Raw genomic sequence first — 72,089 nt, forward strand, 5'->3', positions numbered from 1 at the left:
AGCATTACGTAAATATGCAGCGCTCAGCGCAGAACAGACACCCAGCACCTCGTCACGCTGCTGCCACTAACCCTAACCTAGCATAACATGAATACGCAGCGCTCAACGCAGAACAGACGCTCAGCACCTCGTCACGCTGCTGCCGTCTGTAGCGTAACTTAAATATGCAGCACTCACATTGCAAACAACACCGGCACCCGGTCGGTAACGAGAAGACTACGTAAATCTCTGTAGAGCTCTGTCACTTCACAAGACACGGAAAACCTCTGTTGGTCTGGAGGAGCTGCAGCAGTTATTTCTGCACAAACGTCCACTCTATTCACTAGATATTCTCAGAGCTAAACTAACTCTTCTGCAGTGTGGAGTGAGCGCGCGTTCACGTCTAGAGGTGGAGCGAGCTGAGCTGTCTGAGTGAAGGAGAGCAGGCAGAGGAGGAGGGTACAGCGGCTACACGCGAACGCGCATATGCGAGCGCGCATGTGTGACGACCAGCTACATTTATGCGCGTACAAAGTTACAAATAGTCCCTTTAAGAGTTACAGGTTAAACACAGAAGAGAACAGCACTGTGTGGATTAAGGCTGCAGCTATTGATTATTTCAGTAATCGAGTATTCTACCGATTGTTCAGTCAATCAATCGGATTGAACTAAATGAAGCCTCGATGCAAAGAATTTGCATTGCTGATTTTTAGCAACCGAATCACTCAATGAATCGTTTCAGCCCTAGTGTGGATGCTTTCACTTATTGGCCAGTAAAATTATACTCTTTAGACTTTTGACATCTTCATGAAGAACATGAGTGTTGTGTAAAAGGTTTAAAACACTTTGACTATGTTACTGCAACCAATAAAGGTCTATTTTCTATCTCTCTGCAACTAACAATCACTTTACTCAATTAATTGATTCATCTTTTAGTCAGAAAATTGACAGAAAAGTCCAAGAAAGAAAGAGTCCAAGGTGACATCTTCAAATTGCCAGTCCAAAACCCCAAAATATTCAGTTTGCAATGATATAAAACAGAAAAGGCAGTGAATCATCACAGACAGAGCATCATTTATTGATCTATTGTTTAGTCTATAAATTGTTATACAGTAGTGAAAAATGTCCATCTCAAAGTCCAATGTGACATCTTCAAATTGCTCGTTTTGTCCAACAGTCCAAAACCCAATATCAGTTTGCGATGATATAAAACTGAGAAAAGCAGCACATTTTTTCATTTAATGGCGCTGGAAGCAGAGACAGTTTGGCATTCTTTCTTGAAGAAATATTTCAATGATTATAAAAATAGTTGCTGATTCATTTTATGTCAATCGACCAATTAATTGACTAATTGTTTCAGCTCAAATTTCCATTGCACATAATGGTTAAGAGGACCAGTATTTTGATTTATTAATGTTGATCCACAATATAGTTTGGTACTATGAAACACTGTAGTGTATACAGTATGTCATGATTCTCGTATCATAAATCATGTGTATCACTTGATTTTCACACAAACACAACGAGCCCAACAGCCGCGGCATTTTCATTGTCTTGAATCATGCTACTAAACTCAGCCACAGCACACTTGGCTGAAGCTCCAGCAGTAAAATAGCATCCAGGACAGGGAAATGGAAACTGTGGCTCCTGTAAAATCCACTTGGAATTGTTAGCAGCTTGATCTCCAACCCAGAACTCCCAACATATTACCATTTCACTTGGTTGTGTATTTGTTGACTCAACTGCTGTAGTTACTGGGCTTCTCTAGACACTTTAATGTGCAGAGGCCTCTATAATAATCTGACTGTGAGGCTGTTTTCAGTTGACCGCAGTGCTTCCTGGCAACTACAGAGTGTCCTGGGCTTTAAAGAAGAGGTCTTGGAATATGACTTTCAAAAGTATGAAGACTAAATAAACAGAGGAACTGCAGGTGTTCCTTCTAATCCCCTTTGACCAACTGCCAACAAACATCGGAGACCAGGCATGCCATCACGATCACCATTATGAAAATACGTATTCGTCTCAGGGGGGACGAAGGCAGCGTACGTCAGCCACAAGTAAATGTTTAGATTACAGACGATACTTAATACTGTCAACAGGAATGGACGCTTTTTCAAAAGTTCATCAGTGTTTGCCAACTAGTTTGACTTGACATGTCTACAGCCATGGTAGCAGCTCTGTGAGGCTTGCATGCCAACATGCTGATGTATTGCACGCATAATGTTTAACATGGTCACCATCTTAGTTTGGCGTGTTAGCATGCAAACATTTGCTAATTGGCACTAAACACAAAGTACAGCTGAGACTGATGGGAATGAGTTTTGCAGGTAATGTATTTAGGGCGTTTTCACATTAGGTACGATTGATCCGTACCGTGCCCGAGTACGATTGACCCCCCCCCTGCTCAGCTTTCACATTAGTAAAGTTGTTCCGTACCTGAGTACACTTACATCATCATCCACGTATATTTGTTAATGTTGAGATCAGCTGTTCTAGTGGCGGAGCATCGTAAAACACTTCATTCAAACTGGACAGAAACTAAATAAAACTCACCACTACTGTCTTTCCAACAATCACCAACTCTCGTTTGGTCTAAATAAACTTTTATTTCACCGAGTTAGATGTGAAAGTAGGCCGACTCTACACGTTGTCTCACCCCCACCCCGTCTCTCTCTCTGCCCGCTGAGCAGCTGAGTATCTCTCGTTCTTCACAGACAGACCATTAAATCAGCTAAATAAAATAACAAACATCACTCAACCCCATCGCCTATTGTCTATATATTAAGGAACCTCTCGACGGCCTTCCTGCTGTATCATCCACGGCCGTGCAGCTCAGAGGATGAGATTGGCGCAAGCTGAGCGCAGATACAGACATACTGTAAATATGAAACAGTTTTATGTATACAGATTTCGGAGGAGACCGGCGGCGTTGAAAAAACCCTGCCCTTTCAAAACTACTCGCTAACTGCTAACGTTACTCGCGTTAAATAGCAGTCCACTTCTGTGTTTTGGTACGGTTGGCTTTCACACCTGATGTGAACCGTACCTGAGTACGCATGATCCGTACTCCAGACCATCTTTTCAAGTGGACTCGGGTACGGAGCGTTCACACTAATCAATCAAACTGGACTTTGGGGACAAGTGTACTTGGATCCGGGCCCGGGTCCCTGATGTGAAAGCACCCTTAATCTTAAAGCAAAGTATTGGACAAATAAACATTTTGACCTGTTGATGGCGACATACTTGCAAACCTCCAGGATTTTACCGGGAGACCCACTTTTTCATCGCCGTCTCTCGGTTTTCTCCCAGGGTCACAATTCTCCAGTATTTCTCCCAATTTAAACCTGCAGTAGGCAGAATATTTTTGGTATCATTGGGCAAACATTCCATAATAACCTTTCAGCATATTGTAATTCAAGTGTTCTGAGAGATAACTAGACTTCTGCTCCTCCTCATGGCTCTGTTTTCAGGCTTTAGAACATCTAGCCCGTGACGGGAGACTTTGACCAATCACAGGTCGTTTCATTGAGAGAGCATTCCTATTGGCTGTGCTCTGTCATGTGACCGCTACTTGGCGTTCCTTCACCAGATTTAACAATTGCCACGGCGTCACAAACTTTCTCATTTTACAGCTAAACCGTGCACTACAAGATGATTCTGAGAACATCTAAGGAGAGAAATAGGCATTAACGTAACAGAATATTGATTCATATTTGATCAGTGCTGCCTAGTTTGACCGTTTGATCAGAGTTTGCGAGTGATTGACAGCCGGCTCAAATAGACAGCAGCTGGACAGCAGACCTCAGATCAGCTCTTACTGCTTGTTTTCCTCCGGTCTGTGAGATCTTGCAGATGCCGTTCGGAGCACCGGAGGACACAGAGGGACATGATTTTTTTCAGGTTACCTGTTTCATGTACTACTGTTACAATATAACTTGTTTTAATCATACTGTATTTGCTCTAATCTCGCCTATTTCAGCTTTAAGGCAAATTTTCACACCTTTTTTCCTTTTCGTTATCTGAAACTGTTTCTGTCTCTGTACAGCGTGTATGAGCTCTACTGACGGCCAATTATTCTGTATTCTTTCCTGAGAATGAAAAGTATTTCTACATATAATTAAAAGTAGGCCTACTATAAAATGCTGCTGTAGTGTACTTATTATTTTGCTATTTTCATTCTTTAATAGTCACCAGAATGCAGGTAACAAATCTCTGAAACTCAAGTTTTTTTTACCCCTGCTTTGGTTTCAAAATCCGAGATGTCATCTAGAACTCTAAAGCAATTGTGTATAGTTTTCACTGTTTTCTGACTTGTTGTTGACAAAAAATGTATCACTTAATAAAAGAAGAATCTACAGCAGCGCTTTGGAGTTAAATGCTAACGTCAGTATGCTAACGTCAGTATGCTAACATGCTGATGTTTCGCAGGTATAATGTTTAGCATGTTCATCATCTTAGTTTGGCATGTTAACATAATCACAGCTGAGGCTGATGGGAATGTCATTACTTTTGCAGCCATTTAGTCATAAACCAAAGTAATGGACAAATGAAAATGTTGACGTGATGATGGCGCTAGATGAAAAGTCAGAGAATCTGAGAAACATGAATATCTTTACCAAATGTCATGGCAATCCATGCAACAGTAGGATTCATCCTCTGGGGACCATGACCTCCAGAGGAAAGATCAGGGGATCACCAAAGTCACTAGAATTCATCCTCTATCTGTACAAAAAGTCATCGCATCCATCCAGTAGTTGAGATATTTCAGTCTGGATCTAAGTGGTAGACAGACACCCACATTCCTCCCCTAAATAACCCGATGCTGTTCCTTCCTGCAGACCACCTTGCTTTAAATGAACACACTTCATTAACTTCACCAGCTCTCTCTAGCCACAATCTGTCAAACAGCCACATATCTGGGGAATGAGCCTTCTCGTCTGGTTACGCTGGCATTACGCAGACTCTTTAAAATGGTGACATCATCAGACATCAGCTGTTGCTATGACTGAGTAGGGTAACTCCTGTCTGACCTGAATCTCTGGGAAAAATAGTACAGGACCCAAATCTATGGAGCTTTTTAACATCAAGGGAAATGTCAAATGCTTCCACATACAAACAACAAATTCTGGCCTCCAAAGACACAAAAATGGCATTAAAATCTCACAGTGCCACTTTGTGAAATTGATTTATTGTCTGTGTTTTGAGACCCTGGATACGCTGTGTCACATTTATTTATAGTTGCAACACTTAAATTCATTTCTTCAATTCAGTTTATCCCCAAATTACTGAGCACTGTTCAATTAACTCATATTTTGTGATATTAGATTAAACTATTAAATCATTAGTACCATTTGAAAATGATTTAAAAGTCAATGGCATGTCAGAAGAATATCAGATTGTCTTAACTGCTGAACAATTAATTGACCAACAAAATCATATTTTTGATAATCAATTAACCATTTCAGTTATTAATCAAGCAAAAGTGCCAAACTTTCTCTGGTTCTAGAAACGTTGTATATCATTGTAAACTGAATATCTTTGGGTTTTGGACTGTTGGTCGGACAAAGCAAGCAATTTGAAGAGGTCACATTGAGCTCGGAGAGCTTGTGAAGGACATTTTTATTATGAAAAATTAAAATGAGTGTTTGTCGCAGCCCTAAAACAAACGTCCAGTTCACTTCAGATTAGGGAGTATTACACAGAGAACAAGACATCATGAATCCAACCAGGCCACCAACATCTATGGACAAACCAAATTCATGTTTAACAGCTGACCTTTACCCTCTAATGAGATAAAAGATGCACAATGCAAGTCTGAAGTCAATATCTACAAATAAAGTTTAATAAATACCTCTGAGCAGACAAAATGCCTGTAAGCCCACATGGGGTCAAAGCCGCAGTATGTTTCCATGACACCAAACAACACATTCAGTGCTCTGGTTGTTTAGTCTGAGAGACGCTGCTGCCATTAGTGCTTAATGTCTGACTTTAAGAGAGTGATGTGTTCAGGCTCTTTGAATATGCCGCTGTCATTCTCAATGTCTGGCTTATGTACGGATTACTGCTTTATCATTCTTGTTTGTTTCGTTCAGTCCAAAACAGACAAGGTGACGTCAACTGTTCAACTCTCATGCAAAACATTGTAAAATATGACCAGGGGATTTAGTATCTCGTACAACTGGTGTGAGCTAAAAGTATTCAAAAGGTACATTTTTCTGGGGTCTAGTGAGAAACTTTTGTTTTAAGTTGGTGCTTAGTAACATTTACTCAAGTACTATGATGAAGTAAACATTTGAGGTATCTGTACTTGACTTGTGTATTTCCATTTTATGACACTTTATAGTTCTATTTTACCACATTTCAGAGGAAAACAGTGCACTTCACTACATCCTGTATATCTGACAGACATATTTACTTTACAAATTAAGATTCTACATACAAAACTTATGAAAAACGTATTAAATATAATGCATTGTTAGAAATTAAACTACCCACCAGTATAAACTTGAGCTTAAATGATTAGTCATCGCTAAGTTGACTAATCAGTTATCAAAATATGCATCAGCAACTGATTAATCATAACACATTTTTCATTTATTCTTTGCCAAACATTTCATGATTTCAGCTTCTCAATTGTGATTTTGCCTTTTCTTGTCTTAAATTACAGTGAACTGAATAATTTTGAGGTTTGGACTGTTTTGACATTTGAAGGGGAAGCAATCTGTTTTATTATGATGGGTATTTCTCACCATATCTATATAATATACTTTATTTTACTTTTTACAAACCAAAAACTAAATTAATTGATAAAGTAAATAACCAGCAAAACGATCATTAGTTGCAGCCACACATAAAATAGTTAAAAATGAGCTTCACCGCCCAACTGCAAGAGTTAAATGCTGCTTAAATATTAACGGAACACACACACTACTTTTACTTTTGACAATAAGTATATTTTTCTCATAATACGTACATACTTTTACTTATTGTAATGAGAGGATACACATGAGGTGTTGAAACACTGAATGTAAACAGAAAATATGCTTGTTTATATAAGAAAACTCCACAAGGCCCTATTGAGTTACTCTCAAATCTAAGAAAGCATTATTTTAAAAGACTTAAGTCTCCATCAGGTCCAAACATGGTTTGTGTATTAGAGGACACACAGTACTGTCACCATTTCCGTAGTTTCACCTGACAGGAAAGCAGAAGGACAAGATGAATTCTTCAGACAGAAGTTCATTAATTTTCCATCTGCTTTCCTGTCAGCGGTCAGGACACACAACACACACAACACAACACAACACAACACAACACAACACAACACAACACAACACAACACAACACAACACAACACAACACAAGGACAACTTATATCACAGGTTGTTGTGAGTACTGAAGAGGACTTTCCACTGTGTTCTTGTTAGTAGTCCAGCTCCACAGGTAACAGAACCCCATCTTTTCTATCCACCTTGTGCATCAGTGCAGGTGTCAACTGTACCGTAATACTAAGTCTAATAAACGCATGGACCAGGTGCTCCAAAAAGCACAGTAGGTCTAAGTGGTTTATGTACAATGAGCTGAGCCAAACAACATTCAACATCCTCCCACAGAGAGGACAACAGTGGAACATCTCTGTGGAGATTCATTTAGCAACATGGAGCTGAGACAGACTGTGTCAACTATTCCACTCAGCAGTGGTCCATAAGTGAGTGCTGGAAAGAAGATGCAAATGTTTATCCCATCTTCATGTCAGCACAACAAGTCCTCACAGTTACACAACAACATGCACTGCTTGCTTGTCCTCCATGTCCTCCAGAACGAGACACACCAGCATTTTCTTACAAATAACAATTTCAGAAATGAAACTGTTTTATGAGTTGACATCGCTATGGTTAAAGTTTGGTTAGGCACACAGACTACTTGGTCAAGCTCAGGAAAGATGTTTTAAAGAGGTGCTGATTCAGTTTTGTAGTCATTATGGAGGCTGTTGACACAAACTACATCCTCCATAATGACTGTAATGTTGAATCAACACCTCTCTAAAATAGTTTAAAGGGACTATTTGTAACTTTTTACACATATAAATCTACCGGGTCAGTTTCCCATGCGCGCACTCGCGTATGCACGCACTCGCGTGTGGCTATGCTGTTCAGACAAGACTCCAACACAAACTACACGGAAGCACCAAAACCTCAAAGTTCTATCTAGTGAAGCCCGTCTGTTAAACAGTGTCAACTCTTCCTGCTCCAGCCCCCCGACTGCAGCCAGAAGACACAGGGGAGACCGCAGCTTTGGTCTCCAGGGCCGGAGTCTCTGCTGTACTCTGCTCCTCTGCTCCTCTGCCTGCCTTCACTCACACACCGCGCTCCTTCTTGCTTTCCACTCTTACATGCATGCGCGCACACTACACACTGCAGAAGAGTTAGTTTAACTCTGAGAATATCTAGTGAATGTACAGTGGACGTTTGAGCAGAAATAAATACTGCAGCTCCTCCAGACCAACAGAGGTTTCCTGTGTCTTGTGAAGTGACGGGGCTCCGCAGAGAGAAACGTTATCGTCTCCGACCAAAACTCCGGCGTCTCCCCTGTTCCAGGAAACTGCTGAGGCAGGAAAAGCCAACACTAGTATCAGCATTGATTCATGGAGAGACCTTCGTCTGGTCAGCTAACATTACTGCCAAGCAGCTGAAATATAGAGTGATATTGTGCTTTTAGCTGACGTGTGTCTCCTCACTGTTTTGATGCTCGTTCATGTCTATGTAGAGCGAGCACAAGCGCGAGCAACAGGACGCTGACTTTCGTTGACTTAACAGCCACAGGTGTCGCTGTTAACAAGACATTCTGAATCTTACAAACAGTCCCTTTAAACAAAAAATTATATTATAACCTTTACAAAAAAAGGTAGTATTGGTTCATTTGTGCGCATAAGATAGCTAAGTGTATTTACACAGCGCACCCTGCTGCTAGCTAGCTAGCTTTCTCTCTATGGCCACTCCTGGCCTCCGTAGAAACAGACTCAACAGCGGCAAAAATGAACTTAGCTTGGTGGTGAAGTGAGGAAGTCTCCATCTCAGCGAAGAATAATCCCCCCAGGAGTCCATCCCAGCCACAACCAACACGTGCAGGAAAATACGCTTTAAAGTGCGAGTTTGAGGCAGCAGCTAGGCTACTAGCTAGCTAACTCTGTTATGCTAAGGCAGCTAGCTAACTATACTAGAAACAGACTGAGAGAACACCGAGGCTGTGGCGCACAAACTTGGTTATTCCGTCTTCAAAACGGTCCTTCAGGGATGTTGAACTGTTGGCAGCTAGTTGAGCTTTCTTATGAAATATTATATTTAAAGTAGCGGCCGTTACACGCTCCTCAGGTGAGTTTAACCAGGTAACCATAGGGTAACAGTCCAGCAACAGGTGGGACTCGAGGTTTCCTCTTCTTTGGATTCAGCCGACTAGACGATGCACCGGCGTGTTGCTGCCCCCTACTGACTCTTTAGAGCCTACTGACTCTTTAAAGCCTACTGACTCTTTAAAGCCTACTGACTCTTTAGAGCCTACTGACTCTTTAAAGCCACCGTGTTGTTATTCTTTTGTAATCATTGCTCATTTTTCTCTAAATACCTCTGCTAAGACCAAAGGCCAAGGACGGAGGTAATGTTTTCACCGGCGTTGGTTTGTTGGTTTGTTGGTTTGTCCGTATGGATGATTACTACAATCTGCGTTTTTTCACATTAAACTCTGTGAAATCCCAGTTGAGTTGGACCAAAGCACACTTGGTGATTGTTGGAAAGAGTAAGGACGACAGTTTAGGTGAGTTTTACTTTGTTTCTGTCCAGTTTCAATGAAGTGTTTTACGATGCTCCGCTACGTACAGCTGATCTCAACATAAACAAAGATACAGGTGGATGATGGCGCAAGCTGAACGGAGAGGGGGGGGGGGGTATGCGCTCTCCGAGGGGCCATTCTAGTTTCATTATAAAGCACATTGTATTGCATTGGATTTGATCAAATGTTATAAATGATAATGATTCATTATGTAAATAATATAAATCTATAAATAATAGATATAAATATAAAGAGATTTGGGCTGCACAGGGTTGCAAGAAAAGTTTTCTTTTACTTTCTTTATCAAAAGAGTTCATGAGAAAAACACATTTTCCATCTCATCACCCGACCACATCCTGTAAAGGTAACCTCTATTCTGTCAGCTCACTTCCTCCACACTTTGTGACTCACTAAGACTCACATCTAAGAATATAAAAGAGGAATAGAATTATTCTCTTTTAATGAAAAGGTTCTGTTCATGTATTATACAACATGTCCTGTCTTGTTGACGGAAACAAATTAAACCTTATTTTTAAATGTGGAGAGCACTCGGTGGGCTGTGGACAATGCACAGCGTTGTTTTGAGGGTCAAACTGCCCACTTTGTTCTTTTTATGAAGAAGTTCACTTCCAGTAATCGAAGGTCTTTAATGTATTTGTCTGAAAATGCAGATTACTCTAAATGACACTGCCCATTTAAGTACAATGAACCTGTTTCCCTGGTTTTCATTTTTAGTTTACTGTGTAAATACATCAAGAGCAACAAGGCCATTCATTAAGGGAACCATAGCGCCCTCCAGTGAGCAAAGGTGGGAAGTAACTGTACTAGTATTGTATTTCACTACACATTGTGAGGCACTTGCACTTTATTCACAAGGTTTATTCAGAGATTATCCAATAATTCACAAAACCAGCAAAGATGAGAGAAAATTCCCCAAAAATAAGTATACCTTTGTGTAGCATAGCTCTTCTTTCCAACCCTCACACTTCTCTTGTGACCCTTACGAGGGGCCCGGCCCCTAGGTTGAGAACCAATAACTACCTGAATGTATATAAAGTAGTTCAAACTAGCTCCACCTCAAGCAGCTACAACAGTAAAATACTACTTATGCTTCAGTATTCATAATCTAATGATGTTTTATATGAATATATCAGTCTCAGGGGCCATGTATAAGCAGAATGAGTACTTTTTAAATTGCTGTACTGGCACTTTTACTTCAGTAAAGTACTTCTGAGTACATAAAGCGTTTTACTCAGAAAGAAGTTTAAATACACAACAAGCTGAAACCAGCAAACTTTATTACATACTGCATGTCCTTTTTAGCAATACATCTACAGTATATCATCAACATCAGAATATATATATATATATATATATATGGCTCTGATCTCAAGGTACATAAATCACTCAAAGAAATACCCTGTTTGGACAAACAACCGATACAAAGTGCACAAATAAAGTTGGTTCAAGTCGACTGCATCACATTTACAGAACTGCTGTTGTGTTTTTAGAAAAAAAATAAAATATATATATATATTACATTCAAAAGAACCTTGGGAGGGTTTGTATTCATCATGGGACAGTATTAATTATCTCCTCTTCGTGCATCATATTAAAACACACACACACACAGCACAAACTGAAATAGAAACATATTTGGCACCATATTTTAGCATAGAACATAAAATATAACTTCACAACATTGTTAGTATACGGAGGTAATATTTGAGTTTGGCACATTTACAAGAACACTTAAAAAGTTCATGTTCATCCTACTTCTTAACGTGCTCAGTCTTCATAGAAACCCCACTGATAGCATGAATTCCTCAACATTAAAATGGTCTTTCTAAAACCTCACTCAGCTCCTGACTATGATAGGGATGTCGAGTCTGCTTAATGACAAGGAAAAGCTTCATTTCATCCTTGAAAAGTTCAAAATTGGTCGCAGTTCTTCAGCGCCACAATGAGTGATGTAAACAAATAAGTCGCATATGACTTCTGTAAACCCTTAAAGACATAATCATATATTGCACTCTAGAAGGAACCATACGTCCTTACTGCACAAAGGGGGTCGTCCTGGCCTGTTCAAACCATCTTGACAAACAAAAGGTTGGTATATAGATATAGAATTAATAAGGTATTCAGCAATACTATGTTTATTATAACATCTTGTGTATATTAACATTGATATATAGATTATTTCAACATTATGATATGAAAGATACATATTTATAAATTGCTATGAATATAGGCGGCCGCTTCTGTTGAACAGACGCGGCGCCAGGTATAACATAATAACTATTCTAGGATTATTTTCATCCAAACAAATACAAATAAATGCTTTCACAACGTGGCTCACGAGGGAAACCGGTGTGAAACTCCATAGTGGATAATGGATTGAAGCCTCCCATGCACAGAGAGGTTTCAATACAGGTCGAGACTGGTTTTCAAAACAGGCCAGCGGGAACCTTAAAAACCTCAGCATGCATGCTAAGTAAGTAGAACAGCAATCTGTGGTGAACAATAACTACATGATATAATGTCGATATCTGCGGTGCCACATTTAAAGAGTTATCTGAGGCTGCACTGAACATCAATCTGCCATAAAGAATGTCAACAAAGTATCACAACCTCTTATTTTCCAGCCTCTCAGCCTCCACACACATTACTTGCATCAACATATATATTAGATTCACATCAGTATTCTATCTTAAGAGCAGCAGAAACACACATATGCACTTGTATGGACAGAAAACAAGGAACGAACAATTCCTTCATTTCGTGGAATCTGTGTTGACCTTAGTCTGTGGTGGGGGCACAGTACTATGTGTTGAGATGTGAGCTAGTGAGCATATCCTGGGGGGGAACACTCCAGCTAATGTAATGTTTGTCAGAGTTTTATGCCTCAGGCTTGACTGGCAAGCTGCCCTGACTCCTTGGTAACTCCACTGTATCTTCCACAGATGTACCGAACCACCAATCAGAACCACCAACCCCTATTAGGAACAAATACGCAACACTAACTTTACATGTAAATAGCCTGGTTCCAAAAAAGACATGCAGGCAATGTCCACCATCACGGATGGCTAATTCACTAACAAGTTTAACAGCAAACAAGGAACCTTTCAGTCGAACTAAGGAGCCGTTTTATACTTCAAAACGCCAGCGGCATGCACTTTGCGCCAAAACAAAAAAGGCAAAAAAATGCCTGTAATCTTATTCATAACATAACTCCACGTTTGTCTATGCAAATTCACTCGACACTGGAATTGAGAAGCTCACAATATCCACAATCTGCAAGAAAAAAAGAAAGCTGCATCAAGCCATGCTCTAACTCTAAGTGTGATCACATCAACAATCTGTAATCTACAACACCCTGTTCTGGAACATCCCTTAAAGAAGAAGATGCTCTTCACTCTCTTTCACTCCCATCACAACTGTTCACTTTGACATCTCTGCTTCTACTCAACACTGCACTGACCACGCTGCACTGGTGTTCCTGTGTCCTTTAACTGAAAACTTATATGCACAACTGAAGTGACATTTTACCCACCAAGGGTGACGTCAAAAGAAAGAAGGTTTTGCACCCGAAATGTACAGCAATGACGGCGGTTCTCGCACTGAGACCACCGGGATATGACAATGCCGGCGCTGTCTGGACGGTGCAAACTGCAGCCACATGCAGTTGCAAGCATGTTTGTCTCCCTAAAGCTGCAGGGGACAGTAAGATGCCTGAACAGAGCCCTAAAGGGACCACGATTGAGCCAGAATGAAGCCTTAATGGTCAAAGAGCTGCCTGGTTGCCAAACCGTACCACCCTGTGGAGGCCGTCTAGAGGCCGGTGAGGTCCACGATCGCCTTGATGAAGATGGTGTCGTCGCGGATGTACGAGTTCTTGGCATCGAGCTTGGAGAGCGGGCAGAAGAGCGGACAGCCGCTGGCGATGTTCATCTCGCTCACCGGTCGCTGGAAGGACGAGGAAGTGACGTCAGGTCGAAAGGCGTCGATGATGTGCTCCCTGTTGCTCTGGTCCAGCAGCATCAGAGTCACCTGGGAATAAGAGATATGTAATAATAATAATAATAATAATAATAATATATAATATATAATATATAATAAGATACAGCAATTAAAAAAATAATGAAGCCAAGAACCAGGTATGGACGGGCCTGTGGCACACAAGCCATTCCCTGGACCTGAGCCTGCTCTGACTATGTACAGGTATGGATGAGGTGAACTACGTGACCATACTTGAATGGACACAGCCTGGTCTCATCTCACATTCATCACCATTTACTCTCTGATCTTTGGAGGATATTTATTAAGGCCGACTTTGCCTCTGAATTAAAAAAACTTATTTACTTTGTTTTGACAACGATGTGTTTCTATGATTTACCTATCGAAAGATAAAATAGTTAAATCCTAGTCTGTGATATTATAAATCATTTAAGCGCATTAATCCGTTAATCCAACTGATGGTATTTCATGTCTCACCGGTACCTTAAACAACACGCCACCACCTACGTAGGAACCTTTAACACAAGCCTGTTTTTGGTCTGAAAGTCTGTCGCAAATTTACTGTCAGAGGCTCCAAACTTTAACAGGGTAATTACTCGGACTACAGATGTAAATCTATATTATATACCATACATAATTTCTTTCTTCTTTTGTTTTCAGTCATTTAAGTTACTTTTGTAGTAGTAGTTTGTTTTATTGTCTGTCTCTCTGCTTGTATAACAGTGTTTTATTGATGTTTTATTTCTTATACTTAAAAGCCTAACCAGGAAAAATGTCTGCAAATGAGCTACGGCTAGAAGTCCTACGTATATACACTGCATCGGTTTTATTTAAATGTAAAAATGCCTCTAGTATGATGCCGTATTAGGGCCATTGTAGGTACAAAAATAAAAAAATTAATTATGGAACTGGGGGAGATGGGTAATATTCAGAAAAAAATACGTTCCGAGATTAAAGTCATAACTTTTCGAGAAAAACCCCCAGAAAAGGTGTGTTGGTTTTTGTGGAGGAACCACGTTGCTTCACCTCATCGCACCACAGACGCCGCCGCTTGCCGTGTATTATGCCTGCAGTGGATGACCCAATCAAATTATACTTTGCAGTCGGAGGAAATACTCATGATTTTAGCCCAGAATCGCCATATTATTATATTATTATAAGCATCCGGACTTTGAAGAGATGTTGCCGTGAACTGGGCCGATTCAGAACAGAACAATTTACTGATTGGATTTGTTTTCTCGTAAATTTACCACTTTAACTTCAGAGTTTTTTCTTGGAATATGACCTCCTTCCCCCAGCACCGTAATTATTATTTTTTGACCTACAATGGCCCTAATATGCCATCGTATTATATGTATCGTCCCTGTCAAATAAATGCATAAACAAATAAAAATGACTCAAAGTTGATCTGATATTAAGAGCCACTGAATAAGATCTGAAACAGTTTGACTGCTTTGACACGTGTCTGGAAAGCAATGGAGTGAAAACGAAAAAAGTTGGATTATTGTTTGAAGAGACACTTTTGGAGCTGCAGGAGAACATTCATCCCACAAGAGGAAGTGTGTATATGAGGAAATATTAAATATCTGGATGTTTGGATATTTAATGACTCATGAAAGATACATTTGGAAAATGTTCAACTCTTTTTACAAGATTAATTCTGTAAACAGATGAAAAATATAGTGCATATTGCACTGGATATGAGCATTTAATAGTTATTAAAAATACATCTACAAGCAGGAGGCCGATGTAGGAAAGAGAAAGGTAAAATCATGAAGGTTGTTGCATTTCTGTTCTCTTTCTGAGCAGAGAGCTCTCACAAAGTAACTTTATAATGCATCTTTCATTTAAAAACAGCCTTAAAATACATACTGCATGAGAACAAACACACTATTTACAGCATCTTGTTTTACCTCAGTAAATACGGACAAACGTAATTTGACAGTTTAGCAAACTCTTGGTGAATATTCTGTGTAGGTCTGTTACCTTCTGGTTGAAAGGCCATTTGAGCAGAGCATCACTCAGTCCCCTCATCACCACAAAGAACAAGGACAAGTGGCTGCCGCGCCCCGTCCCGTCTCCATTCAGATAGATCCGCAGACACATCTTATAGCCGTACTTACTGGTGTAGAAGGCTGAGAGGAAGAACATTCAGCTTTAGTCATATGCAGAGAGAACGAGGCGTCTAAACAGGATAACTTGGTATCTAGTCACCAGGACCTGACCCACGACCCAGGTCGGCTCGGCTCCAACAATATGCAGTCTAATGGAGTTGGGTCAGGTCCCGTTGTATGGACTCAGTTTATGTGTAATAACTGAGTGGATCTGCATGTACTTGATATTAACTGGTGCGTAATAATCATTGCAGTGTAGATATATACAGTATATCATAGATAAATGAAAAAATAAAATAGCAATTAAGTTCACAAAATGTCAGAAGAAAATGAAAAATGTCCATCCCAGCCTCGCAAAGCCTAAGGTCAGTCCAAAACCCAAAGACAACCAGCTCAACAGGATATACAGAGAAGAGCAGGAAGTCTTCACATTTGAGAGGCTAAAAACAGCATCCTCTGACATGAAAAATAACTTCTCTTATATTTAAATTGAATTCATTTCTACAGGTTGGATACAGGTAAGATTTGAACTGGTCTGTGTTGGACCTGTGAAGACCTCTAATCTGTATTAATGGGCTATGTTACCTGGTGAAAACATGGCAGGGGCTCGACCTGCGATGGCATCCTGTCTCTTCTTGGCGAAATCAGAGATCCTCCAGACGAAGACGCCGTCAAAGGTTGTGGCAGACATTTCCCTCAGCCGGCCCTCCATCTCAGCCACCGTCAGGTCCTTCAGCCCCACCGTCCTCTCCAGCTGTCGCACCTGGAAAACAAATGATCACTAATTCATTACTCTTTATTAAATCCAGACAATATTTGACATATAAAAAACTGAGAAGGCTTAAAGGCATGCCATATATTGATATTTCAAAATTTGTTGGGCTACTTAGAAATGTTATGCTTTACATGTTTTAATAAACATAGTTTTATGAAAACTAGGAAGAGACGTGAGGACAGAGGGGTTGAGGCACAGGCATTTAACAAAGGAGACATGACCTCGGAGTGTCATTTTAAAGCGGCGTTAATTAAATCTGACATGTGTTACAGCTGCATCAGCTGTCCATTGTTCTGTTATATCACTGTATTTTATGATCTCTGTCGCAGAGAAAAAAAAAATGTCCTTCAAGACGGAGCGCTGAGATCGATTTCCGGGCCACAAGCCAGAGAATCGAGGAGACGAGGAGGCACAAAATCAGGAGATGAGAAGAAGCAGAGTGAGTAAAGCTGTGGGCTACAACTCCAGCTCCGTGTCTTTAGACTAGATTCGTTTACATCTGGCAAACTGGCACCATTAAAACGCATGCCAAATGATCTAGTAGCAGTTCCTGTTTTCAATATACCCATGGATGTACAGACAACTATCACTGGATTACTTTAATACTGAAGAAAACTTCAAAACATGATGGTTTTCAGATTTGTTTCTATGATTTCTAAGCAAATTTATTGATGTTTATTCATGATGGACATCTGAGAAAAAGATATCCTCGGGAGGTGTACGTCACACTGAATCTAAACATATGTGTATCATCAGATTGATTTGTGTTCATTGGGTTCAGTTCCAGTCCTACCTTGTTGGTCAGAGCCTCGATCTTGTCCTGGTCCAGTTTGTGCTGACGGTTGCCGGCCTCCATGGTGGTGGCGAACCTCTCCACCTCTCTGTTCAGGACACACACCACATTTTCAAACGTGCCGGATTTGACTTCGAGCTCCGTACACCTGCGACCCAGCTCCACCACCTTGGTCTTCTCGCTGTGGAGCTGGAGCTCCAGCGCGGCGCCCACCGAGCTGGGCAGAGGCGTGAAGGAGGTAGACACAGACAGAGTGGGAGCCAGAGTGGGCAGCGGGGGGAGAGGAGCTGAAGCAGGTGGACCAGGGGGACCGGAGCAGGAGGATGAGGAGGAAGAGGAGGAGGCGGCGGCGGCGGCTCCCTGCACGGGAGGCCCAGAGGAGGTGGTGCTAAGCTGGGAGACTCTGGCCTCGAGCTCCCTGAGGGCCTGTTGGAGCTCCACCAGTTTGTGTCCGGCTAGTTCCAGTCCCTGGGGCTGCAGGCCCTCCATGCTCACCTTCATGCCCATGATGTAGTGCAGCAACAGGTTGAGGTGCTCGTAGGCGTAGGAGCGCTCGTGGTCATGAATCTTTTCCTTTTCCACCTACATAAAGGGAAGCGACAAGAGGAAAATGAAATAGAAACAATACCTGCATATAGTTTGATCAGCTGTATCGAGGACTGTGTGAACATTATCGGGCCCAGACGTGGACGAGGACGAGGACGAGGACGAGGACGAGGACAAGCTTCTTCCCCTCCTTCTCACTCTCAATGGCACCTGACATTTTTTAAGAAACCCACTACAGTAATCTCTCTATATATTATTATTATTATTATTAGTGTTTAATTTATTTACTTTTTTCCTTTTATTTATTAATAAATAACTATTAACACGGTGGTGCAGTGGTTAGCACTGGCGCCTCACAGCTAGAGGGTTGCAGGTTCGAATCCGGCTTGGGACCCTTCTGTGTGGAGTTTGCATGTTCTCCCCGTGTTAGCGTGGGTTTTCTCCGGGTACTCCGGTTTCCTCCCACAGTCCAAAGACATGCAGGTTAGGTTAATTGTGGACTCTAAATTGCCCGTAGGTGTGAGTGTGAGCGTGAATGGTTGTCTGTCTCTATGTGTCAGCCCTGCGATGGACTGGCGACCTGTCCAGGGTGTACCCTGCCTTCGCCCAATGTCAGCTGGGATCGGCTCCAGCCCCCCCCGCGACCCCTAACGGGATAAGCGGTTGCAGATGGATGGATGGATATTAATAATAATATTATTTATAATAAATATTATTAATATTATTCATTTATAAATTAATAAATAACAGAAAAAAGTTATAATATAATTATAAGCATTATATTTCTTTTCCTATCCTATTTATCATTTTTCTATTTTGTTAATCTTTTGACTTACTTTTTCTGTTACTACATATTAAGGTGCATTATGGATATTTTCTGTATATTGTCTATAATTAAAAAAAATATAACTTTATTTATCCTGAATTTAGAACCTGTTGTTGTTTGTGTTTTTGGTGTGAGTAGATGGATGTTTTGTGAGTGTTGTTGGGCAAAAACAAAATCTTTTCACAGTACAGTTAGTTACTGTTTAATCAGTTATTGGGGTGGGGTGGGGGGTTAAATCTTAAATTTAATTTTTATAAAAAACTCTCCCAGCCTCATAAATAGTATATTTGGACCCTACTCTTGACTAAGAAAAAACACAATTTATCTCAAAATAATAAAGCTATTTTATTATTTACATAATAAACCGTCAAATCAATGATAATGATGTGATGCCTGAGTCGCCTGGGTGAGTGTGTTTGAACATTCAGACAACCCTATGTGTGTGTGTGTGTGTGTGTGTGTGTGTGTGTGTGTGTGAATATATCAAAGTTATTATAAAGAAGACAATCAGGCTACTTACAGACATGTCACATCCCACCACATGAAATCGACACGGAGTTCTGAATTTGCTGCAGAACTTGATGTGATCCACATACTGAAAGATAAACAACACAAAGCAAACTGAGCATAGAGGCTTGATTAACAACATGTATAGCTGTAATATAATAAATAATGAATATATTTAAGATTCCTAAAAGACTCTTTCATCCATCTGGATGAACAGCTATTTAATCAAATGTTTTTTAACCCTGTTTATCAAGTGTTTTTTCCTAATCCAAATAAAGATGGAAGCCCAAAGGGAAGTTATACCAGCGCTGCCAGATGTACAATAATTATTGTATTTGCACAGTAATTTTGCCCTTTGTATGATGTACGATTAATGCCATAACGTATGATAATTTGAGCATTTTGTGACGGCTACAGTTGGTAGTTGGTTTTAGTCTGCGTCCTCTCATTGAATTCATTTCCAGATGGATCATACGTTTCTTTTCATACCGCCGGGGCACGATCTGGCAGGAAGTGATGACGAGCGGCTAGGGAGGAGCGTGCCTCTTAAATGGATGCTGAGATAATGATGCCACAGAGAGAAGAATGATACCAGCAGTCAGCTGCAGATGGTGTTCGCTCATTCAGTTATAATATCATAATGTACTGTACACCGCTATTTAATATACCCAAATACCCGGTTGTGTTTGTGTCAGCCATGTGGTCGAGGTAGGCGTGCACGTCGCTTTTGCCGACGAAATTGAGCGTGGCAACTGAGGTATGCGCCGGCAGAGATGCCTTTTAAAGGTCCCATATCGTGCTCATTTTCAGGTTCATACTTTCAGGTTCATTTTGTGTTTAAAAAAAAACTTTATTTTCCTCATACTGTCTGCCTGAATATACCTGTATTTACCCTCTGTCTGAAACGCTCCGTTTTAGTGCATTTCAACAGAACTTCAACAGAATTGCGTTGCCTGGCAACAGTTACTTCCTGTCAGCTGATGTCATTAACATACACTGCAACCAAGGCCTATATAAAAGGAGGCTGGGTCACGCGTCATATCTTCGGGGGTAAAACACATGCGCAGTAAAGTCTCGCCTGTACTCGCCGAATAGAGCCAATCGCAATGCACGACCGCAGCTTCTGTTACACTGCGCATGTGTTATACCCCATACCCCAAGACCCATGTCTGCCCGTGACCCAACCTCCTTTCCATAGGCCTTCCATAGGTGTAATGGTCTAAATATTGTATATTTGTGACATCACAAATGGACAGAAATCCTAAGTTTGTTTCAAACGCACAATTTCTGAATACGGGCTGTGTGTGTTTCTCTGTATATTGAGTGCGTCGATACTTTCACAGTATTTATAAAGCACTTAAACCTGCTTTATAATATAAAAGACATGAAAATCTCACTTTTTACAATATGGGACCTTTAAATGGCGTGCAGACTCTTTATTTATACGTGTAAGAAGTTACAAACAGTCCCTTTAAGGATTCTGGAAATACCTTCAAAGATTTCCAAGGAGACATTTTTCAGGAAAACTAAATAAGCTCTGTGACTTGAACGTAATGAAAATACAGGAAAGGCACACACTGGTAACAAGCAGCTACATGGGACCAACTGCGACCTTTGTCTACAGATTCACCTTTTCTCTGGGTATTTTTTTCTTGGCACAGCCCTCACAGATCATCGGGTACTTGGGACAGATCTCATCATGAGCCTGAAACAGAAAACCCACAGCAGTGTTAGTTTTAAAGAGCTGCTGTCCACCGGCTCAGACAGCCTGAGCTCCTCAGCTACTGTACATAGAAGCTTTAATAAATCATTTCTAACCTTGATGTTTTTGAAGTGAAATGGCTCCTTGCAGTACTTGCAGTTGAGTGTTCTCTCCGGGCACTCTCGCTCATTATGGCGCTCCAGCTCATTGAAGCGGATTCGTTCTTTACAGGAGGGGCAGGGGATGATCATGAACTCACACTTCCCCTCGTGGTTCAGCTGGAAGAAGGAGCTTTAAGTTGCTAACAGTACTGCTACCTAAAAACAAACAATCAAACTAAAATTTAAAGAAAAAAGAAACCTCACCTCGTAGTCTTTAATGCTGCCTTTCCAGGTGCAGTTTTCATTGATACAGACAGCCGAGAGGTTTTCAACTTCCCTTCGGACTGCGTTGTCAGGAAAAGCCTGAAAAAACAAGAGAGAACAAAAGGATTTAGTTTAACACCACCTCTGTTCCATTTTATAGATTATTTATGTTCAGCATATTCAAAACTTTCTCCAGCGCCACAAACTAGAAGCTCACGTGTTTTTAGGAGAGAAGAGCAGAAACATTTGTCCTTCATGTCTGCTCACAGAGAAAGCATGAGGTGTGAACAAGCCCTCAAAGCTCATTCAGTTCATTCAAATCCATTATAACTATTACTACTACTTCTTATTAAATGAAGACATTTCTCGTCCCGTTTATAGAGGAAGCAAGACTCGGTCAAAACCGGCTGGACCGTATATTGTCAGTATATAAGTGGTGTGTAACAATATATACATGTCGTGAAAGTTTTTCAGAGCTGAGATATTCCAGCCGTCATCACTGACGTTGTTGCTGCCGTATTTATTCCTAGATGGAGTGTTAATGGAGCAGCTACAATGTTAGCATAGCCTGGCACTAATCGATCCAAACTCCATTCAGAAAACAAGCATTTTAAAAGTTGTTTTCTTGTCGTCTTGCGGACAGACTTGACAAAGCATGAATTCAGACTTTTTACGAATCAGCATCATTATGTAGTTATTTCGGCATACTTTTGATCCGTTTACAACAACGTCGCTGCCGTATTTATGCCTAGATGACGTTATGTTGAGTGTTGATGGAGTAGCTACAATGTTAGCATAGCCTGGCATTGATCGATCCGAACTCCATTCAGAAAACAAGCATTTTAAAAGTTGTTTGCTTGTCGTGTTGCAGACAGACTTGACAAAGCATGAATTCAGACTTTTTACAAATCAACATCATTATGTCGTTATTTCTGCATCATTTTGATCCGTTTATTGTATTATTATTAATATTATTATTATTTTGGGTTCATCCCGCAGTAGCGACGTGTGGCTTGTAAGATACAGTCAGGAGGAAAGAGAGGCGAAAATTTGCTTTACGCTTGGTGTGAATGCACGGTAAAACAATACGAAGCACAACATAACATAACTTAAACATCATAAACAATAGCACATGGACAACAACAGCACGATGTAATGATACATTGAACCACTGACACGCTCCCCAGAAAACCTAAACACAGAACTGAACTCCGCCTTTTCATTTTGAAAGAGCAACGACCAATGAGGAAACTCCAACAGTCGGCTGACCAATCCTGTAACTTCATCACTCAGTCAGTCAGTCAGTGACAGACTTTAGCGTTTGTAAGGCTGGCCCTCTGTGATCCAGCCAAAAAGGGAAAGGCATAAAGACGTAGAGAGACTTTTAATTCATCACCGCTGTAAGAACTAATCTTCATGGTTCGTCAGATGCAGCGGAAACACAAACAGTAAAAGGGACTTTTATTTATATATATACTGGAAAAACAAAGTTCGGAAACTTGTGTTTGGTGGATTATTTCTCTGTTGTATCAATGCTAACTGGCATTGTATTTTACATGGTTGGAAAGCCTGTTTATTTACCTTCGAAATGATGTCCAACTTGTAAGGATCATGTATTTGTGGGATGAGCAGCACAGCTGATTATGTGGGAAGCGCCCAAGAGAAATTTGCCAAAATGCTCTGCCAATGGTAAAAAGTGTATTGTCATAAGGCTACCAGGAAGCCTGCAATGACTGCCCTTCACCGTCAGGCCCGTTGGCGCTGGTGTCGACAACACAGACAATGGAACCTGAACATGTGGGGGAATGTCATGTTCAGTGATGAGTCCAGGTTCTGTCTGCCAAAGTTGGATGGCAGGGTCAAAGTATGGAGACGACGCGGAGAACGCTATGCTGATTGTTGCACCGATGGAGTAACGGCTTTTGGTGGTCGGCATCTCCCTCACTGGCAAAACAAGGCGTGTCATCATTGAAGGCCATCTCAATGCAGGGAGATATCGGGATGAGATTCTGCAGCCAGTGGCGATCCCATATCTCCACAATCTGGGACCTAACTTCATCCTCCAAGATGACAACGCTCGCCCCCACAGAGCCAGGGTTATCACAGACTACCTCCACAATGTGGGAGTAGAGAGAATGGAACGGCCTGCCAAGAGTCCAGACCTCAACCCAATTCAACACTTGTAGGATCAGCTTGGGCGTGCTGTACGTGTTAGAGTGACCAACACAACCTCGTTGGCTGACCTGCAATGAATCCTGGTTGAGGAATGGAACGCCATCCCACAGCAACGTGTGACCAGGTTGGTGACCAGCATGAGGAGGAGGTGCCAGGCTGTTGTGGCTGCGTATGGATCTTCCACCGCTACTGAGGCTCCTGACGGTGTACTAAATGAATAAAGTGTAAAATTGCCAATATGTCTTGTTTGTTCCTTGTTACTGATAGAGAGTTCAATCATCCAATCCACCAAACAACTCAAAACAAGAGTCAACACCAACAGGAGAATACACTGTTTACCATTGACGGAGCATTTTGGCAAATTTTTCTTGGGCGCTACCCACATAATCAGCTGTGCTGCTCATCCCAAAAATGCATGATTCTTACAAGTTGGACATCATTGCGAAGGTAAATAAACAGGCTTTCCAACGATGTAAATTACAATACCAATTAGCATTGTAACAACAGAGAAATAATTGACCAAACACAAGTTTCCGAACTTTGTTTTTCCAGTTTATATATAAATTATATATAAATGTATAGTTTATAGTTATAGTTTAGTCCCTGTGGTTTCTTTGTACCTGGAGCTGTTTGGTCAGAAAGGGCTAAAAGTGAAGCATCCTGGTATTTTGTATAAATAGATATATACTATATATACATATATTGTGATGAGGTTGTTTCAAGTATCAAGAACTATACTGAAGTATACTTTTGAGGTACTTGTACTTTATTTGATCATTTCCATTTTATGCTAGTTTATACTTCTACTCCACTACAATTCAGAGGACTTTTACTGACAACTACAATTACTAGTTACTTTTCAGATTAAGACATTACATAAAAAATACAGATGTTAATCTTATTAAATACAGTGTATTGTTAAAGGGAAACTTTGCCTGCCGATTTGCAACCAGCTTTGTGTCTTTACAACATGGGTAGTATATGCAAATGAAGAATGTTTAACCCTCCACAAGCTCCCTGCTCATTTGCAAACAAAAGTAGTCCAGATGACACGTTTCTAACGAGGAGCCGCCGCTCTCTGTGGAGGCAGAAGTACAATCTGGAGTTGGAACAACAACCCAAAGTGTAACACTTTATCCGGCCGACTTTTGCTAACAAATGAGCAGAGAGCTCTAGGTGCTGGCAATATGTAGGGAAGTTAAACATTGTTCATTGTTCATACACTACCCACGTTGTAAAGAGTAAAGAGTTTCCCTTTAGGGGTTAAACCAGTGGCTCCCAACCTTCTTTAACTTGTAACCTCTTACAAAACAGCAGCATCTAGTTGAGGCTCCTTGTCTCATTTCAGATGTCTGTGAGTTGTTAGTAGTTTCACCAGAGAGACATTTCTCCTCTAAACTTCTCACCTGGTTTCATTTCAGTAACTGTTTCTTAGATCTGTGTAGCAGATCCTCTCCCAATAATCATCTCACGACCCCTCAGCCTTATCTGGTGACCCTTGGGAGGGCCCGACCCCTAGTTTGAGAACCTAACGAACTAACGAAACTACTGAACTGTATATAAAGTAGTTAAAGCCACCTCCACCTCCAGCAGCTCCAACAGTAAAAGGCTGCTCACACGTTGATGCATCAGTATTAAAAATCAAATAATTACATATAGAATAATATATCAGTCACAGGATGAATACCTTTACTACCTGTACTTGTACTACTACGTTTTGCTGATTAAACTTCTGGACTTTTACTACGTAGGATTTTGAATAAAGGACCTTACTTGTACCTCGAGCTGTCCTCAACCAAAGACACTCTTAGTTGACGAGTACTCATACTTGATTAGATGATTTCAGGGCCTATTAGTCAATTAGTGGACTAATCTGTGGTTCTGGTCTTAGTCCACTAAGATTCAGTCGTTTTCTAAATACTTGTTTCATGCTGAATGACTTATTACCAAGAAACGTATGAGCACATCTCTGGTAAACAGCAGATTTAAAGTGGTGCTTTTGTGTGATTCTTTGTGGAGAAACTCAGTTTCACAGATCTGTCGATTAAATCAACTCATCGATTAGTCGGCAACATCGTATCAGTTAGTCCACTAAGAAGTTCTTTGTTTTACAGATATTACTTCAGTTTCACAGATCTACAGAGCACTTTTAATCTGCTGTTTACCAGAGATGTGCTCAGAAGTTTCTTGGTAATAAAACATTCAGCATGAAAAAAGCATAAAAATACTGTATGACTAATAGACTAAATAAATCTTAGTGGACTCAGACCAAATCAACCGATAAGTCGACTAATGGACTAGGACAGGGGTCAGCAACCTGCGGCTCCGGAGCCACATGCGTCTCTTTAGCCCCTCTCCAGTGGCTCCCTGTGGATTTTTAAAAATGGAAATGAGGATTGGACGTGATGCGGTCATCGTGAGGAGTCGTTTTTTCGCCGACCTCCCGTCACCACCAGATACAATTTACAATTTAAAGTTACTTTTTGACCCAGGCTGGACTTTCTAAAGGTGGCTATCTATGTATGAACATGTCCGCTTCTGATCCAAACCAAGTTCAACGTGATGCCGTGGCTAGAACTCGCTCAGAGCTGAAGAAACTCCAGACCACTAGCATGGACGCTACAGCTAACGTTAGCCAGCATGGCGCCGCCACCTGTGAGGAGGAGGGCTTGGCTACTCTCCTCGCGCAGGATGTCACACAGAAAATCAGCGCCTTAATGGATCAGAAGTTTACCGAACTTCATCTGACTCTGGAAGGATTTAACAACCGTATCGAAGGCAACACCAAGCGCATAACGGAGGCTGAATCACGTATCTCAGATGCTGAAGACTTCGTGACTTCATTGTCTAACAAGATTACGGCTCTAGAAAAGGAAGTGAATACTCTCTCACAACGAGCCGAGGACAGCGAAAACCGCAGCCGCAGGGAGAACATCAGGATTATTGGTCTGAAGGAAGGCACGGAGGGACAACAACCAACTTCATTTTTCGAATCATGGCTCCCCAAACTACTGGGTTTGCAAACCAAACGAGGGACGATTAAAATCGACAGAGCGCACAGATCCCTCGGCCCTCAGAAGGAAAAGTATACAAGACCGGTGATCATCAAGCTGCACAATTTCTGCGACAAACAGAGGGTCATGGCTGCAGTCAAGGAAAAAGAGAAGCTTCTGTACAACGGAAACCAAATCTACATTCGCCAGGACCTCTCGGTCCAGGTGAGGCAGACCCGACGGGAGTTCAATGATGTTTGCCAGCGTCTTATCATGCGAGGGATACGCTTCCAGATGCGCTTTCCAGCCAGCCTGTGCTTTTCGTACAACAACCAGGACTACACTTTCAAGTCTCCACGCAAGGCTTGGGAGTTTGTGAAGGACTGGGACAAATGAAAAACTTGGTCAGGTACAACTCCATCTCTTTTCCTGCTCTCTGTGGGATGGGGACATGAAGGAATATTTTGAACTAGTTTAGGGCGACTCAGCAGTCTCTTGTACATATTCTAAGCTTCATACACCCGAACATTATACACGTTTCCTATACATCCATGAGCGCACACACACATTCACATTAGCTGGTTGTAGAACCCTGCATTACGCACATGCACACAATTACGCACGTAAATAGTCCCGTAGGCTACAGCCGAGCGCGCGCTCTGGCAGATACAGACACTCTTTATAATATACCCAGCTCTCACGTGTTATTTATATTCTGTTTTGAGAAAATAACGGGGTCAATACTTTGTTTTAAAACGGTCATTGCATTTCTTTTTTGTGTGTGAATAATTTAATGGACTGGATAAAGTCAAGGCTGACCTCAGTTTATTATGATCTTGGCCCTTGATAACGTCTTTTTCAGTTCATGTGGTGTTTCTGCCATACATAATCTCTCCTTTTGACAACTGCCTGTTCTTTTTGAGTTGCATAATTAAGACCTTTAAAATGCTGAGTCGCCCACCACCTTTTATCTTTATCTTTTTTTTTTTATCGCCACACTAATAAGTTGTTGCCTCTAATGATTTATTTTTTTTGTGTAACACTGGAATGAGTAATAATTAGTATAGCCCTATACTGTTGGACAACTGTACTTTTCAAGGTGGTAGGTGGCGGGAGGGTGACAGAAGCTGATCTGGATCTTTAGGGGTAAGTTATGGGATCTAGATTTCTCTCCTGGTTTGGTGGAATGTTACTTCTCAGCTTCACGCACCCAAATGTGTTCACCATTTGTGATTTTTGTTGTGTTTTCTTTGGGAAAGTGTTCGATAGGCTCCAGCTGTCAGGCTTTGTTTTTGAGGGTAATGTTTTGTGTTTTATTTTTTGTTATCCTGTTCCATTGTTTTCAGTTTTCTCATGTAATAAGATGTCCTCTCTCTCATGTAAGACTAGATCTTATCAGACTTCTCATCTTAGTTTGGGTTTTGTAAACCCATTTGCAAATATGCTTCCACCCATTTACCTTGTTAGTGGTTGTACTTATGAGTGATCTCAAAATTACCTCGCTAAATGTTAAAGGTTTAAACCATGTCGTCAAGCGCCAAAAGATTCTTACTTTACTAAAAAAGGAGAAGTGCCACATCGCCTTCTTACAGGAAACCCACCTGTCCGATCTGGAACATATTAAATTACGTAGAAATTGGGTTGGGCAGGTTTTTTATTCCTCCTTTAAATCCAACAGTCGAGGTGTGGCTATTCTCTTACATCGCAGCCTTCCTTTTACATTGGATAGAACAGTAACCGATAAAGAAGGGCGTTATGTGCTTATTTCCGGATACATCTATGGAGAGCACATTTTACTGGGTTGCATTTACGCCCCCAATATATATGAATCTACCTTTTTTCCCAAACTTCTGGCAGACATGTCTGACTTTTCTACCTCCTTTACTTTGATAGGTGGTGACTTTAATTGTACCCCTGACTCTACTGTCGATCAATCTCCTCCTAGGCCTATTCCTTCTCGCAAAAGTCTTAAACTGGCTGAATTTTGTACTGACTTGGACTTGAATGATGCATGGAGAGTTCTTAACCCAACAGGCCGGGACTATACCTTCTTCTCTAAGCCTCACCAGTCCTTCTCTAGAATTGATTTTTTCCTTTCTTCCAGGACACTTTTAGATAGAATTAAAGACTGTATTATAGGAAGTCAGACTATATCTGACCACGCCCCTATCAGCGTAACCATTGGTCCCCCGTATAAAGACCCCTCTTGTAGACACTGGCGCCTGAGCCCTTCCTTATTAAGCAGCCCACCCTTTGTTGATTTCCTTAGTAAAGAACTTAAACAATTCCTTGCTGAGAATAAATCACCTGAAGTGAGTTCTACTACTTTGTGGGAGGCAGCTAAGGCTTACCTTCGTGGGGCTATCATATCCTACACATACGCACAAAAGAAAAAGGCTCTCAAAACCCAGTTAGAGTTGGAGAAGAAAATTAAGGAGTTGGAGGGAGAATTTAAAAGTTCTCCATTCAGGTCCATTGGGGAACAGTTGGATGCTACGCGTTCTGCTTTAAATCAACTGTTAACAAAGAATGCAGAGTCTTCAATATTTTTTGCAAAACATAGGCTCTATGAATCAGGTAATAAACCAGGTCGCCTGCTGGCCCGTCTGGCCAAGGGGGGGAGCGGTTCAACCTCAATATCGGCGCTCCAAGACACCAATGGAGTTAGATGTCACAAATCTACTGAAATAAATAAAATTATGAAGGTCTTTTATCAGAAATTATATTCATCAGATGGTCTCACCTCTGAGGAGACAAGGGGAAGATTCCTTGACAAAATAAAATTACCAACTCTCTCAGATGACCAAAAGGAAGGCTTATGCAAACCAATCACAGAGGAGGAGGTTCTGGAAACTATTCGGGTACTTAAAGGAGGGAAGGCGGCAGGGCCTGATGGGTACTGCCCAGAATTTTATAAAAAACTAGGGAATATCATAGTAAGCCCTCTTACAGACATGTATAGAGATTCTTTTGAAAATGGCTGCCTCCCCTCAACTCTTAATCTAGCTAATATCTCCCTTATTCTGAAGAAGGGCAAACCCCCCGACCTATGTGGCTCCTATAGGCCTATTAGCCTTATCCCGGTAGAAAATAAGTTGCTTACTAAACTACTTGCTAGGAGGTTAGAATTGCTTCTGCCCTGTATTATTAATCCTGACCAGACGGGTTTTGTTCATGGTACTCACATACAAACATTAGACGGCTGTTGAATATTATCCAATTTACTAACCATTTTAAAAAGAAGGCCCTCGCCATTTCTTTAGATGCCGAAAAGGCGTTCGATAGAGTTGAGTGGCACTATCTATATGACGTCCTTGAGAGGTTTGGTTTGGGGGGGGATTTCCTTAAGTGGATCCAAACTATTTACCACTCCCCCACGGCCTGTATTATAACTAATGGTCTGCGCTCGGGCTCCTTCCCTTTGGAAAGGTCCACACGCCAGGGCTGCCCTCTAAGCCCTCTGCTCTTCGCCATCGCTCTCGAGCCGTTGGCAGAAGCCATTAGATGCCATGGAGATGTGAGGGGTATAGCTGTTAAGGGTACCACTCACAAAATTGCGTTATATGCTGACGACATCCTTTTATTCCTTACCTCTCCTGAAACTTCTGTTCCCACCATCCTAGCAATAATAAACGAATTTAGCTATATCTCAGGCTACAAGATAAACTTTAGCAAATCCGAGGCTATGCCCCTGGGCAGCTTCAGTGATACCAGCATGTTAGTAAATTTCCCTTTCAAGTGGTCCACTGCTGGTTTCACGTACCTAGGTCTAAAAATATCGCCAGATAACCATGACTTATGGAAATTTAACTTTGCCCCTGTACTTAATACAGTGAAACAAGATCTGATTCGGTGGCATGATCTTCCGCTTTCACTTATTGGTCGTGTTAGCCTGATAAAGATGAACGTACTCCCTCGACTTCTATACCCTCTACAAATGTTGCCACTGCGCATCTCCAAAAAAGTTAATAAAGACTTGGAGAGATCCTTTTCAAAATGTATTTGGCACGGTAAAAGGCCGAGACAAAAGTTTAGTTCTCTGCAGTTGCCCAAAGAAAAGGGTGGTTTAGCGGTACCCAACATGCTCTTTTACAACTGGGCCTGTCACATTCGTACTCTTTGGACTTGGTTACACTCATATCTTAGGCTCGAAACTTGTGTAGACTCTTGGGCGTGCTCCCCTGAGTCCCTGTGGAGTTTGGTGACATGTGGACCGGAAAAAATTAAAATGAACATTAAGAATAACCCTTTAATTATCAACTCTATTAAAGTGTGGCGGGAGATCTCCGATTACATGGATAGACGAGGTGTCAAATCCATGCTGTCTCCCATCTGTAATAATCAGGAATTTTTACCAGGCTTGAGGCTTTCTTTATTCCACTCATGGCGTGACAAAGGGATTCATGTGATAGGGGACATGTTTGAGGTTAATACCTTGATGTCCTTTCAGCAGCTTCAAGACAAATTTAATCTCCCTAAAGATCACTTTTTTGCATATCTACAATTAAGGCATTTTGTTAATACACTTGTAAAGCCTACAGAGGACATTTCCATCTATAGTGAGGCAGAAAAGTTTATCCGTGAGCAGAAGGGTTTTAAGCACGGAATATCCCGTTTCTATTCTGTACTTTACTCTCAGGATAAATATGACACGACCAAATTATCACGCAAATGGGAGGGTGACCTGGGTAATGACTACAATGAGGAAGACTGGCGGGAGGCAGTGCACCTGGTGCAATCAACCTTCACTTGCAACAGGCTTGCGGAGATTCAATATAAAATATTACATAGGCTCCATATAGCCCCTGTTACCCTCCACAAAATATCTCGAACCATCTCTCCCATTTGCGGTAAGTGTAACACAGACCTTGGGTCCCATTACCATTACTTTTGGGGGTGCAATCGGATTGCTAGATACTGGAATCACGTAGCCCGAGAACTGAGCGGGATCTTTAAGACTACAATAAGAAAGGATCCAGGGTTATTTTTACTGGGTTTGCCCTCTAAAGTAGTTTCTCTCTCTCTCGAGAAATCAGTACAAATTGCTGGACAAACTTCTACTCCTTGCTCGTAAATGCATCCTGCTAAAATGGGTGAAAGACACTCCACCCACAGTAACTTTCTGGTACAGGGAGATCTTCAACGTACTGCCACATGAAAGGATGAGTGCAGTCCTTAGGGGTGTTGAGGGCTCATTTATTAAGATCTGGAACCCTGTCCTGGACTATATACCATCAGAGCTCAAACACACTCTGTTGAAAGGCCAATACCCTTCAGGGTGGAAGCAAATTATGCCTAGTGCCACGTAAAACATAAAATATATTTCTAGGATCACCGTTTACCATTCATGAGAGTCTGAGGACAATATACTTTACTCTATGAGATACTATCTGCTATTCTTATTGTCTTCTTTTTTCTTTTTTTTTTTTATGTATTTATTTTTATGTATGGGTATGTAGGTATATGTGTATGTATATGTAGGTATGTATGTGTATATATGTATATATATATATATTTATTTTTACGGTCAGTTTAACCACTGTTATTTTATGTAAAATGTCCCTTTTCACCCATTTTTATAATTCATTTATTTTTATTTATTGGTTTTGGGGGAGGGTGGGGGGGTCTGACTATAGAATAACTGTTGAACATAACATTGCTGTGAGCCTTCTGTTCTGAAAATAATAAAAATATGTTGAAAAAAAAAAAAATGGAAATGAATAACTGTTTTTTGTTTACATTTTTATTTATCATTGTTGTAGGTCTATGGTACGACGGTACGCCGTAATATTAGGGCCACATTGAGGGGAAAAAATTGTCTGAGATTTCGAGAATAAAGTCAGAAGTTTAAGAGAAAAGAAGTCGGAGTATTATGAGAATAAAGTCAATATTATAAAGTTGTAATTTTACGTTATTTTATTTTTTTCTTGTAAAGTTATGACTTAATTCTCATAATATTACAACTTTTTTCTCGTAAAGTTATGACTTATCTCGTAACATTATGACTTTTTTCTCATAATATTCTGACTTTATTCTTGAAATCTCAGGTGTTTTTTTCCTCAATGTGGTCCTAATACTCCGTAGTACATTTGCACTTTGGCCCTCACTGCATTAGACTTATATACTATATACTTAGACGATAAACTGTGTTACCTTCATCACAATGATCGCATGTTTTGTGGCTTCAGACAGATTTTTTTTTTTTTTTTTAATTTTTCCTAAAATGTCTCTTTTGATAGTAAAGGTTGCTGACTCCTGGACTAAGAGGAGGCAGCCCTGCTGTTAGTGGAGTATTTTTACATTGTTGTATTGGTAGTTTGACCTCCTCTGTGGCTCTGCTAAAGTCTTCATTAACACACAGCTTTAATGAGGCCCTGGAGACATTTGTAACTAGTGGTTAGTGTACTAAGGACTTGTAGTATATTATATGTACAGTATATAGTAAATCCTTAAATGCAGATACAACATGTCCGACTTTTTATTCCTTGTTTAACTAAACCGCTGAAAAACAAAGTCACAAAGTGTAAAGCACTTGTTTTTCAGCGGTGTTATTTAGATAAAGTTATTAGTATACGTACATGCAGATTTTAATGATATCTTTGGACTGTTGGTCACTACTTTCTGACATTTTACCGACCGAACGAGTCATTGATCAACAGAGAGAATGAGCCCTAATTCAGAGTGCTGTGATTAAAATACGACTGGAGCCGCCGTGGTACCAATTACTGTATGTGGCATAAGTCATATCAAGAAATTTACTTTAAAGGTTCCATATTGTAAAAAGTGAGATTTTCATGTCTTTTATATTATAAAGCAGGTTTAAGTGATATATAAATACTGTAAAAGTATCAAAACACTCAATATACGGAGAAATACACACAGCCCGTATTCAGAAACTGTGCATTTGAAACAAGCCATTAGGATTTCTGTCCATTTGTGATGTCACAAATCTACGATATTTAGACCATTTCACAGTTTTAAACGTAAACATTCTAAATGTGTCCCAGTTTATTTCCTGTTGCAGTGTATGTAAATGACATCAGCTGACAGGATGTAAAGATGGACCCAAGCTGTTGCCTAGCAACACAATTCTGTTGCCATTCTGTTGAAATGCGCTAAAACGTAGCGTATCAGACAGAGGGTAAATACGGGTATATTCAGATAGACAGTATGAGGAAAATTAAGTTTTTTTTAACATTAAAGCATGTAAACATGTTCTAGTAGAAACACAAAATACAAACATGAACATGAAAATGAGCATGATATGTCCCCTTTAATTGAACAAAACTCTTCTTGAGTGGATGATAAGGCATTAATACTCACACATCCTGGTTTCAAAATCGATGTAGGATCCTCAAAAATATCCTCTTTAATGCAGGCGCTGCATTTCTGGGGTCCATTACTGCAATAAAACAACATTATACTCTGATACACTGCAAATCATCATCAACATATGCATACATCAGATACCCAGTGGTGGAAAGTACATTTACTCAAGTACTGGACAATTTTGAGGTACTTGTACTCTGCCTGCATTCAAAATCTTACTTCAAATACAGATATATAATCAGCAAAATGTAGTAGTGGAAAGTAACAAAATACATACTGTATATTTATGTACTACTTTCAGGTACTTGCACTTTACTTAAGTATTTCTATTTTCGGTTACTTACTACTTTTACTGCACTACATTTATTTGATAACTTTAGTTACTTTTCAGATTAGATTATTAATACAAAATAGAATGAATAAATAAATATTCTGAAGTATATAAACATTTATCAGCTGCAACATTCAAGTGATACTTACACATAATTCTGCATAATATGTACTTTTACTTTTGGTACTTTAAGTACATTTTGATGCTAATACTTATGTACTTTTACTTAAGTAACATTTTGTATGCAGGACCTTTACTTTTAACAGAGTATTTCTACGTTGTAGTATTGCTACTTTTCTCTTAAGTAAAAGATCTGAGTACTTCTTCCACCACTGCAGATACCCCCAAAAATACAATAATTTGTATTTTGAAATGATCCATTCTGCGTAATGAATACTTTTACTTCTGGTACTTTAAGTATATTTCAATGCTAATACTTATGTACTTTGAATGCATGACTTTTACTTGTAACTGAGTATTTCCACACTGATGTATTGATACTTTTCACTCAAGTAAAAGATCAAAGTACTTCTTCCATCCAAAGATACAAAAATATGATATATACTTTATTATTTTGAAATGATCCATTCTGCATAATGAGTACTTTTACTTCTGGTACTTTAAGTATATTTCAATGCTAATACTTATGTACTTTGAATGCATGACTTTTACTTGTAACTGAGTATTTCTACACGGTAGTATTGCTACTTTTCACTCAAGTACAATATGCTGTGTTCTGAAATTGCTCATTCTGTATAATGAGTACTTTTACTTCTGGTACTTTCAGTGTATTTTGATGCTGATATTTCTGTACTTTGAGTTAAGTAAATTAGTGAATGCATGACTTTTTTCAGTAAATTTCAATGCTAATACTTATGTACTTTGAATGCAGGACTTTCCCTTGTAACTGAGTATTTCTACACTGAAGTATTGCTACTTTTCACTCAAGTACAATATGTTGTATTCTGAAATGGGTCATTCCGCATAATGAGTAAGTAATGACTGAGTGATGCTGATACTTCTGTACTTTTAGTTAAGTAAATCAGTGAATGCGTGACTTTTACTTGCAGTACTGTGGTATTACTACTTGTACTTCCTCCACCAGTGCAGTAGTCCCTCCCAGTCACCTCACAGTCCTGTTGAAGCAGTAGGAACAGAAGCGATGTCCACACTGGGCTTGGAACGGCCGTCTCAGGATGTTGTGGCAGCAGTTGCACAGGTGTTTGTCCTCCAGCTTGTTGCCCAGGATCTTCTTGGGGAACCCGGGTTTATTGCTCTCCATGGAGGAGGGGGGGGACGGCTCCTGGGTGGCCATGGTGTCTGTTCATACGTCACACCTGGAGGGGGGGGAGAAGAAGAAGAAAAGGAAGAAGAAGGAGAAGATGAATATGTGCTGGCTCTGCTGGTAGCTGCTGTGATGTGAGGCCAGCTGAGAGGCCCACAGCCTTTGTTTACATCCGTGTCTCCTTGTGGAGCTCCTCTCTCTCTCTCCTCTCTCTCTTCTCTAGCCGGTAACGATGCTGACACACCGCTCATCCATTGTCTCTGCTCAGCTTCCTTGTCGCTGTTGCTAAGCTATCAGCATCCTTGGAGTCAGAAGTGGTACCCATCCGTACCAAGGCACGCCGCCACGCCCCTTCCAGCCCTGAAGCTAGCGGGCTGAGAGAGGCTGACAGACAGCGGCTAGCAGCTGGAGGATGGAGGAGAGGAGAGGAGAAGCTGTTCAATCACCACAGTTCACTCACTCACACACACTTACCCGCGCTTCTTCACTCTAGGCTGGCATCGCGTGCACAGGCTGTGGAATCACCTCTCCCGGTCGCAGGTCGTCGCTCGCGCAGTGTTCCCGCTCTCACCTGTGCTTCTCTTGTCGGAGGTGTTTGGTTCAACGTTAGCCACATAATAGAGATGTGCTCCCACCAAAGCGACGGCTGTTATTGTCCAGTATCGCCATTACACTCTCAGACTGGCTGTTACGTCATGCGGGGGGCTGCACGCGGGTTGATAGGCAGACGAGATGGGGAGGCGCGCGACTCATTGGTTCAAAGCGCACGAGGGGGCGGGGAGGCTTTGTTGTGGAATCAACAGATTCTCATATAAAGGAACATTACACACTCTTTAATATGTTTAATCTCTATTTCATACAGTGTGTGTGTGTGTGTGTGTGTGTGTGTGTGTGTGTGTGTGTGCGTGCGTGTGTGCGTGTGTGTGTGTTGTATCATATCAACCATCATAGTCTTTATGGACACAATAACTGAACATGTGTAAAATAAGAATAGAACCTAACTAAAGTAGATTTAGCAGTACTACTCCAGTACTGTACTCAAGTGTACTGTACTACTGTACTCAAGTGCAATGTTGTACTACAGTACTTTACTGGAGTATTTCCATTTGACTTTATACTTCTGATATTGATCTTTGCCCTGTTGGCTTTTTTAAAGTTTTCTTTATTTTTATTTTTATCTATTTACTTTTCATTTATTTGATGTTTTTCTTTTCTTTTTTTAATTTTTTTTATCCATATTTGATTTGATTTGATTTTGTTACAAGAGAAAAAAAGGAAATATATATATATATATAACAAACAAAAAAAACTTCTCAACTGGCCGGGCATGGGCCATGCTGCCTCACCACCAACTGGGCTCGTCCTCCATCTCCTCTCTCCTCCCTCCAGTGATAACTGTCTATGGATAGAAAAGGGCCAAAGCCCTGAGCTATCAACCAGGCTCCCAAATTTACGTTACGTTACTTTATACTTCTACTTCACAACATCTCAGAGGGAAATAATCTACTTTTTACTCCACTACAGATTCAGTTTATTGATACAAAATATAATAAACAAATCTATTGTCATGTATTATTATTATTATTATAGATTAGCTACCCAGCAGTATATAAAGTAAATTATTAAAGGGACAGTCAGCGTCCTGTTGCTTCACCAGATATAACTTTATTATATAACTTTATAATATAACTTTATTATAAAGCTTTGAGTTTCTGTTGTAGTCTGAGTCGTGGTGGCGGCTGGACGTTTGTTGGCGTTAGCGGATTCCATTTATAACCAAACGTTATAGCTACGTCGAAGGCACTCTTGAGCACGCATCACGTCACATCCGTTGGATTTTCCCAGAAAAAGAAGCTCATGTCAGGTTCTTCACATTAAAAGCAGTCTACAGGCTGAGAGAGGAAACCCAGAAAGAAGGTGCGGAAGGTCTCTTTTTTAGGTTAGGTTACAACCTGTTCACACATTGGCAATAAAAAGCCACTAAAAAAACATTTATACGTGTAAAGTTACATACAGTCCCTTTAAAATTAGAGAAATTATGTACACATATATATACTGTAAATATATATGCATTGTAATAAATGAAACTAGCCAACAGTACAGACTTCTAGTCAGGTGGAAGTTGGGTGAAGTTAATGCTGGTAATTATATGGTGTCACGTGTACTAATAAGAAGAATAACAAGGAAACAGGTACTATAAAACCAACAGAAAGGAGACTACACCACACTCTGTCTGCCCTGAGAAGAGGTGAACTTAACACCGGTATGACTTTAAGATTTTACATACGAAAGTTATGAAATATGATGCATTTTTATCGATTAAACTACCAGAAAACATATAAATAATATATAAATATATAACACAGACAGGATGCACTCTGCATAATGAGTACTACATTATTCTGATAATATGTACTTTTATTTAAGTAATGCAGGACTTTTCCCTGTAATGAAGTATTTTTATACTGTAGTATTACTGCTTTTACTGAAGTAAAGTAAATACTTATTCCACGGCTGGTGACTGGCATTAGTACTTGTGATCAGGTTACATCAGAGTAGTTTGCATTAATTTGTTTATGACCTGCAGGTGACTGGTCACCTGGCTGTGTGATAAACTCACTGCTCAGTTCAACAGGTAGAGAGACATTTATTTCAGGACTGGGATCCATCCAACAGTTAAAGGTGATTTAAAGGTTTAAAGCACAAACTGGTTCTTTTCTGTCGCTCCTGAAATGCCTGACACGTCTTTAAACACACAAACACTCACATCAAAGTTTCTGTGGAAATGTTCGGACAATTATTTAAATTATGACCAGCTTAGAATCTCTTCAATGATGTCATATATAATAATAATAATAATAATAATAATAATAATAATATATAATGATATAACCTGTAATTTACAATAAAAATACCTGCTAAACTTTTCAGTCCTTTTCTATCTTTATATACCACACACTATATAAATGTCATTAAAAGATATTGTAAAAACATTTACATACATGACATAATATAATTTAACTTCTAACAAACTAAACATACAAACAGCACAAGTTGACCTTTTAAGAAATGTTTGGAAAACATGGAAATATGACCTTTAAAAAAAATCCCACTATTGTGAAATGCAAAATAAAAGCTCTTAGCTAAATACTGCCTACTGTATATGTCTGAAGGTTGTCTTCACTAACACGCTGCTTCAGTTTAACCTCCAGCAAAGAGTCAGAGAATAGTCCTGAGTGGAAAGAAGCTGTTATTGCACAATTTAAGTTCAACTTCACACAGTTTGAAGAAAGCTTTCTGTGTGAGCTGTCCGTGCTTTGGCAACAAATCTATTACCAGATGTGATCGCTGCTGATCTTCAGAGATAATCCGACGTCTCTGATGAGAAAGTAAAGCAGACGTCTTCTTTTAAGTCTCTTCAAGTAGCTTCCGAAGGTTTCTTTGAATCTTGGAGGTAGAAACATGAAGAACATCTGAAAACATGCTCAAATGAAAAAACATTATTAACTACAAACTACTGCAGACGACTCCAGAGACTGTTTGGGAAATATATTAACTCGTTCATTTTCGTGAGATTGAGAAGATCAACACATATCTGTGCGTGAAACATGAAGCTACAGGCAACAGCTGGTTAGCTTAATTTAGCATAAAGACTGGAAACAGAGGGAAACAGCTAGCCTGGCTCTGTCCAAAGGTAACAAAATCCACCTACTAGCACCTCTAAAGCTCGCAGACGAACATGTTACATCTCGTTTGTTTAACCCTTAAATGTAACCTGGGATTGTATTAACCATGTCTAATTCCTGCAGCGATAATCTGGGTGCTTAACCTAAAGATAAGTGCAGAACTGAACTCCCACAGAGGGCAAAATGTCTGGATTCATCTCAGCCAACTTTGACCCCAGATAGATCACAGTCATAGTCAGGCATTAGGCTCGTTGGAGATGAACCGCTCCTCGCCTGGAAAGTAGACGAGATCAGGCGGCAGCAGCAGCAGGGGACTAAAAGCTGCGGTCATGTCGGACAGTTTCCAGCCGTCGAGCAGCCTTCACGGAATTTACAGGAAGTCACAGAAAAAGTTACTTCCTGTTAGATCCGATCTGTAGGCCACTTGTAGTTTTCAGACCACGTTGGGATTTTTTATTTTTGTTTGTAAATACATGTGGAAATGTGCGTGTGTCTGGTGTTGAATTCTATCCTTTATTATTTTTATGTCCACCTTGTAGAGCACATAATGAGCACTTATGACTTCGATAAGTGTTATTAATAGATAACCTTCATTATTATTATTATTATTATTAATATTATTATCAACCACACAAGATGTGTTTGTTAACAGATGAAACCTTCATTGCACAACATGAGACTGATATCCTACAATCTAGTGTTAAATATTACAATTACATAGAAAGTTGTGACTTTCTACAACACGTGGTGTTTGCTTTCTAAACTAAGAGCCAATCAGCTCTTTGATCAGGCGCGAGCCAGGCGTTTCCCATAATGCCCTGTGTTTTGCAGTTGAGAACAACTGCGGCGCCTGGCTCTAAAAACTGCGGCAGCCTCGATCTCGTGAGGTTATCGTTACCCACGTGTGCATCACGTCAGAGAAAGTAGGCATCAAGTCGGACACAAATCTAACCGGCATGCATTGCGCGGCGATCGCCGGTGATCGATTCTGCACAGGCCTGACTCATCTCCAACGAGCCTAATACTACTGTCAATAAATCTCCAGGAGACAGACGTGAAGAGGACTTCTGGTATGTTTGGAAATGGGAGTCATTTCTGTATTATTTCTGTAAACTACTGAACAGAACATGAGAGACATTTCAGTGACCATATTTGCTGTGTAAGTGCATGAAAACGGGACAAACCTTTTCTAGTTTGAACAAGTTGGAAGACAGTTCTCCATAAATCTCAGCGTTGACTTCCTCCTGGGGCCGGGGGCTCACTGCATTCCTGCAACAACATTTGCACTAAAATCATCAACCAACTAACACTGTATGAGTTTGACACCAACAACACCTCAGTAACAGGTGAATCCATCTCTGAGTCTGACACCAACAACACCTCAGTAACAGGTGAATCCATGTCTTACTCATTACGGATGTGTTGCCCCGCGGACACCAAGGAGTTCAAACGATGCTCAAGAGCCACGATCTTGAAAGCCATGTAACAGGAGGACAAGACGAGGACACTAACTCTGTGAAGAGACATTCAGACAACTGCTTACACGCCCAAATAATGGGAATTAATCCAACAATTGTCTTGTCACTGTGTTGTATTCCACATAATGAAGGGTTACTCACAAGAACAGATAGATGAGGAGGATGGCGTGTAACGACATGGGCTGTGAGGACTTGTCTTTGAGCTTTGGAGAGCCTACACAGAAAAACAACAAGAAATATGAATAAATCAGGTGCTACATTAAAAGGCATATTTTATATTATATTTTATTTTATATATATATATATATATCTTGTCTTAAGATATAACGTGTAACGTAAAACGTAAACGTAAAACTTTTCATTCTTTTGTGCAAATGAACCCTTAAATTTACAGGTGTTTATCCAAACACAATGCAGAATAAGCTTTATATTAAAACCATATGCTTGTAAACATTTCAGAACATATTACTAACAATAATAAACACACATATAATATATAATATAGCCTGGCTCTCTAAAGCTCAATAATGAACACGTTACATCCTGTAGTGTAAAAACAACACGTAGTGGTTTACCAGCAGGATTATATATATATATATATATATATATATATATATATATATATATATATACCTTTGGACAGATTCAGGACAAGGTTATAATAGCTGAATTTTCAATTTGTTTTTGTTTTTTTAGTTTTAACTTTTCAGTTTGGTTTTAGAGTGCGTTTGCTAGTTTTAGTTTAGTTTCAGTTTTTATACATTTAGTTTTAGTTTTACAGTAGTTTTCGGTAGCTATACACATACATACATAATACATGTTTGGAGAACTGTAGGAATGACCATAATGTTTCATATTTAATCTTTGCACTACTTTAGTGTTCGATGTGAAGCATAGCGCCGTCTCCTGGAATGTTCAATGTTGAGAGTTGATGGAAATTCATACTGGTGTCTTTTATCGGTAGAGATATATTATAGCTAAAAAAAAATGTTTTGTATATATATATATAGATATATATCTATATATATATATACGGTATATATATATATATATTAAAGTACCGTTGTTCAGGGCAGCTCCGTGTTTCTGGCTGGGAGTCTGGAGGTGAATGTCTGCGTGAACTGAAACCTCTCCGCTCTTCACTGCACTCAGAAACGTGTCCGGGAGGCGGCTGAAGTCTGCTCAAATAAACAGAGAGGAACCCGTGACTCTGGCTGCCTCAGTAAACATCATTAACAGACGCACCGACATCTCTCTATTTGAGATGGAAAAAAGAATAAAAGCTATACATGTTATTCATCATTCAATAGGGTCACCACTGTTTTCATTCCAACTGTGTCTGTTTGCTGTAACACAAAGCAAAGCCTCAACAGCTCAGATGTCACTCGGCTTCACTCCAGCTATTAGCAAACTAAAGTCTGTCTGAGCCACACTGACACCTGACACCCTGAGCACACCTTGAGGGAGGAACAAACACTAGAAGAGTGTGTCCAGTAGGTTAAAGTAAGTGTTATACATAGAGGGATGGATGGGGACGGAGCACACACCGGTTAGTTTGTCATAATCTGGAGTTTGAGAGCCGGAGCTGCTGCTCTCCATCATCTCCTGACGCCTCTGTTGCACCACTCCGTCCAGGTCGCAGAAGTCTGCGGAGAAGTCCTGCAGTGCATGTATACAGGAGAATATAATATACAATGGGACCCACATACAGAGAGGGTGTTGTATAACATGAGAACTGTAGGTCCTTTATCACAATGGAGAATATAAAACAATAAATACATCCTCTACAATCCCCCCACCCCCCCAGACTGACCAGAGGAAGTGACGATGAGCATTTCACCCTGAAGCTGTTCTCACAGGAGGAAATAACGGGGCTGTTACAGGTGTTCTCCACCTGGACACACACAATACACACACACACACACACACACGTCTACATCAGCATGGAGAAGAACATAGATTTCTTTTTTTAGAGCAGTATTAATAGTTTTTTTGCCACTTCGCAGCAGCAGAACAAGCTTACAACATCTTACAAAGTTCTGTTAGCAACATAAGCATTCATTTAGAGTTGTCTTTCTGTTCACCTGATGAATATGATATGAATTAAGCGATGAACTGGCCCTCGCACCTTACCGCGCGTCAGGGGTCCTGGCGGGACGCCGATGGACGCGGCCCGGCACAATGAAACCGGAACTCTGATGAGTGCAATGACACCTGCCACAAGACTCTACGACAAACGGTTCATGAGTTATGAAAGGGGGCGTGGCTAACGTCTTGGGGCGGGGCTATGAGTCTTTATTGACATGAAAATGACCTCAGGCCTGGACCACCATCATGGCTGAGAAATTCGGAGCAGATTTGACAAAGTATGCTGAAGTTACAACAACTTCCTGTTTCATGGCGAATCACGCCAAATGGCTGCCATGCCACGGCAACGCCGTTCAACGAAAACTCACAGCCTTCACAATAATGCATCATCAAGGTCTTAAGATGGTCCTGACCACATTTCAAGTCGTTCTGTAGAATTGAAGCTGTAGGAGGAGTTCGTTAAAGTACAAAGCCTATAAAACGCTAAAAATGGGCAAAAATCGCACATTAAATTCAAAATGGCTGACTTCCTGTTGAGTTTTGGGCATACCTCCAAGAGGCTTTTTTTGTGCGTCTCCACGTTACATCTGTCTGCCAAATTTCATAAATATGTATCATAGGAGAAACCGGAGCGAGGGGCTAAATTTTTCGAACTTTCTAGGGGGCGCTAGAGAGCCATTTTGCAACACCCGAGCCCGAGACCCTTAAAATATCAAATTTTTCACCGCGTCTGATAAGTGTGCCAAGTTTAACAACTTTCTGAGCATGTTAAGGCCCTCAAAAAGGCGATTCATTTTAGATAAGACAAAGAATAATAATTCCTAGTTTCAATAGGGCCTTCGCTGGCCCACTCGGGCCCTAATAAACATCAAATATGTCACTTAGTCAGTTTACTGATGATAGAAACAGGGCATCTTAAGTAAAAAAGGTTGTGAACCGCTGATATAAAACAGAAATGTTGGAACGCTGGAACCTGCAAAGATTCATGTTTGTGCTTTAACGATGAATCAATCATCAAAGTAGTTGTGGATGAATTTGTTGTGGATCGTTTCTCTCATCTTCACCGGATGGTCACACCATCATGAACATATTTCTAAATAGAAACTATTGAATTCTATCAGGACAAGTACTGTAGGTGTTTTATAGAAGATTTTATTTACCTCCAGATGAACGCAGACGGACCTCAGAAGTTTGTAGGTGGTGTTTCGAGAGAGGAAGGACACAAACACGTGCTGGAAAACATTCATTTAGAATCACTTCCATGTATACAGTATGTCTATATATGTACATAAACACTACTGTCTGAGTGCGTCAACACTCTTCTTACCTGATCATTGGTGGTTTCAATCACGAGGGCGTTTGGCACTAATAATGCAGTTTTAGTTTTTTTGATAAACGTCACCGACACCACCGGGATGGAAATCTGGAGGAAACAGCAGCATGTGATACAAGAGAATGCACCCTTAAAATATGGACTTTATTCCAGCTACAGTATCACACTGTACCTTGGTGTCTCTGCCAAAGACTTTGGAGTGGAAACAGATCCAGTTATCAGACACGAACATTTTGCCCTGATATAAAATGTCTCTCTGCAATGCACAAGTGTAACCTGTCGGCACAAACACAAACTCTCAGGGGACGTTTCTTTGCTTCTTTTCTGTGAAAAGAGAATCTGAAACTTACTTTGTTTGAGGAGCTCGTCTCTGCTGACCTCCTTGAATAACTTATGATACTGGGTGTTTGTCTTCGATAACTGAAAACAAACAGAAGCTTTTGTTAAGAAACTGCAAAAATGTGTAAAAATGTGTTAAGAGTTTAAGTGTGTGTGTTCGTACGTGGCTGGGCTGGGCTTTCTTTCTTTCAAACTTTGTCTCACAGTCACTCGGAGTCAGAGCGGGTGAAAGCTGCTCCACAGGTTTCAATCTGACAAATAAAAGCTCAGTGTTTATGTTTCAGTATCAAGGTGACACCTGAGGAGGACAGGTGAGATATATCAGCTACCATAGGACAGTTACAGCGTTACAACTCCTGATACTAACATGAATCACACAGAATGTGTTATTAAAGTAAACGTCCTTCATTTGACTTTACATGCTGCGGTAACATACGGGCTGTTTACACAGCAACAGCAACATCTGTACACAGCACTCTGGTCATGCAGGTTTTCAGTAGTTAATGTGGAATTACAATCATGTTTGGACAACAAACTCCAGTTTAAGCCACGACATGGTTTCAATTTCAAGAAAATAATTATTATATTTATATATAAGTACAAGATATATAATATATATATATATATATATATATATATATATTAAAGGGGACATATTATAAAAAAGTGAGATTTTCATGTTTTTTTATTATAAAGCAGGCTTAAGTCCTATATAAATACTGTGAAAGTATTGAAACGCTAAATCCACAGGTAAAAAAATACACAGCCCATTTTCAGAAACTGTGCATTTGAAACAAGCTGTCACGATTTCTGTCCATTTGTGATGTCACAAATATACAATATTTAGACCCTTTATGCAGTTTTAATCATAAACATTCTAAGTGTGTCCCAGTTTATTCCTGGTTGCAGTGTATGTGAATGTCATCAACTGACAGGAAGTACACATGGACCCAAGATGTTGCCTAGCAACACAATCCTGTTGCAATTCCATCGCAATGCGCTAAAACGGAGCGTCCCATATCATGCTCATTTTCAGGTTCATACTTGTATTTTGTGTTTCTACTAGAACATGTTTACATGCTGTAATGTTAAAAAAAACAACTTTATTTTCCTCATACTGTCTGTCTGAATATACCTGTATTTACCCTCTGTCTGAAACGCTCCGTTTTAATACATTTCAACGGAATTGCAACAGAATTGCGTTGCTAGGCAATGTTGCTGATCCATGTTTAATTCCTGTCAGCTGATGTTATTTACATACATTGCAACAGGAAAAAAACTTGGACACATTCAGAATGTTTATGTTTAAAACCGTGTAATAGTCTAAATATTGTAGACATCACAAATGGACAGAAATCCTAACGGCTTGTTTCAAACGCACAATTTCTGAATACGGGCTTTGTGTATTTCTCCGTTTATTTTGCGTTTTGATAGTTTAACAATATTAATATAGCACTTAAACCTGTTTTATAATATAAAAGACATGAAAATCTCACTTTTTACAATATGGGACCTTTAAACAACAATGAAATGAGCTGATCTTTTCAGTTCTAGTTGTGATATCAGCTTTATTATTATTATATAAGCTTCCTCACCTCATGCCGGCTGGTTTCCTCTTGTTCTCTGAAGGGTCTGCCTCTGAGTCCAGACACAGATGGAGGTCTGGAGGTGACCCTCCAGGTCTCCTGGGTCTCCTCTCACCTCCATGATCCACTTCAGACCTGGACATATCACACAGGACACTGAGGACTCTGTTCCTGACTGGACATCAACCACCTGCTCAAACATGTCTTAACAGAATATGTGGAAGCAGACAGTCACTTTTCATTTATAACTACAGTATATATATGCAACATGTTCTTTTCTAGATGCAGATTAACCCCTTCTGCTCTGAACCCGTGCCACGTACGCGCATCTGTTCAAAGCGAGCGCAGCCCTTTAATTCAAAAAGCAGGATATGAATATGAATGCAGATATAAAGCAGAATGCATATGAGGCCTGGGAAGCAACCCGGGCCCTTCCTCTCCATCTGATCCGCACTCACGTCGACCGGGTCCCTCGGGAGTCCCGGCTGAGAAGTGTCTCCGGTGTGTTTAACGGGGTCAGAGGTCGGTCCGCCGGCTCCGTCATCACTACCATGGCTCTTATACCTCATAACCCCTCCATCGGTGCAAAATGGAACACAGGAGCTCCAGGAAGACTTGGCACGGAAACTTTTCTTTTGGGAAGATCGGCTCGGTGGAGCGAGAAGCCCGGCAGAGGAGGAGCCGGGAAAGGGGAGGGAGCAGGAGGAACAACAGCAGGAACAGCAGCAGGGACAAGAGGGAAGGAGAAGCAGACTCCTGCTGTTGCTGCTGCTGCTGTTTGAATCCGCTTATAAACCTGCCAGAGAAACATTATTACTCTTTAATAAAACAGGGAATTCACTTTTCAGGTTTGGAGTCTGCGTAAAACCTGTGCGTAAAAACGTTCCACAAACTTCGAGCAGCTGTTTCCAAACACTCTTATTGTTGTTGTTCATCGAGCTGTAAATGCTTTTAAACTCCAGACATGGATGTTAGAACAGAGTGTGTCTGAGAAAGGCCTCCAGCAGGGGGCAGCAGAGTCTAGGTGTTGGAAGGACATCATTTCTTCCAGGTGTGTTATGCTCTCAGGTGAGCCTGCAGACAGAGGTGGGAAGTAAACAAGTATCAGCAAACTGCAATGGTGGACATCTACCTCCTAAAGTACTGTGCTTGAGTTCAATTTTGAGATACTTTATCAGCATCAGAAATGGGGAGAAATATAAGTAAAAAATACAAATAAGAATAAGAAATGAGAAAATAAAATAGAAATATTTGCATTCAGACCTACAACATACATAGAACCACAGTGCAAATAAGTAAATTAACTAATAAATGATGATATATTACTTTATATTAAACTACCCAGCAATATATAAAGTACTTCAAATGAACTCCACCTTTACCAGCTGCAACATTAAAGTGATGAACACATTAATACATCATATAATACACAATTCAGTAATGTAATATACATTATTCTGCAGAATGAGTACTTTTGGAACTTTAAGTATATTTCGATGCTAATACTTCTGTAATACATTTTAAATGCAGGACTTTGACTTGTAACAGAGTATTTATACACTGGTATTGCTATTGTGACTCAAAAAGTACTTGAGTACAGTACTGAGGTACTTGTACTGTACTTGAGTATTTTCATATCTCCATTTAATGCTTCTTTCTAAATCTCAGAGAGTAATTTTACTTTCTACTTCACATTTATTTGACAGCTACTTTTCAGATTAAGATTTTACATAAAAAAACAACAATAATAAAATACTTCTATGTATTGTTGAAGATTAAACTTGCCCGTGTGAAAGTCATCTGCGTGTTAAAAGGGTTCATTTGTTAATTTATTTATTACACATGTAGTTAATTTGTATAATATCTGTAGCAGATGTTGAGCATGAAGCTCTGTGACCTTTACAGCCAAAAGAAGGATGTTTGACTGAATATAGAATTAAATGTCTAAAACATGCACACCTGTAGTGGTAGATTGAGGCTAGATACCTGCACCCTAAAGAACTAAAACATGCACACCTGTAGTGTTAGATTGAGGCTAGATACCTGCACCCCAAAGAACTAAAACATGCACACCTGTAGTGGTAGATTGAGGCTAGATACCTGCACCCTAAAGAACTAAAACATGCACACCTGTCGTGTTAGATTGAGGCTAGATACCTGCACCCTAAAGAACTAAAACATGCACACCTGTAGTGTTAGATTGAGGCCAGATACCTGCACCCTAAAGAACTAAAACATGCACACCTGTAGTGTTAGATTGAGGCAGATACCTGCACCCTAAAGAACTAAAACATGCACACCTGTAGTGTTAGATTGAGGCTAGATACCTGCACCCTAAAGAACTAAAACATGCACACCTGTAGTGTTAGATTGAGGCAGATACCTGCACCCTAAATAACTAAAACATGCACACCTGTAGTGTTAGATTGAGGCTAGATACCTGCACCCTAAAGAACTAAAACATGCACACCTGTAGTGTTAGATTGAGGCAGATACCTGCACCCTAAATAACTAAAACATGCACACCTGTAGTGTTAGATTGAGGCAGATACCTGCACCCTAAATAACTAAAACATGCACACCTGTAGTGTTAGATTGAGGCCAGATACCTGCACCCTAAAGAACTAAAACATGCACACTTGTAGAGTTAGATTGAGGCCTGATACCTGCACCCTAAAGAACTAAAACATGCACACCTGTAGTGTTAGATTGAGGCCTGATACCTGCACCCTAAAGAACTAAAACATGCACACTTGTAGAGTTAGATTGAGGCCTGATACCTGCACCCTAAAGAACTAAAACATGCACACCTGTAGTGTTAGATTGAGGCCTGATACCTGCACCCTAAAGAACTAAAACATGCACACCTGTAGTGTTGGATTGAGGCTAGATACCTGCACCCCAAAGAAGTAAAACATGCACACCTGTAGTGTTAGATTGAGGCCTGATACCTGCACCCTAAATAACTAAAACATGCACACCTGTAGTGTTAGATTGAGGCCTGATACCTGCACCCTAAAGAACTAAAACATGCACACCTGTAGTGTTAGATTGAGGCAGATACCTGCACCCTAAAGAACTAAAACATGCACACCTGTAGTGTTAGATTGAGGCCTGATACCTGCACCATAAAGAACTAAAACATGCACACCTGTAGTGTTAGATTGAGGCCTGATACCTGCACCCTAAAGAACTAAAACATGCACACCTGTAGTGTTAGATTGAGGCAGATACCTGCACCCTAAAGAACTAAAACATGCACACTTGTAGTGTTGGATTGAGGCCGGATACCTGCACCCTAAAGAACTAAAACATGCACACCTGTAGTGTTAAATTGAGGCCTGATACCTGCACCCTAAAGAACTAAAACATGTCCATGAGTTATGCAGTTCATTTATAAATGTCATAAACACTTCCACTATATAATAGCAGATGTCTGTATTTACGGTCATTGGCCTCCAGGAGACGCTGTTGCAGCATTTAATGAAACCATCAGGTCAGAGTTCATTAAGTATCCAGGAGACAATAACACAGCCAGCCATGTAAGCTACCAGCTAGTTATAAATCATGCTATTAACTATTAATCATGTCTGACAAGGAACACAGAGGGGTTAAAGAGACTGGGTTATAAACTGGGAGAGCTGGGAGACACAGAGACGTCTTTACTAGTTCACATCTACAGAGACATGTGACCAGGGTTGATGTACAGTCACATCAAAAAAAGAATAATTACTGCAATTCACCGACTATAATTAGTGTCGAAACAGTCACTACTATCGATGTTTCATTCAGATATGAATGTCCACTTGATCATGATATAATGAATGTCAAATAAAAGTTTATATGCACCATAAACATAAACAAATGTTCTGATAATGCCATTCCCCAACATGCTGCTAGAGCCAGGACACGGTTAGCTTAGCTTAGCATAAAGACTGGAAACGGGGAAAAGCTAGCCTGCCTCTGTGTAATTAACACCTAATGTGTTTAATCAGTAAATCAGTGGTGGAAGAAGTACTTCGATCCTTTACTAAGGTAAAAGTAGTAATACCACAAAAAAATAAAAGTACTATTTTAAAAGTACAAGTAAAAGTAATGCACTGAGTAAAAGTACAGAAGTATTAGCAACGTATCAAACCTCTGACAGAGGTTATATTATTTTATAATAAAGTATTGGATTATTATTATTACTATTGATGCATTAATGCTTCATATTTTCTAAGATGATAACACTATTATTTATTTTACAGCTTTAAAATGTCCTTATAATTTCTAAAATGTTCCCTGCAGAACAATAGAAATAGAAGACATACAGTATGTACTACGGTGGTAATTATAGGAAATAATAGAGACAGTGTCCAATTGTGACAATTGAAATGAATTAATTGCAATTAGTGAGTCTTGCTAAGCTAAGCTAACCCTTTCCTGGCTGTAGCTTCATATTTAGCATACAGATATGAGAGTGAGACTGTTTCTATCCCTTTACATCCTGGTAAAAAAGGGGGCTGTTTATTAGATGAAATGAGAAAGATTGGAGTCTCTCTGAGAAACATGTCCTCCTGTAGGCAGGAGCCCTTTTCAGAGCCTGTCACATATTCCAGCAGAGAGAGACGGAGAACAAGGAGGCTGCTGCTGCTGCTGCTGCTGTGTGCAGAGACTCCGACTGGTGACGGGGGAAGATTGAAGTCCTGTTAAGTGCTCTGCTTGAAAGCATGTCTGGCCTCATTAGCTGTCAGTTGTAACAATACTGAACTGGCAGTGAAGACAGGTTGGAGTCTCGTGGTCATAAATCACTCCTCGACAGCTGCCTGACAAGCTGGGAACCAGTACACGGGCACGTGCACGGGCACGGGCACCCTCTCAGCCTGTCACACTGCACAGGCACACTGTAATCTAGGAAATCATCACTGCAACAAAAAGTGCTGTTTGGTAAGAAGGAAATGTATGTGCACTGGTATGTAACCCTGCATGGCTGATGGCTGTGTCCATTAGCTAAATGAGCTGCAGTAGGGAGAAGGGTGGTGGGTGGGGGGGTAAAGAGCAAGGCCTGCAGGTCATTAATCACGGCCCCTGACATGCAGAGCAGGAGGCCAAGGCTCCCCGATGCATACAGCTGCTGGGCCACACTCAGAGCACAGGCGATGTGTTGACCCTCGTACCCCCGCCGCTCCTACTCCCAGCGCCTGAGGCTCTCATCTGTCCAACTCCCTCACTGTTGGTGTCAGTCATTGGTGCCGTCAGACACCTCCTCCTCCTCCTCCTCCTCCTCCTGACCAACATGCAGGTTTTTACTCTTCGTCTGAGCCGGTGTGAAGACAACAACATGTTTAGCCTCGCTAGAACGGGGCTTTGGTCCAGACTATATCTCAACGACTCAACATTCTCAACCTGGTGCAGACATTCATGTTCCCCAGAAGATTAATCCTCAGGACTTTGGTGATCCTCTGACATTTCCTCTCGCTCCACCGTGAGGTTGACTTAAGTGAAATGCCTCAACAACTTACTGGATGGATTGCCATGAAGTTTGCTGCAGGTATTCATGCCCCCCTCAGCACTACGACGCCGTATTAGGGCCTCTGTAGATAAAATAAATAAATAAATTACAGAGCCAGGGGAGGGGGTAATATTCTGAGATTAAAGTCGTAAAATTACAAGAAAAAACTCACAAATTTACAAGAAAAAAAAATAATATTCTCTGAGATTATAAAGTCAAAAATTTGCAAGAAAAAATGTGTTGCTCTCTTCCTGGTTCACAATTACGTGGATTACATATGAATTGATTTTGTGGGTTATATATGATATACAGTGCATTACTTTCTGTATGGACGATGTGAGAACAGCCTGCATTGTTAACATTTACCTCAAAGCAGCCTCACAGAGCTGCTAGCATGGCTGTAGCCTTCTAGTCTCCTCCCTCTCCACCCTAATAATAACTTTCATACAGTCTCTTTAGTTATTACTCATTCATGCAGCCAATATCTAGGATTTATTTCTTTTCAATTATTTCCTTCATTTGTTTCTGATCCCCTCCCACACACACGTGACTCATCATTCACGCTGTTTTCCTTCAGTTATATTAGTTACACACCTCAGAGGTGAAACTAACCCTTACCCAAGCAATAAAGAAACTGGGAGCCAAATGTGCTGCTCCAAGGCGGCTTGTTAAGGGAGGGGTTACTTATTCACGTTGCCCCGGCTCATCCTTCACAGAACAACCTCTGCTGTTCCACAGCTCTTTTTAATTTAAACCCAGAGTGTAGAGGACATATTGTGCTGCGATATATAAAAAGTCTGTGGGTATTGTTGTTGGAGGTGAGGGTTAGGTCTGCCCCGGCTGGTCTGACAGCTCCAGTGATTAATGATGACAGACCGTGGAGCTGCTCCTTCATCACATGACAAGCCTTTAACCTCTCAATCAGCCTAAACCAGAGCAAGAAAAAGGCCAAAAAAGAAAAGATGGAGGAGTCTAAGAGACATTAAAATCATTATAAATGACAAACATGTGCTGTGATACTCCGTCTACAGATAGCAGATTCCTGCTCCCCAGAAATAAACTCCTCCGCTTTCATTCTGTCTTCTCTCCAACTCTATCACTTCATCCATCATCCTACTATGAGGGCTTCTTCAAGTGGTCCAGAAATAAAGAGGACCCAGATGTCAGCCAATGCTGCGCTGATGTTTCTAGAAAGAAAACACCATAAAACCATAACTTACATCCACCCACAGGCTGGGAGAACATGTTGAAAATACACTCTTCTCTCTTCAGACTGAGCTGCACACAATATGTTAAATTACCCAAATCCAACAATAAATTAGTCTGCACTTAGTCAGCCAGTATTTGGATTTCTTTAAAGTAAGATCCGTTCCACCTCTGTGGTGGAAAGTAACCAAATACACACTTACTCAAGTATTGTACTTACTTTACTGTGTTTTATGCTACTTTATACTTCAACTCTGCAACATTTCTTAGGGATTTATTGTACTTTTTACTCCAGTACATTTATCTGACAGCTGGAGTTACTTTGCACATTCAGATTAGTGATTAAAAATATAGGCAATAATTAATAATACATGGATTATGAAGTTTTATTATAGATGGATCTGCAACATTGATGTAATAAACACATAAATGCATCAATAATGATAATCAAATATAATATATCATTCTGTAATTTGGTACTTTTTAAAGTATATTTTGATGCTACTTTTGTTCTTTTACTAAGATTTTGAATGCAGGAGTATTTCTACACTGTAGTACTATTACTTTTATTTAAAGTAAAAGTTCTGAATACTTCTTACATCATTGTAAACACTTTGTAAAGTATGCCTTATTGTATATAAACAGTGGTGGAAAGTAACTAAGTACATTCACTCAAGTATTGTACTTCAGTACAATTTTGAGGTAGTTGTGCTTTACTTGGGTTTTACATTTTTTGCTACTTTATACTTCTACTCCACAACATCTCAGAGGGAAACGCTGTACTTTTTACTCCACTACATGAATTGATAACTGTAATGCTTACACATAAATGCATTAATAATTATAATTCAAAATATAACATATGATTCTGAAATGGGACATTCTGCATAATGAGTACTTTTACATTTGGTACTTTAAAGTATATGTTAATCCTCATACTTTTGTACTTTTACTTAAGTAAGATTTTGAATGCAGGACTCTTACTAACAGAGTATTTTTACACTGTTGTACTGCTACTTTTAATTACAGTAAAACATCTGTAAAGACTTTGTAAATTGTGCCTTATTGTACGCTTTATATATATTATAATATAATATACATTATATATTTATATTAAACAGTTTTTAAAGTAACTAAGTGCATTTACTCAGGTACTGTACTGAGGTACTTGTGCTTTGTTTGAGTATTTCATTTATTTGATAACTGTGATGCTTCCATAAATGCATTAATAATTATATAATATATATTATTCCGAAATGGATCATTCTGCCTAATGAGTACTTTTACTTTTGGCACTTTAAGTATACTTTGATTCTAATACTTTTGTACTTACTAAGTGGAGTTTTGAGTGCAGTACCTTTACTTGTAACAGAGTTTTACTACACTGTTGTATTGCTACTTTTACTTGAATCTGAGTACTTCTTCCACCACCTCTCTTTCCTCATGTCTGTTATTTAAAAAGATGTGGACAGAGGGAGTTTAGTGGTGCACAAGAGGGCAAACGTAATTATGGTTTGTGTGCTAATGTGCGTGGCCCCAGCTGGTTCTGATCTGGCTGCTCTCTGAAGGGCTCCTCGCTCAGTTGTCAGCTCTCATGCATCACAGACCCGCCGCTTAACGGAAAAACGTGCTTTGGCAGCGACCGGCGGAGGCCTGGAGGCCAGCGGGTGCTGCTGGGTTAGCCACATGCAGAGGAGGGGAGGGGGGGTGGTGACACCATCCTCCGCACTCCGCATCTGGATCCTCACGGCCACATTCCCTCATTCCTTCTGGTTTTCACCCTCTTCATGAATGTAATTGGCCAGCGTGACCCAGAGCAGACGCCACGCCACAGACTTGGGAGGTCAGAAGAAGAAGGGTCCAAAACACACACACACACACACACACACACACACACACACACACACACACACACACACGGACGGACGTTAACAGAAAGAAAAGAAAATAACAGAAAGTAAAAACCAGAAAGAGAAAGAGATTCCTGCATGGAAATAAGCAGACACGATTACTCAGATACAGTCATTAAGGAGGAAATGTTGTTTTTCAGGCTGTCAGGATGATTAATGAGGGACAGAAAATCCACTCAAATGCTGTTGTTTAGTCTAACCAGCAGACCTGATCTCTGCCGCTAACGCAGAACAGACAGGATGTGTGTGTGTGTGTGTGTGTGTGTGTGTGTGTGTGTTCAGTGTGTTAAATCACAAAAAAAATGTGGAAAGCTTAAAAAGAAAATGAACAGAGGAAAGTTGGAGAAGTAAGATGCTACAAAACAGTAATGTGTGTGTGACACAAAACTCAGCCTGAATAGCACCATTTACTGTCATTCTAGTAATAATAATAATAATAATTATTATTATTATTAATAATAATAATAATAATAATAATAATAATAATAATACATTTGACGAGACGAGGACATATTTACATTCAGAAAGCGTTCACTGAGCCCTCTGAAACAGGGATTGTCCAATCATACAGTAGCTTAGCGTTCATATTCAGGCCCAACAGACCTGTCAAGTCTGGGATTTCTCTGCGTTTAATGTGTGTGTGTGGTTAGGGTTATTATTATTAGTATTAGTGATATTCATTGTGGGGTCTTGTCTTTTTAATTAACCTTTCCAAAACCAACTAGAATCCCCACCTCATGGTTGTATGCCTCCATCAACCACATCCATGTCTGTCCAAAATCTCATCACTTCATCATTTTATCCTGTTAGACATTTGTGTGAAATTGCCATAATTAGCATATGAACTATGTAGCATATATTAGTTATGTCACAGTGACCTTTGACCTTTGACTACCAAAATCTGATCAGTTCATCCTTGAGTCCAAGTGGACGTTTGTGCAAAATTTGAAGGAATTCTCCCTAGGCGTTCCTGAGATGATGCGTTCAGGAGAATGGTCCGGACGGACGGACACACAACCTGAAAACATAAAGCCTTCGGACACGACTGTCGCTGGTGCAGCGGCATTAATACAAAGTTAAAAGAGTCAAGAAGAGCGGGAAATCCTCAGTGATGTATCACACCCTCTCTATGGTTACTATCAGTACCCGGAGATCCTTCATACCCTCCAGTATTATGGTTCTGTTAAACAGATTTGGGTGATATGAGGTGTGTGTTGATTGTGATGTTGTTGTAGAGCACTTTGTTGTGAAATTTTTGTGTTCGGACAAAAACGTAAAACATAAGCTTCAACTGTTAGCATATCTGACTAACTAGCTTATTATGTAAAGTAGCATAGACTGTAGCCTATATAAGAAGTGGATGTAGTCACCGTGACGTCACCAACTGGTTAGTGGACTACGGTTTTGAAGCATTGAGTTCGGCGTTTTGGCCGTCGCCATTTCGCTTTTTTGGCCATCGCCATCTTGTTTTTTTGCAACCAGAAGTGACACGACAGGGTGGAGCTAAGTCGCTGAATAAGACATTTATAGGCGACGAAAATGTTACAATTTAACTTTCATTAAAGGTCCCATATCATGCTCATTTTCAGGTTCATACTTGTATTTTGTGTTTCTACTAGAACATGTTTATATGCTGTAATATTAAAAAAAAACTTTATTTTCCTCATACTGTCAGCCTGAATATGCCTGTATTTACCCTCTGTCTTTAACGCTCCGTTTTAGTGCATGTCAACGGAATTACGACGGAATTGCAACAGGATTGCGTTGCTAGGCAACAGCTTGGGTCCACGTGTACTTCCTGTCAGTTGATGACATTTACATACACTGCAACCAGGAATAAACTGGGACACATTTAGAATTTCTATGTTTAAAACTGCGTAAAGGGTCTAAATATTGTATATTCGTGACATCACAAATGGACAGAAATCCTACAGCTTGTTTCAAATGCATGTATTTATATAGGACTGAAGCCTGCTTTATAATAAAGAAAACATGAAAATCGCACTTTTTTTTATAATATGTCCCCTTTAACTAAAAACACACTGTGAAAGGGTTAAAGTTGTAGGAAGAAAACATGGACGTAGCGACCAATCAGTTACAAGGTAGTCCCGCCCTAAAGCATCCCCTGCTTTATGGTCTATCTGACTCTAAATGGGACCATCATTTACTAAATGAACATCATGCTGTATTGAAGAAGACTTGAAACTAGAGATTGAGACCATAAACTCATGTTTACAATGTTTACTGAGGTAATAAATCAAGAGAGAAGTAGGCTCATTTTCTAATAGACTTTTATACAACCAGAGGAGTCGCTGGCTATTATAAAGAATGCACGTTTAAGGCACTTCAGCATTGGCTTCACTTCTCAGACCCGGGGGTAGCCCACCGCCTCCAGGGCCAAGAAACATTTCATTAACTACATAGGTTACGTCCACGATGGCACATTCACTGTGTGTGTTTCCCCACTTTGTGTTAGCCAGTGCTGGATGCTATCAGGGTTTAAGCTAACGTTAGCGGCTCGGTCATGCTCTTTATTGGATTTGCAACAGGGAACCCGAGCCAAAATCTTTACCTGAGATATCTTAAGATTTGCAAAACACACCAGTTAGTCTTTATCCTACAAGCCTTTTTTCTCTTGTAACAGTATAATGGAAAGGTACTGCTTAAAAAACATCAACAATAAAGCATGAATCTAGCATGTAAGCTAACGTACAAGGTTGTGTCAAAATGAAGAAAAAGGAGTTGTCATACTCAAAATACCAGGACTGACTAGCTCTGCACTGCAATACCAGAACAATAATGCTGTTTCTCATTGTAAAATGCATACGTGTTTTGCTTGACAGGCGCAGCAACAGTAACTAACGGGGGTCATGTTAATTTCATTTACATGCCCCATTTATGTTAATAATGAAAAATGTTTCCTGTAATTTTTTCAAGCAAGTCAGTTTTTGATGAAAAGCAATCAACGACGTTTCCTTCATATTTCATGCTGCAATAGATCACCTGGTCCACAGTGAAAGTGTCAACACGTTCTAGAGTAAATGAGCCTTCTTTGTGAGCTTTCCAGCTCGTACTGTGCCAGAAAGTCCTCAGAAAGCCCAGATGTTCCCCAAAATCATGCTGGAAGGCTGATAAGGAATCAGTTTTCAACAGATGTCTTGTGCCTCAGGACTCCGTGATTTAGTAGCTGTGAATGATGAAACAGTGTTTCAGTGTCTCACAGCACGACTGGCTTTTATCATTATGCAAGCAGCTGTGAGTCTGCGTGACGTCATGTCAGCGGATGGGAACCAGAGATTAGATGGTGAAGTTTAGATGATTAGTTTGGGGATTTGGATATTTGATGTATTTGAACGTGTTTGTTGAAGCACCAACACTCACTGGGAGGTGGAAATGAAGCAGGGTGAAACTTCATTCTTGACCTTGGAAATAATCTTAACTCAAGTGCCACTTTCTAGAGATCCAATTGAAAGCTCTGCAAGTTAGTAGACCTTGAGAGAGGGTTGTGCTACGCTTCCATGGTCAACAAACATACCACATACCATTAACCAAGTAATTTTGTTGCCTAAACCTAAACAGTTGTTTCACAACGTTAATCACGTGGTATTGTGCGTTTCTGCAGGCGTGATACGAGGCTGATATGAAATGTATTTTTGAAACGTATTTATGAAACGTTTTGTTGGTTCAGAAACATATCCGTGGTTTGCAGAAACATACAATGCCAAAAAAAAATTCTGGCAAGTGGGTTGATTATTTTGTAAAACTATGATTTTCATTATCTATTAATATACCAAATATTTGTTTCCATTTTTTAAATGAATTTAATTTGCTCAGCCTTAAGTCATCTATTTAAGAATGAAATGAAACTTAAATCTGGGATGATAAAACGTTAAACTTCACTCTCCTGCTCTTCTCCTCTCCCTTCAGCAAAAAGAACAAATTTAAAAAACCCTCCTTTTCCTTTTATTTACTTTACTTGTTTATTCATCAGGGACACAAAAACACAAATTAACACCAATTTGAAGTAAATGTGTGAGATGTGCAGCACCTGGGCGTGTTGATGTTATACATTAAGAGACCATGAGGTGTATAATAATGAGGATTAAACTTAAATGACAAACAGGTTTCGTTGGTCACCAATAGATGGCATCCCAATCCAACACTGTACTTCCCACTATACCTTTAGTACAGTAAATACATCAATAAAACTGGAATCCAGCAAATTAATAAAACAATTCCTCCCATAAGATGTCTTCTAGGATCATCTCCAAGTCCAGCATCGACTGTCCTACATTGTCGTATCAGCAGCCAACTCATTTCTTAGACTTAATAAACCTAAGTGTGTCTGTTTTCTGGGGCATATCTGGCAACGTGAGACCTCCGGAGTGGGCCTACAGGACGATCTCATGGCCTCCTGCTGAACCCAGACACCCCACAGCATCATCTCAGACCACTGAAACAGGAGCGCTCTCTCGTGTTACAGCGGGGACCGCCTGTTCGACCCCTGTGGGTCTCTTGTCAGAGTTGTGAGCGACTAGTGTGGGTCATCTATACTTCGCCAAGGGTGTCACAGTGTCATGTTGCTAGGAAATGGCATATTACCGCTGCCAATCATGTGGTAACTTGAGCGACAGTCAGGACGCCATCTTGGCTCTGATGCTTATCAGGTTCCTACACCATGTATATACGTTACATCCTGTCTGATGGGTTGGACTTCTCCGTCCACAGATGTCGAGAACACACCGTTGGGCTAAATCCAGGAGCTTTAAATAAGGATGCTGCTGCTTTAAGGTGACGCTGCATTTAGTGCAGAACAGAGGAATGAGAGCAGTATCCCTGTGGTCTGCATGGAAGTAAAGCACACCTAAAGTCATCAATCATGTGATTCTTTCACAGTAAAAATAGCCACTGGTACAAATCCACCAAAAGCCAGGCTGACATGTAAACTTTATATCTTTCTCTCACTACTTCAGGACTGAGGAATATTCCATCAGAAGTAGTTTGTACAACGCAAAAAGTGTTTATAGTTGTTCAGTAAAAAGGTATATTCTGTAAATATATTGTGTACATATGGGGATAAAAAGCTGCACAAATACAGAGAGCGATGTAATGTTGAAGGTAACTAAGTACATTTACTGAGTGCTGTATTACAAATTCAAGGTACTTGTACATTACTCGAGTATCTCCATTTTATGCAACTTCTACTCCACTTCATCATCAAGAGGTACATTTTGTACTTTTTACTCCACTGAGTTTTAGTTACTGATAATGGAGCATTCTACTGTACAAAGAGTACTTTTACTTTCCATACTTTAAGTAGATTTTGCTGATACATACTTTTACCTCAGGTAGTAGAGTATTTTCACAGTGTATTAGTACTTTTACTTTTCATACTTTAAGTAGATTTTGCTGATACATACTTTTACCTCAGGTTTTGAATGCAGGACTTTTATTCGTAGTGGTGTATTAGTACTTTTACTTCAGTAAAGGATCTGAATCCTTCTTCCACCACTGCTAAAGAGAGAAGTTCAAACCATAGAGGTTTAGGAGATATTTCTTCTTTTTTTTTGTAAATCAATAAATATCACCAGTGTGGATTATTTCCAACAGGGAACCACCATGTCCTCTCTACACTGGTTTCAATGAGAAACGAGTCAAGTAAAGTGAAGAGCAACATTTAGACCTCAACAAACCTGAGATCATCATCAAAATTGGATTGTTATTAGAGTAAATAAAAGCAACTCAACTTCAAAATTGTGATTTTAAACTCATACGCTATAAGAGTCTTTTGAGCAGTGAACATTTAGATTCCTGAACATCAGACCAGAACCAGAGAAATGAAGACAACAGATTATACATCTTCAGTGTGATTTATTTAACAAAATATGACCTCCCCTTTAACTGGATACAACCACAGGGTGTTCCAATTTTTACATAAAAAATATCACATCTCATTTTTATTGATTTGCTGTGGAAACAAAAACAAAAAGAAAGAGAGAGAGAAAGAGAGAGAGAGAGAGAGAGAGAGAGAGAGAGAGAGAGAAAGAGATGTGATTTCAACATTCATTCTCTAGAAGTTTTTAAGACGTATTGGACATCTGTCATCTGTCTGCTCAGTGGATTGTAAAATGAGAATAGATTTATATGGTAAACATGAAAGCCAGATTGCCGGTAAAAAATAAATACAAGTTCTCAGTAGGAATAAACAAAACATAAGGAACCAAAACAAATCCTCACAAACCATGAGGCTGAATAAACAGTTCAGAGTGGACGCCGTGTCGAGCTGACATGCATCTCTTGCAGGGAGAAAGCGACTGTGGCCAGACTTGCATCGGCCCACGGCTGCAGCTTATTGCCGTCCCTGCCACGCTGCATTCTTCCGCACTAAATCATCATCATTTGCAGCGAGCACCCTGAACATCCAAGAGCTATTACGCAGCGTCCAACCATCACGGGGCGGCAGGAGTCACCCAAGGGCAGTCGTGTCTGTTGCAAAAGTATCCGAGCAATGTGCAGACATGCAAGAGCCACATGTGTCCTCTGATCTGTAGGAGTGGAGCCTGATTAGAAACACCAGATGTCATATATAATGTAGAAAGAAAGTGTGAAGATGCACTCAAGTCAAAATCCAGGACTTGCACTCCCACATCCTAGTTCCACTTGAATCCAGTCAGAGGAGGCAGCAACTCGCTGCAGTTAAGTAAAAGCTTAAAGTAATAGTCTGACATCTTGCTAAATGAGCTTATTGGCTTGCTGGCAGCAAAGTTAGATGAGAATAATAACACCACTCTCATACAGGCAGCAGCTGGTTAGCTTAGCTTAACACAAAGACTTGAAACAGGGGGAAACAGCTAGCCTGCCTCTGTCCAGCAACACCATGAAGCTCACTAATTAAAACCTTACATAACCCCTCGTAAAATTCAGAATTAACAATACCAATTACACTTTGGTATTTGTGACCAGATGTAAGGTTTTAATTAGTGAGCTTCATGCTAATTCTGAATTTTACGAGGGGTTATGTGCTGGACTATTTCTTGATGGAAACGGGTCCCTGATAAAACGGCAAATTGACGTTTTTACACATTGATTTTTATGTATTAAACAAACAAGATATAAGGAGTTAATCAGTGAGCTTTAGAGGTGCTGATATTTGGATTTTGTTACCTTTGTACAGAGCCAGGCTAGCTGTTTCCACCGGTTTCCAGTCTTTGTGCTAAGCTAAGCTAACCTGGCTGTAGTTTCATATCCAGGGAAATAACGGATGTAACCAAGACTCCATTACTGCGGTGGCGTCTCCCTACAATACGCGCTACGTTTGAATGCAAACTGTCCTCAGAAGTGCACAAATATTTACTTCTACCTTTACTTTCTATGTTACGTTACTTTTGACAACGTTGTGTAGGACTTCAGGAAGAACATGAGCAGTTCTCAGCTGCTTAACATTAGCCTGACATAATGAAACAAGTAACGTCAGCTATAGTTAACACTGCTTAGCGAGCGTAGCTAACGTCAGTGGGCTCAGACACTGTCTAAGGGCTGCGGTGGTCCCACAGACTAAATGAACTCAACTAACTGTGGTGTTGTTGTGAAATATGACGTTAGTTGCTCTAATGAGGGCGACCTAATGACCACAGAGTAAACGTCATGAATCGGTCGGCATCACAAACAGAACACGTACAAAGTGTTGTGGTCGTGGTTGCTCGTAGTGACGGCAGCTGTGTCCTCGTAAAAGCCTTCAATTTGACTCTAATCCATTTTAAATACATTCTCATCTGTGCTTATTATTTACTACAAGCAACCACTGACGCTTTTGGCTAAAAGTCACCAGTTAACACGGTTAGCAGACACTGAGTCGCTGCGATTTGTCTGCGCAGTGATGGTGGCACCGCTAGATCGTGGAACACACAAAGAGGTCACCAGATTCGTCTATTTAAGAGAACAATACGAGTGTTGTATCAGTCTTCTCATCTAACTCTGCCAGACAGCGAATAAGTGCATTTCCCACAATGTGGAACTATTCCTTTAAAGATGTTGACGGTGTATCACTGGTAGCCCAGAGCAGATGCAGATCCTAGTCTTTGACTGTAGAGAGCGTAATGAGGGTAGTACGGGCCTGTGGTGGGCAGAGAGTGCAGGGAGATGGAGGAGGGTCCAGGGGGCAGATGGACCTTACTGTAGGGGTGGTAGCGAGCTAAACCCATGCTGGGGGGCCCCCTGAGAGAAAGAGAGCTGGGCATGGAGCCTGGGCTGCTCTGGTGGGGGAGGTGAAGGTGGCAGGAGGCTGGTCCAGAGGAGGACACAGAGAGCAGCTTACTGTCCATCCCCACAGGCAGGGCGGTGTGTGTGCGGAGGTGAGCCAGGAGCTCATCGGACGTGGCGAACCGTTTGTCGCACGGCCCCCCGGCCGAGACCCAGTTACAGGCGTGAGGCATGGGGTCGTTGGGGAGCATGAAGCCGTACGTGTAGAGGGGATGTGAGAGGGAGGAGGACACGCTGGACGACATAGAGCTTTGGTGGAGGGAGTGCAGCGGGTGGGAGGGGTACACCAGGGGGAAGTTTGATTTGAGGGAGGAGGACGGGTCGTGGATGCAGGAGTTGCAGTTGCTTCCGCCGAGATGGGACACACTGGGATAGCTTAGACAGTAGGGGTCCCTGCATAGACTCTGCATGAAGGACGGAGGGGAGGCCCCGGTGAGAGGGCTGGAGCTCGGGTGCTTTCCCATGCCGAGGCTGGACTTTGTCGGATCCATCCCGGGAACAAACTGAGATGGATAGCCGGCGTAAGCCCCCACCACAGACCCGTGGTAGCCCATATTAGAGGAGGGCAGGGGGAAGAGCGGTTGGCTCGTCTTATAAGGAGAAATGGGTGTAATGCGTCCAGGGCCGAGGTTATGCTGGGCGGACTCTGCTTTACCTCCCTCGTGGTTGGAACCACCGTCAGAGCTGCCGTTGCTGCAGTTCGTGCTGGCTCGAACGTGGCTGGAGTTTGCATCGTGTGGACTGTCCGAGTTGCTCTTGTCAGCGTCTTTTTTGGGATTATTGCTGCTGGTGCTGGTGGGACTGCCCTGCTCATGTGCAGTTTCTCCACTAGGAGTGTGGGGGTGAGACTGTCCACCAGGAGACTGGCTCAGTTTGTGAGGCTGCTGTTGCTGAGTGTGTCCTGGTGGGGTGCTGCTGCTGGCTCTGGAGCTGGGTGAAGCAGCGTGGGGCGGGTAGGACTGCTGGCCGTTGGCTGAATTTCCGTTAGTGGTAACATTATTGCTGGGTACCCTGAACCCGACTTTATCGCTGCTGCTGCTGCTGTTGTTGGAGCTGCTGCTGGTAACTGCGTCTCTGCGACAGTCTCCACTGCCTTTGTTGTAGGGCTTGAAGCTACACTTGTCCTCCAGGGAGGGGCGGTGCTCCCCGTGCTTCAGGCTGGAGCCGGACGACCGACTGCTGGACTCCTTGTCCCCCTGGCTGCTGGAGGAGCCCAGCTTGGAGGAGGACGGAGGGTCTGGTTTACCAATCTGAGAGCAGGTCTGTGCCAGCAGGGCCAGCGGACTCTTCTTGGCATCCAGCTACAACAAAATATAGATTCTGATTAGCTCCGATGGAAGGTCTCTTGATTGTATGAACCAAATGACTGTAGGCCTGTAAACTCTTGATATTCACTTCATTTGAACTAGTTAATAGCAAGTAATAAATTCATCTGATCAATGTCCTTATCTATAAAATGACAGAAAACAGTGAAAAATGCCAAATATGATCTCCAAGAATCCAGCAGGACGTATTCAAATTGCTGTTTTTAGTCAATCAACAGAAACTATTTTAATAATACATTAATCATTTCAGTCATTTTTCAAGCAAAAACATAAAAAAAAGCTTCTTATCTCTATATCATATATCATAAACCCGTATCACACTGAGTATCTATGGGATTTTGAGCCAACAAAAGAAGACATATGATGACATCACCTTGGGCTCTGGTCAGTTGTGAAGGGTATTTTTTTGATAATTCATTCATTAAACGATTAATTAATAATGAAAATAATCACTAGTTGTTTTGTCTGACCAACATTGTGAAACCTAAAAAGAAGCAGTTAACTATCATATATGTCTAAATCCTCTCATTAAGCAGCAAACACCAGCCAAACAATGACTTGATTACCAAAAAAGTTGATTATTATCGACTAGTCGATTAATCGCTCCAGCTTTAATTTAAACAGAGAAGTAATTAGTCATCAATATGATTAAATAGCAGTTATGTAAACAACATTTTATTCTCTTCTACTGAGGAATATAACTTGCTGTCCTAACTGATGACACTGTAATACTCTATAATAAATACTGATATACATTTACTCGGTAATAATAGTGATATTAATTTTCTCTATAATAATAGTGATCTACATGTGCACCACCCTGCAGTCCTCTCTAGATGATCAATAAAGACAGTAACTACCTCGATGCTGACTGGTGCGGGTGTCAGAGGCTGTAGGTATTCCGGGTGTAGGAGGTGTCCGGTGTGAGCAGTCAACATCTTGAGGACTCGGATGGGAAGCCGCTTCGCCTGCCGAACCGGGTCCAGAGGGGTCAACAGAGAGACCACAGCACCGGGACGAGACTGGGTTGTGTCGCTGGTCTCACTGAGCTCGATCCGCGTACTGACTGATGATCCTGGAGGCAGATCTTTCATTGGAGAGAAGGCGCTGCGCTGGAGGACGGAGGGGCGCTACTTTTAGTCCACAATCACAGCTGATACGTGGAATAAGAATAGATATAATCCCAAAAGAAAAGAACAACACAAGCAGGACGTCCTTAAAGATCCCGGAGGACGGAGACACCTCTCAGTTGGTCTGAAGCATCTTCATCTCCAGATCTCCCGCTCCTACAGTATTATACTCCACTATACTCCACTACAGTATCAGTATACTACAGTATACTCCACTTTAGAACCAAGAAACAGTGGACACGGTGGCACTTCAGTGTCCCTTCAGTGTGGACATTAAAGAGCAGAGTTTACTTTCTATATTCCTGTGTTGAGAGGAACCGTCCCGCTGCGTGTTCTCCGTCCGGACCTCAGCAGCTCTCTGAGCAGATCACAACAGGCAGGACGTCACAGAGTCACAGTGTCCGCTGGGTGGCCGCTCAGCCAATCAGAGGGGCGGGGCCACGGCTAGGGGGCGGGGTCACTGTCAGGGGGGCGGGGCCACGGCTTCCTCACAGCAGTGCAGGAAGTATTCAGAGCTTTTACTGAAGTAAAAGTAGAAATACTACAGTATAAAAATACTCTGATACTAGTAAAAGTCCTGCATTCAATGAAAATATTACTTAAATACAAAAACTTAAAGCTGCTGTGGGAAGAAATGGAGCAAATATGATTAAAAAAAATATATTTTTATATTAAACGGTCACTATATCTCGACAGAAGAGCATGAGACAGGTAATCTGTGTTGTTCCTCTGTGTCCTCCGGCTGGTGGGCGGTGCTTGGTATTTCCTCAACAGATCTCGACATGGCTGCCGGGTCACAAACTTTCTCATTTTATAGCTAAACAGTACACTACAAGATGTTTCTGAGAACATGTGAGGAGAGAAATAGGCATTACAGTAACAGAATATTGATTCATATTTGATCAGCGCTGCCTAGTTTGACCATTTGGTCGGCGTTCACGAGTGATTGACAGCTGCTCAGAGAGCAGAAAATGAAAATACTCAAGTAAAGTACAAGTATCTCAAAATTGTACTTAAGTACAGTACTTGAGTAAATGTACTTGGTTTCATTCCACCGCTGTATTTACAAAGGCCATGAGTCAGAGTTTGCATTTTGAGAAATATAAAAATTCTTAACTGTGGTTTATTTTAACTCATAAAACATGGTCAAAATGTATAAAAGTTAATTTAAGCATTAATTATGTTACTGAATAGATTATATACTGATTGATTTATGAACTTGTTTGTTATTAGGAAAATAACGTGCAACTTTGACTTTATTTGTGGGGATATTTTTGGCCTTTATTTCCATCAGAAATTATCTGTACTCGATGAACCCAGGTCGTGCCAGGCCACACTTGTTTATCTTTATACAACTACCAACTGTCCAGAAAAATTACCCATTTAATAAAATTTTATGCAAAGGCCAAAATAATCAACATCCATCTTTTGTTTATTAATAAACTGGACAATTTTACGGCCTCTTATTCTCGACAGATTTATCTGTGAGCTGTGTGAGTTGTACTGTCTAGATGTTGTGGTTGATCAGGAGATGCACAAACAAAAAAAAGCAGATCATTTGTGGTTATAAAAGTTTGTCAACCGTGACTGAGAGGAGAGATATGATCTCACACGAGGTTTCAGTACAAATCATGAGCGTTAAATCAGAAGGTTTGATCTCAGAGTGCAAATGTTTGACATACTGTATGATCATCTAAACTCAAAGGTTAGTCTAAATGGAAAACTAAACTTTGCTCAAAATGTCAGATGGTATAATTTCCAGCTCATGAAACACAGATCTAAAGGCAGGGGCAGGAACCTCCGCCACTGAGAGGGATACTAAACCCCTTATTAAAACTAAAAATGCTCTTTTGTGAGTGTAATGGTGCAGAGAACAAAGTCAGTGAGCAGTGGAAATAAGTCCGATGGTCACATGAGTCATCTTTCACTCAGTTGTCAACAAGCAGATGAGTACAGGGCAAACACCAAGAGGCCTTTACTAGTTCAGATGCTTGTTTTTTGTAGGAAAGGGCAATACGCGTAAAAAGATTATAGTTGTTCTCAGTGACATAACTTAGTCAAATTCAAACACACAGATATGATACTTATATTTTTAGATTCAGTGTGACTGATACTTCCCGAGGATATCTTTGATGTCAATCATGGATTAACATCCATAAATCTGCTTTGAAATCATATAGAACAAAGATGCTTCGTATAACTCCAGAATTTAATAATAATAATAATCATATTTTTAAGTTTTCTTCATTATCAAATTAGTCCAGCAATAGTTGTGTGTAAATTCACGGGTACATTGCAAACAGGAACTGCTAATAGGTAATGCGGCATACTTTTTAGAGCCAAAATTTAAACAAATAAAGGCTTAATTAAAATGTTTTATTCAATTTATTATGTCAACTTATCAATTGTATCATCTTAACAGCTATTGCGATTATATGTTATATCCCCCTCTATTACCACATTGCATGCATGTACTGTACAGTATGTTCTTTCACACTATGTAATGTAAGTCACAGAACAAATGGAAAAAGATATGAATGTAGTTGACAGATGCACAAACAGGACAGTTCACATATTTCCTAAATCCTTAATTCTAAACCCTATGAAGTTCACACACCTCACTGGGTCATGCTGAATACTATCACCATCATGACATCTGTCACTGACATGTAGGACTTTTTAAAAATGAAAATATTTAGTTATTATATTAAGGTTTAAGTGCACTCATTTACTTTTGCTTAAAGAAGTTCAGGTATGCTTTTAATTTTGACACATGGATTGACGGCTCATTTGTCTTCTTGCTTTTGCTCTGAGCATAAATAAATCAATAAAGTATACAGAACACGTCACTAGATTTTTTTTATTTTTTTTAATTCATGACATTTATACCAGGGAAGAAAAATGTGATAAAGACAGATCGTCTCTATATTAATGGCTCTATAAATCTGGAATGTTAATAACTTTATTGCATTACCGCCTGCTGACTGACTTTGCAATGAGCTAATTTTGTTAACCTAATTATACAATGAATTGGTTAAAGTACTTAAAAATTACGGCTGACAAGAACTATTAGCAGCAGCCCGAAATAGTCTCAGTCTGAGGGGCTTTGATTCTCTGAATCCTCTGCAGCCTCAATTGAGTGCGAAATCATTCCTAATCCCTCATAACCTGTGGGCAAAAGGCTGCATAATGTGAATTAGCTGACGGATATTTGTACATATCCTGCAGGGTCCTCTTTAATCTTCAAAAGCAATGGTTCACATGTAAATAGAAGGAAAGGGTAATAAATTAATACTTATGTAAAAGCAGTTTATTTTGAAAATTCTCGTTATCTCGGCCTCGTTAACGATGTGATATCAGCACTCGGTCAACCTTTGGCTAAAGTAACTGTCGCCTTGACCTCGTGCCCGAAACAGCAGGAGCAGCCACTCTCAGCCATCCATCAATGTCTCATCTGTGATAAGAAGCAGAGAGTGGGAGCACCATCTCATCAGGAAACAAGGTCACAGTCTGCACTGCTGCAGAGGAGAGAGCACTTGTGTGGCTTTAGGGGGGAAACAGAAACAGCAGGATCGCTGGTTTGCCTTATTAAGTGTTGGCACAGTACAGTAGGTTGTTATTATACAGCAGGATATGGAGCTACAAAGTGCATTAACAATTTAAAAATGCATTAAATTAATCACTAAATCTGTAAAAGACAGTATTTACCAGTGCTTGTCCTGCAGATTTGTAAAGTCAAAGCATGTTTTCTTTCCTTATATAAAGAATTTGTGTTTGTGTAAAATGTTAAAAAGATTAAGGAGCCTGTACGCATCAGAATATAAAGTGTGTAATATAAAGTCACAAAGAGAAATATTGTCACTGGCGAGGTTGCTTGTTCAAGTGTCCCCGCATAAAAATATTATGAACAATATACGTATGTGAAATTATCTAGGCATGGTGAGCTAATTAGTTATTGGTAAACGCAGTGTGCAAAGTATAACAGCCTCATATGGAAACCAATCATTAATGCTGGTTGAGTGGGTACTGGGGTGTTACTGGGGTGTTACTGGGGTGTCCAGTCCAGCCCAGTAACAGTAGATCTTAGCGTTATTGATTTTTGGGCCACTTGGGGGCAGCGCAACAAGCTGTAAATACAACACTGACTTATGAAGTTATACGGCAAACGTGTTCGCAAACACAGCAAGGTTTTGTAACAGAGACACCTCTGCCAACGTCAGAAGATTTTATTACCTTTTTATGAAATATAATAATATTAAATCAGTACTTTAGCATTGCTCTCCCGTAGCATTGTCGGACTCATGATGGGTAGTTTTTTAGGCAGCAGAACCAGAGATATTTTTTCTTGTTCTATCATTCTTCTTCCATGTCAACATCTGACGCTCACATTATCCACAATACAACTCGACACCTACTGATTTAGCTGCTAAATGCTCCACTATGTTCACCTGCTAGTCACTGAGTTTGTCTGCTATTTGGTGCTTGGCCAGTGGGCTACCTTCGGGATCTGAGAAGAGAAGCAAATGCTGAAGAGCCTTAAACCTGCATTCTTTCTAATAACCAGCAGGGGGCGACTTCTCTGGTTGTATAGAAGTCTATGAGAAAATGAGTCTACTTCTCTCTTGATTTATTACCTCAGTAAACATTGTAAACATGAGTTTATGGTCTCAATCTCTAGTTACAAGTCTTCTTCAATACAGCATGATGTTCATTTAGTAAATGATGGTCCCATTTAGAGTCAGATAGACCGTAAAGCAGGGGATGCTTTAGGGCGGGGCTACCTTGTGATTGACAGATCGCTACCACGGCATTGTCCGGTCTGGGAGTCGTCCGTGTTTTTGTGTTACAACTTTAACTCTTTCACAGTGTGTTTTCACTTCATGAAAGTTAATTATAACCTTACTTAGCTCCACCCTCTTGTGTCACTTTTGGTTGCAAAAAAACAAGATGGCGACGGCCAAAATGCCGAACCCGAGGCTTCAAGAAGGCAGTACACAAACCAATGAGTGACGTCACGGTGACTACGTCCACTTCTTATATACAGTCTATATGTGCTCGGCATACAGTGGATTTATCAGAGCTTTTTTCCTGGACCAAAACAGAAAGGTTGCATCCCAAAAACCAAAAGAATGAACTGAAAGATGTTAAAAGATGCTCTATAGAGCTGAGGCCCTCCAGACTCCTTTAAAGTTATACAGTTATTTGATGCATTTTGATATAAAAGTATTGATGAGAGCAGCTTTAAATTCACAGTCTATCTCTAGACTTGTTAAGTGTATATGCAGGTTGATACCAAGTTACGGTTCAGAGGGTTAGAAGTCACCCCTTAAAGTTGTTGCTCTTTCTGTCATACCAAGGTTTAAAAGTGTTGGACACATTGGATTAGCTGTGTTAACCCATTTTTACACTGACCGTAAACACCGTTTTTTCCTGCAGGTGTGGATCTCTTCAGGATGAGGAGTATTAGCCAGAGAAAGGTCTGTGGGAGAAGAGAGAAAAGAGAAGATCAAACAGTGAGAAAAAGGCCACAATAAACAACAGGGCTCTTCTCTTTAACTTCTCGTGACTTCCCCTGAAGTTGGTCATTAACAAGCAGTGACACAATGTCTGTGAGTGATTACCGTTTCCTGCTGTTGCTTAATTTGAGACGGGTTTCCTCTTGTTCCCTTATCTTAAAAACATAATCAAAGCGGCAACACATGGATAAACAATGGGACCAAATTTGAGAGACTCCCACTACGACATAAATGGTGTTTGTACTGTGCTAAAAGCCAAAGTGATTGATAGTGTGTTCATTTTCCTCTTTGAAGTGGCATTTAATAAACTTGTGGAGATGAATAGTCAGACATTTATAGAGGTCTAAACACCAGATGTGTCCTCACCACACCTTTTGGTCTTTCATTCTAAAATGAGGCTGAACACTCATTTCTATTAGAAGTGTATTGACACTTCGCTGTGCTCCTGCTACACCTGTCAAGCTTTCCATTATAGCATGATCAATATGCACTTTACAAGAATAACTGTGGCAGTTAGGCAACGTTTGTAGTAATATTTGAATAAATAGGTCTTCGATTTCACACTAAAGTAAACAACCGTTGATTACATCGGCTGAAATGCCGACTGTCGCTAGCAGATTTTAGCAGCTTTAGCTAGCTAGCTAATTAACGCTAACTTCTAGAGTTGGTTGAACCTATATTGATAAGAAGTGAAAGCCAATTGGTCGTTCCATTGCAACATCAGCGCCCAGCAGCAGAGCTACGCTTCAGACTCATTGGTGTTTTCAGTCCAAAATGGCGGCAGCGCCTTCTAGCAGCTGTTGTCAAAAAAGCCCCAGAGTTTCGTCTCTTTGCTGCTAGACTATTTGGTTGAACACTCTGACTTTTAATGGTTTCAGCTGATTTGTTTTAAAACAAAGACCTTAAATGCATCTTAACGCCATTGTCAAGCGTTTTCCCTCTTTGTTTGTTTAACGTAACGTTAAACTCTGATTGCTCCAATTATTCTTTAGAGTCATTTGTGAGTCTTCAACCCTGGCAAGTAAATGAAAAACATTTACCAAAAATGACTTCCAGAATAACTGGGTCTATATGCAAGAACTACACCGACATCTTGGAAATGTTCAATGGCCTCTCTTTTGCAGTTTGGGTGCTGAATAATATTCTTGAATTTGATATGACCCTCTTGTTTAACAAA

The 72,089-nt window shown here is 40.5% G+C and overlaps 3 protein-coding genes across 3 annotated transcripts; all 3 read right to left on the reverse strand.

Moving 5' to 3' along the window:
* Positions 1–11,317: 11,317 nt before the first annotated feature.
* On the reverse strand, positions 11,318–36,281 carry LOC141757046 (TNF receptor-associated factor 2-like). Its single transcript, XM_074617205.1, has 11 exons — positions 36,037–36,281; positions 35,405–35,614; positions 33,941–34,019; positions 21,450–21,548; positions 21,201–21,362; positions 21,013–21,087; positions 19,396–19,470; positions 17,504–18,085; positions 16,521–16,698; positions 15,808–15,956; positions 11,318–13,854 (listed from the first exon to the last, which is right to left on the reverse strand). Exons 2-11 carry the CDS (start codon positions 35,590–35,592, stop codon positions 13,636–13,638), a joined length of 1,806 nt encoding a protein of 601 aa, XP_074473306.1. The 5' UTR covers positions 35,593–35,614; positions 36,037–36,281; the 3' UTR covers positions 11,318–13,635.
* Positions 36,282–38,189: 1,908 nt separating this feature from the next.
* On the reverse strand, positions 38,190–46,774 carry LOC141757047 (GRAM domain-containing protein 2B-like). The gene is made up of 14 exons (XM_074617206.1): positions 46,531–46,774; positions 46,082–46,207; positions 44,650–44,737; positions 44,498–44,567; positions 44,320–44,423; positions 44,142–44,237; positions 43,975–44,046; positions 42,540–42,620; positions 42,274–42,385; positions 41,788–41,904; positions 40,868–40,940; positions 40,657–40,761; positions 40,433–40,517; positions 38,190–39,009 (listed from the first exon to the last, which is right to left on the reverse strand). Exons 1-14 carry the CDS (start codon positions 46,623–46,625, stop codon positions 38,971–38,973), a joined length of 1,263 nt encoding a protein of 420 aa, XP_074473307.1. The 5' UTR covers positions 46,626–46,774; the 3' UTR covers positions 38,190–38,970.
* A 14,881-nt stretch (positions 46,775–61,655) lies between these two features.
* On the reverse strand, positions 61,656–65,780 carry LOC141757091 (zinc finger protein 703-like). The gene is made up of 2 exons (XM_074617346.1): positions 65,127–65,780; positions 61,656–64,242 (listed from the first exon to the last, which is right to left on the reverse strand). The coding sequence occupies exons 1-2, from the start codon at positions 65,358–65,360 to the stop codon at positions 62,725–62,727; spliced, it is 1,752 nt and encodes a 583-aa protein (XP_074473447.1). The 5' UTR covers positions 65,361–65,780; the 3' UTR covers positions 61,656–62,724.
* Positions 65,781–72,089: the final 6,309 nt, after the last annotated feature.

This window comes from Sebastes fasciatus, chromosome 19 (genome assembly GCF_043250625.1).
Source record: "Sebastes fasciatus isolate fSebFas1 chromosome 19, fSebFas1.pri, whole genome shotgun sequence".
Lineage (NCBI taxonomy): Eukaryota > Metazoa > Chordata > Actinopteri > Perciformes > Sebastidae > Sebastes > Sebastes fasciatus.

Coding starts and splice junctions, on each gene's coding strand:
- LOC141757046 (XM_074617205.1), bottom strand. CDS start 35,592: ATGGCCACCCAGGAGCCGTCCCCCCCCTCCTCCATGGAGAGCAATAAA. Junction 19,471..21,012: donor AAAAAATACCCAGAGAAAAG/GTGAATCTGTAG, acceptor TTTATCTTTCAG/TATGTGGATCACATCAAGTT. Junction 18,086..19,395: donor TGGTGGGATGTGACATGTCT/GTAAGTAGCCTG, acceptor CCCTTTATGTAG/GTGGAAAAGGAAAAGATTCA.
- LOC141757047 (XM_074617206.1), bottom strand. CDS start 46,625: ATGGTAGTGATGACGGAGCCGGCGGACCGACCTCTGACCCCGTTAAAC. Junction 42,386..42,539: donor GCTCATCGTCACTTCCTCTG/GTCAGTCTGGGG, acceptor CATGCACTGCAG/GACTTCTCCGCAGACTTCTG. Junction 40,518..40,656: donor GGGCAACACATCCGTAATGA/GTAAGACATGGA, acceptor ATGTTGTTGCAG/GAATGCAGTGAGCCCCCGGC.
- LOC141757091 (XM_074617346.1), bottom strand. CDS start 65,360: ATGAAAGATCTGCCTCCAGGATCATCAGTCAGTACGCGGATCGAGCTC. Junction 64,243..65,126: donor CCGCACCAGTCAGCATCGAG/GTAGTTACTGTC, acceptor ATTTTGTTGTAG/CTGGATGCCAAGAAGAGTCC.